The sequence below is a fragment of the Siniperca chuatsi genome, linkage group LG8 (assembly GCF_020085105.1).
Source record: "Siniperca chuatsi isolate FFG_IHB_CAS linkage group LG8, ASM2008510v1, whole genome shotgun sequence".
NCBI classification, from domain to species: Eukaryota; Metazoa; Chordata; class Actinopteri; order Centrarchiformes; family Sinipercidae; genus Siniperca; species Siniperca chuatsi.
This window is the reverse complement of record NC_058049.1, coordinates 7,220,389-7,292,477: the sequence shown is the minus strand read 5'-3', so window position 1 is coordinate 7,292,477 and position 72,089 is coordinate 7,220,389. Positions and strand designations below refer to the sequence as shown.

Below are 72,089 nucleotides of genomic sequence, written 5' to 3'. Positions count from 1 at the left end.
AATTCAATATTAAACAGTAGCGGTGGTTTTAGTCTGAGCTACAGCATCCTCTCAGACAAACCTGCACGTTTCCTCTCAGCCAGTCTCTTTTGTATTGAGAAGCCGTTCACTAAGCTTACCTATGGTCGCGCACGCTGCCATTTAATTGGCTAACTCTCAAATTTCTCACCTTCAGTCTGACAAAAGGAAGGAAAAAGGGAAAGACAGACTGATGTAAACAAATGTGTTATTTGTCACAGAAGACTAGCAGCTAAGGTTTATTCGAGCTGTTAATTAAAGTGTTAGATAAACAAGAAGGCCTAAACGACTTGGTGTTCAAATTAAAATGTTGCTTCTAGACTGGCTGTCAAATAAAGCTTGATTCATATTGTTTTGCTCCATCCACCATCTGTAGTGGAATTGATCAATTGTAACCGGGATGTGCAATAAATATGCACAGTTTGAGTTCTATCAACACAAACCATTAAGAATGTTATTCTAATGCATATCATTTTGTCCCCATGTCTTTCACATTAACATACAATAGAATATGAGCATGCTTTGAGGGTCTTGATAGGCTGATTTCATAGACAGAACTGAAGTTCTTCAGCATTTTGTAAGTGTGAAAACTTCATCTTGATGAGCTCCAGTTACAGAGATAAGAACACTTGCCTCACAGCCATTTTCTGTAGCGGTCTTCAACCAACACCGCATTTACTTTGAATTAGCTTTGTGATTGAAGAAAACATGTGAGACCCTATCTCATCGTCTTCAAATGATAGCATTTAGAGGACAGACTGCAGAAAGCAGAGTTTCATTAATTACCAAAGCAACAGCCCACTAATCCCACTAGAAAGGCATTTTAAGGCAGAGTCCTTTTGGTTCTGAGGGAGAGAGAGGAGAGAAAGACTAACAATACCAATGGCAGATCACAGACCTTCAAGCTATGGTCTGCAGGCCCCATGGCTCAATAGGGGGCCAACTACTGCAGCTCTGACTGGGCAATTTTTTTTAAACCCCCTTCCCCACGTCCGACCACATGCAGTGATGAAGTTATCACTGAGGACAGCTTTTCTCCAAGCAAAATCGGCCCTGGCCTTCGATGCTTGATTCTTCTATTATACAGAGAGCACATCAAAAACTTGCCTCCATCAAATGGCATTATCTGCATGAAAGGCAACCGCCCAACAATCTATCTCCAACTCTGCCATTCAATCTTCAGTCAAGGGCATGCAAAAAAGAAGGGAAAGAAAGAAAGGACATAAAAAAGGAGAGGAATTGTTGTAAAGGCTGCTGAAGCCAGTACCCCTCCTGCTTCCACCCCTCCCTCTTTCCTCTACTTCAAGTCAAACTACTTTTCCCCCTCTTCTGTAATATTCTTGGGGGCTTTTCAGAGAGACTGTATGTGGAAGTTAGTTACTAAGCAACATAGTCACACATTTTATCCACATGAAGGTTCTTTTAAGTTTGTGGCACCAGAGGGTTAATGATAGATTACTAGTCCTTCATTTTCTCAAACCAAAGAAAACAGCTCATTCTGTTTCACAAAAATGTTCTCTTACTATGACTCGTCTTTAGTTTCCATCCTTGATACATATTTCCTTTTTCTGTGAGACCTTCAACAAGCTTTCGTTTCTCCCAGTCACACTCAGTGCATGTCCACGCAGTCAACTGTGCCCTCTATTGGAGGCCAGTCACTTTCAACATCCAAATTCAAAGACTAAAGCACGGTGTGATGAGTGTGCACACAGTAACCGACTTTGTCTGATGAACAAAGCATTGAAGGAATTGGAAACTAGAACTTGCATATATGATGGAGATGTAAGGATAAAAAATCTTTGTATCAAACAAATGGCCCACAGACATGTCATAGATTGATGATAGAGTTTCTAAACAGAATACAGTTTTATCATTATGAACACGCAGTGCTTGATTCATGCATCCTGTAGTGCAGCGCCTTTTTTAGACTCGTAGATTAAAGTCAGGAGTAGTAACTAAAATTAAATGCAGGAACATATTACCCTATTATTTGCTGCATTTGTTTCCCAGGCTACCTATGTCTTGCAGGGAGCGTGCCTGAATACACAAAACATGAACCAGAAACTTCACCATTGAAGCCCAAGAGCATAGCATACATTAAAGAATAAAAGCCCATATCTCTCTTCAGCTCTGTATGTTTTACACATGTTCAGTATCAGCAGAGAAAACAGATGGGCCACACCACGGGGACAGAGAGACCTGTGGACATTATAAAACAGCAACATTGACAAATTATGCATACACTTCCTTACTCTTCCTGTATATGCAGGAATTTGTCCCCAAGGGGTCAGGCAGTGAGTCTGATGTGTCCAAAACTGTGTCTTGTCTTGTTTGATGTATGTTAAAAAGCAAAAGTAACAATAGATATGCACTCTGTATATGTGCAGTGCATTATATACACACTGTAAAGGCTATTTCCTTTTGTTAGTCTAGTATTGTGGTAGGCAAACTAAACAGACATGTATAAAGGGATTGGACAGAACTTCCTTTTCATGTGGAAATGAATCTCTTCCAAAGGGACAAAACAGCTTTCACCCTTGGTTATACAGTGAGGATTGTAGAGAAGCACCTTTTTCCCTTTACATCTGAGGGAAAGGAAAAAAACAAATGCAATTTTCTGAAGTAAGAATATTTCAAGAGAAATAAGAAGTGTTTTGCAAATGAGTCAGAGGACCGAAATCTTTCACAGTCACCTACAGTAAAGGAGGACGGAGATGGATGCCTCTCTGCCAAGCTTTCAAATCTCAGAGGATACTTTGAAACGAGGTGGGAGGGCCATGGTTTTCTTCTGAGGCCATTCTCTGAACATTTCTATTGATTGTAGTGGGTCGCTATGGCACCATCAAGTCGAAAGAGGGAACTCGAAAACCTGAGGAACCAGACAGCAAGAAAACAATTTTTAGGCCAATCAAAGTTAGTTAAAAAAAACTCCTACCAAGAAGATCAAAATTTTAACTTTGCATCATTTTAATAATTTGGGATTACCTTGAACAAATGTACATTTCTTGGACACATTGTTTCAAATAACAAGCTCTTTTTATACTTGATCATAAACTTTGACTTTTGGGTCACAGAAAATAGTTTTTTGCTTTTGAATTTTTTAAAAACTCTTAAAACTTCAAGCTGACAGAAATGGAGTTTAGATTTTTCAATATGCAGCTAAAAAGGACTTAGGACTTATTATGAAATATCAAACAGGCTCAGCATCGTTATAAAGTTTACAGATGGATGGACAACCTCAAAGGGAATAGACCTGTGGCAAATCAAAGCTAGTGGTGGGAGACCTCGTGAACTACATTCAGTTCATTTGAAAAGATAAATGGTAAGCAAAGATGACAGCATCCAGAGATAAAACACGCTTATTCTGAGCATGAGGAGTATGACAGACAGTAGCAGAGTCGGCAGGTGTTGTTTTATTTGATTTTTCAGTAAGTTATTGGTTAATTTTAACACAGTAATATGTTACTTTATGCCTGTGTGTAGATTTATGGTAGAAAGGGCATGATCAAAACAAACCAATTCCTCCTCAGCAGGCAGTATTTCACTTCATAAACATCTAATTTAATGTCATTTTCATGTTGTTATTGGACGTTTTCGATGGCCATCAGGGTAACATTGGGGGTTATGAGTTCATTAAAACTAATCTAACTGTGGTATCAAATTTCCAAAATACATGATCATACTATGAGAATAATCCACTTGTTTTTACAGTATATTCCTCTATACGCTAGGCTGGGTAAATGCAGTAAATTTCCTTCTACAATAGCTTACTGAGGGAAAAAGGCAAAGATTTGATTTGCTCTTCTGCTTAATTGTGCTAACTGTACATTACATTACTCAGAAATTACATTTATTGATTTAGATAGGCTCTTTGCCTTCTACACATAAAGAGGTTTAAAACTATTTGTGTATAATTCCAACAGTTATATATTTCTAGATATATTTTTTCTTTCTGTATTTTATGTCTTCTGAGTTGTGTTATAGTGCCTTACAATCAGTCTTTAACACAGGTACATGAAAGCACTATGGAAAAGCATGAAAAGAAAAACCTTGAACTTGGATAAAGTGTGTGCTTTGCTTTATAAACTGACAGTAATTTGGAGCACAGTATAGAAAAGAAAATCAGACACTGGCATGTCATGAAATCTGTAACTTTTGATAAACTTCCTACAAGTCACAAGTTCACTGGTTTGTGTTTAAAGCTTGAGATACATAAAGTAGGTGGTCCTCCAGTTTGAGGACTGAAATGTTTACCTGGTCAACTGCCACAAACACACATCCCCTTCTGCCAGTTTGTAAACAACACAGACATTTTTAAGTAGAGTGTAAGACACTAAACAGCTGCTGTTTTCTGTCAAGGAAGTTATTGCTATTCTGCGCATCTTACTATGATCACTACCATTCTGTTAATGAAGTTGGACTTTCTGTAGGTGGCCCTCTTTTTTTCTGTTTCCATAAAGCTTTACAGAACGCAATATAATCAGAATCACAAGCGTGTCACAGCCAATGATTATACGTGTACATTGAGTTGACCTAGAACAATATATGGGCCGATATTAGCTCATTGCAGATATATTGTATCTGTGTGTGTGTGTGTGATGTGTTAATATTTAAAGAAATAAGTACCAGCCGATATGTCATTATCGGATTTTTTACAATGCCAAATATGAATATCAGTATCAGCCTAACCAAGTTATTGGTGCCCTGTCACCTAGCATGGCTTTAGATGTTGCACAAGAGACCAGTTTGATGCATGTGGTGAACATTAGACTTAACCTTCACTTTGTCCCACCGAACTGTACTTTTCCCTTGATTGGTAACCTGACCTGTCAACCTTATAGAGAAAAGACAGAATTGTTCTTAATTAAAATATAAAGCCAGTTTTACTATACATGAGACTGTACCAATAATCATACACCAAACCTAACACTGAATGTACTTGCTACATGTAGTTCTTCACTTCCTTAATGGACATTGTGTGCTGCCTATTACTGCACTGCAGGTGAGAGCCCCCATGTCCTTGTGTGTACAGTGTGTTCTTAGTATACTTCCACTCCCGTTCTTGAATTGTAAGGCTGTGTCAAGCCCTGTGTCAATCTTAGCTGAGTCCAAGTCAATTTCAAGACTAAAGACCAATACCCGAGTCCTATTCAGTGCTGAAATAGGCAATAAGTTGTGCACACGTCTGTTCGATTGCAACATATTGCTTGAAGTCGCACTAGAATGAAAAATTACATTTTGGCCATTATACATTCCATACAGCTACTGGACAATTTTTGTCAAAAACTGACACGCATATTTTCATATATTTTAACATCAAAATTGTATTACCTTTCCTTAAAAATAAAATCACAAGTGGTGACTTGACTGGAAACCAGGAGGCATACATAAAAATTTAAACCAATAATACCATTAGGGACTTTTGATCAGTCCCAGGCAGTTTTACTAAGTCTATATTAAACACATTTTGTATTGTTATTTTTTTACATTTGTACATTTCTTTAGAAATAAATTGTGCTGAACATATATAATTCTGGTTTTATCCATGATAATTAATTTTTTGGGTGGGGGGTAGGGGGTTGGTGTTTTGGTTACACTTTACTTTTACTGAGTATTTGTAACATTTTAACAGCTTATAAATTGAGATTCAACAATTCAGCTCGGCTAGGGTACGTTCATGAATTGTCACATATACTTTATTGATAATCTGTTAAACATCTACAGACAACAGCGAAACTGTTGAAATGTTACAAACACTCTGTAACCTATCTGTAAGCGGACTATCTAAGTAAAGTGTTACCGTTGTTATTTAACAAAGCAAGGCCCTTTCCAGCAGTGTTAATATTTTCTTGCACAATATGAGTGGAATGATGGCAAACATAACAAAATTATTCGTCCTGTTTATGAATATTGCAGCCATTCTTTATTTTTGAACCAAGAGCTGTCACTGTATGACACGTTTACTGCTATAGGATAATGACAAATTACAAGCTCAAGAGTTCAATCCCTAAAAAACCTCTCCCCAAAAATGTAGACTACCCTCCCCTCAGCAAAAAGAAAACGATATATAACCCTCCCCCAAATGTTTTTCCGTACAGTCCCTTAGTGAGCTTAAGGTAGAGTAGTGCCTATGTGAGATTAACCTGTAAATGATTTTTGTTGTTTTCACAGTATTATTAAAATATTACTGTCTGAATCTGAATACAGTAATACTAACTGACCGCAAAAAAAACAACCACAAACCTCCATCTTCAAATGAAAGACTATCCTTGATTTGAGTGCAATATTTTGTTTTATTGTTTTATTTATCAGAGCTCAGAAATTTTCTTAGCGACTTTCATTTGAGACTTAAGGAGGGTTATGCAAACAAAAATTGCACTAACATAACGTTAATCTAGAAGAACTGCCTGTGACTTTGATGTTTTTTACCAACCTTACCAATAAATAAGCCACAGCTAACGTTACCTAGCTAACTTAGCTAGCTAATGTTAGCGTAATATAGTTGTCCTGTTAGCTTGTCAGTAAGTTAGAAGCTGATTAAATAAACGTTAATAGCTTAAACAAAAACACTTGTTTTACATACTTTATTTCATAACATTAGATAGTATATTTAGGCTGAAGGCTAAAGTTAACTAAACTTTCTATGTTATTTAATGGATCTTCGAGTTTGTACGTTAGCATGGAACATCTTTTTGATTTGATTTTAACTGGCTTGTCTGTTCTCTTTCGACCACAAGGCGGGAGCTTATGCCATTGTTAAAACATATCTGTTTAGCTATATTGTTTGTATTATATTGCATTATTGTTCTGCACTATTATTACTGTATTGTTCAAATTGCACAATACATTTTCTGCTTTTTTTGAAGTTAAGTTGTCTTTTTTCTTATTTTACATCAACAGGTAAATAACAGTATTTTATTGTAATAAATACAGTAGTGTAGATTATACAGTAGCAGTGTAAAATAAATTACAGTAACATTTCCATAACAGTATAATACTGTACCTCATATTACAATATGCTAAAAACTACTATAGTTAGTTTTACGGTAATTTTACCGTGGTATGAAATACAGCAACTACTGGATAATTGTTGCCAGTAAGTTACTGTTAATTTGACAATAAACATCTCATGTTGTAGAACAAATGTGTTGCTAGTGAGACAACACACAGATGACCACCAGTACAATGCTATGATATTATGCAGTTGTATTGGTTTGAAGTATGATGAAACCACAACTTCTCTATTTTCCAAGTCTCTGTGAGCTTGAGATGTGGTTGTGGCGAATTTACATGAGATCATGAGAGGTTTTAGTCAGAGATGTCCCCTCTGTAGTTTACATCTTAACATCCAACAAATCCCTTAGTTCTACTGGTTTGTTATCAGTACATACAATAATACGCAGTACTAAATCCTTAAAATTGTTTGTACTGCAGGGGAGAAATGGAGGTGGGATTTAGACTGTAAAAACAGTTTAAACAGACAGAAGACCACCATGCAATAAAATCCTGCTTTACCTAAACAGCAGCTGCACTGCCAAATTTCCTGCGCTGTAGTAAAACTGATTCTGATCTAATGTTAGCTAAGTACACCATTATGCTCTCCCTGACTGGTTATTGCACTAGTGCAATAAGCAATAATATTCACTCTGAGAGGACTTGGTTAAACGTAGGCAACTTTTGTGTCCTAAAAGTGCCAGGGTAAGAAAACAGCACTGCGTTTATCAAAGCCTGAGTGAACGCTACTGTACTCCAACACAAGGCTAATGAAGAGATATGTCCTCCATTATGGGGCCATATTCCTGCTGCAGCGATTAGAAAACTCTCCAGAGGGGCTCTATCACAGGCTTTCATTGAGTCTGGACCTTTGCAAATCTTCATATCCTGCACAATTTTCATAAATTGAAGTCTAATGAGCGCATTTGACATAACTATGATTTATTGTCTCACAGGGTTACCAATTTCACCACTGCACTGCAAATTATGAATGTCATGGGTTTAATCATATTCATATATATTCTCAACAAGGGGAATATGATGTGTCACGTAGGTAAAAGGGCATAAATGTTTTTCTCTTTTTATTGTAGGTGTGTTATGATAATACTTGCAACCATGCAGAGTACTAACAAGCTCCCTGAGGTGGCTTGATATTGTTGACGGCGAGCACAGAGCAATATCTTGCCAGGGATCTCTTTGGGACACACTTCAGTGTGTTGTGGCATGCTGCTATATTACAATTGCTCTGTCTTCGAAGACATAATTATGATAACAACATCGTTAATGTTATGTGTGTAATTTGTAGTTAAGTATTGACATTGTAATTTGGTCATTGATATTTAATTTTTCTATATGCTGTAGGTTCAACAGTTTATATTACTGACAGCTAAACAGAGATGTAATCAGAAATCCCACTTTTGTTGTACAAAAAAAAGCCATAAGTTTTATCACTTCACAAATAATTTTTAGATATAATTACATTTCCTCTGTGAGTTATTAGAGCTGTTTTGATTCAGGATTGACAGCAGTGAGATTGATAAGAGTGCTTTTAAGATTGAACTCCTCTTTTACAAGTTGAAATCAACATGGACCCCTTCATTGATAGCCTTACATCTTCTTCCCAGTCTATGACCGCTCTACAACCGTGACCGGTCAATTTTTCAATTAGCTTCCCCTATCACCTTATGAACTATGAAGGGGGTCAGCTGTTGAAGTCTGGATTGCGATGGATGGGTACAACAGACCTACAGTGCTTGGCCATTGTGAGAACAAAGCAAGCATTGATAACAGCCCGTAGACCTATTGACATTATAACATTTCAGTCTGCTGGGCCACAGTGGCACTGAGCTGCAATAAATTGAGACGAATGATCAGTCGATGACAATTTCCATAATCGTTATACCTTCCGTAATTCATCAAGGTAATGATACACGCGTCCCTAATGTCACATTTATTCCATTTTGTGCACAGCGGCAGGCACAGAGCGAGCCCCCCCCCCGCCAAAAGGATTGATTACACACCAACTGCTTTTTGCTCCTGCTTGTGAGTGGAAGAGCAATGTGTTATTTGACCAAAAATAACAATGAAGGAGATGGGAAATGCAATCTAATTCCACTCATTCAACTTCCTCTCTCTCCTCCAGTGACAGACAAACAGGAGGCCATTACAGTTCAGTGCTGGCACCGTTTCCAAACCGGAGGGAGAAGAGAGAACTCTGCTTCCTGGCTCTGTGGAACACATCGAGATTCATCATTATCACATCTCTCGTCTCCTTTTTTTCCCCTCTTCTACTCATTAATGACATAGTTTCTCTTTGACAATTATTCGTCATTATTGGCAAATGATAGCAGTGTGAACGAGCGCTGTGATTCAATTACAGACGCGGTTATTCAAGATTCATTTCCTGGCCCCCATGTGTTGCGTATCGCTGCAGACATGCGTAAGCACACCTTAAAAATAACAACTCCTTTTACAGAGGCGGTATCCAAGGTCTGAGAATTTATCAAAATATAGTTAGTGCTCTGTTAAAGACTCCACTGCAACACTACACTGCTTTGAGTCTCTCATTTAAAAAAATGACTCCTGCATGCAAAATGATGTGATCATTGTTCAACATCCTCTTTAAACTGACTGTGTTGTGCCGCAGAGCTACAGGACAGTTTGTCTGCCAATAACAGTGAGCGAGTGCTGTCATTCAAATGGTTTTCCAAGACAGCAAGAGTCTGAGTATCCATAATAAACTCAACACCACTGCTGTTTAAGTTTTATTAAGCCTGTACAGACTATAGCCATGTTAAAATGATCAAGGCTGACACAATAAAATCATTGAATTGCAATGTGGCAGAACAATCTGGTTACATATTTGCATTATGAGAGACCTAATTGAAATGCCTGACTTAATCTGAGATTAATTGAGCTACTGTGAGATGTAAACATTTTACTCATTTTAATTTGATTTTTCATGACTTGTGCAGAATTTTATTGGTACATTTAGTACAGCATTAACAGGGAGAGGGTTGGGCAATAGTATTATCATTTGGAAACATATTGTGCTGATATGATCATATTATGTTATCTTTTTACAAAGTCATGTCTTCTGATTCTTGTAGCAGTGGAAAATAGTTAATTACATTGGACATCAGTTTATATGTGAGTTTGCATACATTCCCATATTGTGACATTGATTATAGCCCAACTGATACTGGATTTTTGAGGCCGATACTGATATCGATATTTAAGAGTTTAAAAATCTGATAGATATGTCGGCCAATATATATATTTTTAACATACACACATAATATGACAAACAGTTTTGATAAGAATTTTTAAAATTGTACTGAGCAATAACATTTTGTAACATACAGTTGAAAAATAAACTTGTTAGTGCTCTCTGGTGGACAAACTCTGTAATGGAATCACGGTTTCTTAATGACCTCAAACTTGGCATTTCTCTACTGCTATTTCTAGATTCTTTCTGTCATTATTATTATTTATATAGGAATTTATGTTTGGGTGTTACAATATTATGATCTTAATTTCAGCCCTAGGTCCCAGGAGCATGATTATTACAATTATTTAACTAAAATAATACCTTAAATTATGAATGACCACTGTCTGGATTAGGCTTGTTTTATGATGTGTATTAATTGTCTATAGCGGTTGTGCAACATTATGTGCATAGCTACTGTAGATTACAGACCACCAATACCATGCATCTCCTTTATTTTTTCAGCTCTGCCACTGTTACATTGATCCATCACTTATTCCCTCCTATGCCTGTCTGTACACAGTTACACAAAAATCACTTCTCTTGTATTTAGATTTTTCCCCAGGTAGACATCAAGTAGAATGTCTGTTTAAGCAGTGGACTCAAACTAGGATGATTTTGCAGAGAGAGTAACAGAGCTCTGTTACCTCCATTACCTCTCCTTCTGTAAGTCTCCTCCAAACTGCATAGCCTTTTTGCTTGTGGTTTTCCAACTTGGTTTAAATATAATTCATAGACCTTCATTATCACTATCTCCTGTATCACATGAATTTACACTGCAGAGGTATAACGTCCCTACACACCTCAATCCCTAACATGTCACAGAGATATTAAACTATTCCTAACCCTTATAGGAGCCTTTCCGCTTTCCACATTGTGCTATTTTCATTGATTGAGTATGCAACTGTGTGTGCGTGTATGTACCTAATATCAAGCCTTCACACACAAACACTTGATTGACATGGTATTGACTTATCTCTCCAAATCCCAAGACAAACTGTCAATACAAATGTCTCAGGAATGGCAAGGCAGGATCAGATTTGCTAGTGATGGACAAGTTTTGGAAAATGGCGGACAGCGCAGCAGCCATTTTATAGCAGCTGATGAATCAACATTCCCATTAAAAAAAAGCAGTGCACCAGGAAATCAAGTTTACTATTAAGAAAAATAATTATCCCAACATCTTTCAAAGATGAGAAGAACTTTCACAGCGGCTTGGTTGAGCACTACAGAGGGCACGAGCAGCAGGGAGTGGATAATTGAGCTGAAATTGGTCTCCCATGGCAATGATACTTTGTTCAATCTAATGCTCTGCAGTGATTGGACGATCAGCTCTCTCATTCCTTCTCTTGAACAGAGGTTGAAAAGAGGCCCATCTATTAGGTTGCCTACCATCAAATCTTGATGGAAGACATAATTCTTGCATTAAGGGAAAACAAGATGTTTTGATCAGCTAGACACAGAAAAGACCTTAATGCTTTGAATATGATCTGATATAGCCATGTCTACAACAATTCTTTACAGATTTACAGACTGAACTCTCTATTGGTCTAACATTTAGTTCATATACATTTAGTAAATAACACATTCGAATGGATGTAATTTTAAATACACATGTACAGGAAGGCATCCTGTATATACCCTAAAAATGTGGAGGACTGTGTTTCTGTTCTGTAAATTGTACTGTGCGTTACACTGAAGGAAACCTAACGTTCTTATGTGAAGCAGAAAATCAAACTTGTTTATATTTTCTGACCTGAACCACTGTTTGAATAGAATAATCGATTTCTCATGCATCTCTTTTGGATCAATATTTACATGTGGGAGAGCAGAGTGTGGAGCTGGCAGGGGTTCCACTGGTGTCTCCAAAGATATAGAGGCATTTAAAAGAGAGAAGAGATGAGCCTTCTAAATAAAGGTCTTGATCTCTTTCTGTGTTTTTGTATTAAAGTAATGGCGTAGGTTTGGCCAACAAATGTGACTGTTAAACCCTAAGATAAGCTCCTCAACAGCCTTTCAAAATCAAATATCCTGGCATGTAGTTTGACTCAATATTCATCAACACTGAAAGGTTTTTGACAGATCTACATCCACTGCAATTATAACATAACCAAATTCCAAGGCCACAAGCTATTTTCAGCCATTGTAGTAAGGTTAAATGTAGCCTAAATGACATATGCAGTAGTGTCCAAGTAAAACAGTGCCATCATCACTGTAACAAATTTTATAATCTGGATTTAAAGGATTAATACCCACCCTATAGAAAGTATCACATTGTTATCATTACTCCATTATGACTAATGCATTCTGGGAGTCACTCTGTTATGACGTGTTTATGTAATACACAAGGTGTCCTGATATAGAAAATAATTAAACATCTTCCACCAGGATTCAGCTGAATCAGGTGCTTCTCATTGCGAGGACAGGAAATTTCAAAGGGGAAAAAGGGACTGGAGCAAGCTTATTGATTTGCAGCATTTAGTAGCGCAAACAGATTAACACTACTGTATGTTCATCAGAGTGAAAATGGACAAAGACATGAGGCAAACACATGCTAACTGCCATTGGATAATTGGTTGAACAGGATTTCAAATCTATTGGATAATGGATTCAAGGGATCCAAGTGCCACAGCCCAAGCACTATAATCACATCAGAAACAAAAGAACACAGACAAATCTTAAAGTTACAAAGATTAGAAGTAAAGAAACAAGTATAAGTACTGTATGGGGGTGCGGCACTTGGACATTGGCTATGGCTCCCACCCTCAGGTAATCTCATTGAGATCAAGATCTCTTTTGCAAGACAAAGTAGAGCACATAGAAAGAAAAACAAACATAGTCCGACATAACAAAAGGACATATGGCATCAGAGACAGTCACAGACATCACTAAATAGATTTGAAGATAAAAGTTTGTATTACATCATTTGATGTTATGGTGATGGTAGTGAAGAGGATTGTCTTACACGTTGGTCCCAAATCCTCCATAGGTGTGAAATTGGGTTGAGATCTGGTGACTGTAAAGGCAGTAGCATTTTATTCACATCATTTTTGTACTCACCACACCATCCAGTGGGCCCTGGTGCACGGAAGCATCTGCATTTGATGTTTCGCCACTCTTTTAGTCAGGTTTTTCCTTTAATTTGTCCCCGTCTGTAGGTTGACTATGTAATGTGTTTGCCTCATGTCTTTGTACATTTCCACTCTGATGAAGACACAGTAGGTGTTGAAACGTTAGTCTGTTTGCAAGGTGCTCTCACACCTGTAGTTCGGTTCATTTGGTCCCGACCAAGGGAAAAAAATATACATTGTTGCATTCTAGTTCTGGTCCGGTTCATGTGCACACTGACCTTTTACAAACGAACCAAGAGGCGTAAACATGAAGTTATACAGACTGACGGGTAACTCGTTGATTGGACAGTTTTGGCAATGTCATCCTGCATCATCTGGACCCACGTGGGAAAATTCCGGTGACTGACAGAAGTCTATGCAGCACTTTAATGCTTCTGATGTGTATATTTATGTTATTTGGTGTCACAAGAGCTCACGAAGAAATAATTATAAGCATTATTAGTATTATTAGACTGCATCGACCGCATGTTATGAATAATGACCAACAGGTAGAGACAGGACAAAAAGGAGGCGTCTTGTACAGTAGCCTGATGATTCGGTTCTTATTACTGTGGGATCGCTGTCACACACGTTTTAATGGACTTAATGAACTGACGCAGTACATGGAGTAGGATACAGGCACAGTATTTTGTAAACAGCTTTTGACCTATTAATCAGGGAAAATAGCTGAACCGCCGTGTTACTATGGTTACCACATGATTTGCATAACTATATACATAACTTATACAGATCAATAATAAGTTCACTTCCTGAACAGATTTCACGATCAGCATATGGATTTATTAGTAGTTCAGCTTTTGAAATAATCGCTAAAATCACATATCTGCTGAAACCTGGTTGACAGCAGACCGAGACACACCTTTTCGGGCGGTCTCGGCTCGGATGTTTGGTCCGCACCAGAGTTCGACTGACAGCTTTCACACCGGCCCAAATGAACCGTACTAACCGGGCAAACGGACCTGAGTTCGTTTTAACCGAACCAAACAGGTTAGGTGTGAAAGGACCAGTCTGCAAATCAGTCAGTGTGCTCCGGTCCCTTTTTTCCCTTGGTCATTATAATAATTTTTTGAATGTATTCTTGTGCTTATGGAAACGTCAAAAGAAAAACAAGGAAGTTGTGTTAAAATCATATTAAATTCATCATATTCAATTTTAGTGATAAAATGCAAAATTTGTTGTAGATTTAACTCATAATAAGGTGAGTTCCAGTGAAAGTTAATATCTGGTAAGAGAGCATCCAGCAGATACACTGCTACTATGGTTACCTGCAAGACTGATTTAGACAGTCGTTTAACTGTTGACTTGTTTTTGCTTGAGGGGTCCTTTTATACGATTTAACGGACACTAGCCAATCAGAAAAAAGAGTTTATATTTTTTCCAGGGCATAATTACTGTTAAATACATTTTGTGAACAACAGCACCCTTGACCTGTCCCCTTCATTTCTGTTTTAGTCAGTAATCTCCTACATCTTTTCTGGACAACTTGATGATTTTGATTAGGTGTCAGTATCAGCCTATTTGTAGATAACATTAGATTATTTTATCTATCTATTTATCTAGATAGATAGATAGATAGATAGATAGATAGAGAGAGAGAGAGAGAGAGAGAAAATATAAATCAACTAGTCCATTAATAAATGAATGAATGATTGCAGCTGCACACCCTCTGGTCAATTAAGGAGAATTGTGTATATCAGATATGAATATGTTAAATTTCTCTTTTTTTCTTCAAAGAAAAAGTCAATTTGAGTTTGAAAACTAGTCAGTGGTGGGATTTTCTTAATGTATCTTTATTAACCTTTATTAGAGAGTTAAACAAGGGGTACCCATGATCCTGCAACTCTGTGCCTGTGTAGTTATCCATCTGCTTTGCATATTAGGTTCACTTGCTAAACAGGCAGAGACGTTCGACTCTCACACTATGACCTGGTCTTTCACACATTTATCTTCTCTAGACTCGACTACTGTAACACCTTCCTTTCTGGCATAAGCCAAACGTCACTCTCTCGCCTCCAACTGGTTCAGAATGCAGCAGCTCGGCTTCTCACTGGTTTTAACAGACGACATCACTCCAATCCTGGCTTCTCTCCATTGGCTCCCTGTTTGTTTTAAAATTGATTTTAAGATTTGACTGATCACCTTTAAAGCACGTATGGGTCTGGCCCCAAGCCACATAATGGAAATGTTGACCCCATATGAGCCAGTTCGCAGCCTTAGATCCTCAGGTGGGGCCCTTCTGGCTGTTCCAAAGTCGAGGCTTCAATCTAAAGGTGACCGTGCTTTTGCCATCAGGACCCCTCGGCTGTGGAACGACCTGGCTGAGAAGATAAGGCTTCTTTTAAATCACTTCTTAAAACACATCTTTATAGACTTGCTTTTATGTGATGTCGTCCTTTTATTTGTCTCTTTAATGCTTTCATTGTTTCCAATTGTTTTTATTTTTAATTTTTTTTGTCTTGCTCTGTTTGGCTTTCTGCTGTTATATTACCCTCTGTATATCCTGTTTCTGCTATGCCTTGTGTGTCAAAGAACTTTGTAAACCCTGTTTTTAAAAGGTGCTATATAAATAAAGTGATTGTTATTATTATTATTATTATTAACTGTAGTAAATCATAATCACTGACAGGAAGTTAAAAGTCAATCTCATAAAGTTAAATGACGTTTCAGTCATATGCCACCAATATTTATAATATACTCTTTATACTACTCTTTTCAGTTTAAAAATCCCTATTTATTGATATTGATATTTATTCATACTTCTATTACTGCTGTGCAATATTCTCCGTCTCATTATAATCTTAATAAGCTACACTTAACTTGACAGTTCATGCATTACTTTATACCGTATTATCATCATCGACCGGTAAACCCACTTTGTACACGCTTATTTTAATTTTATACTTATACCCACTTGGTACTTAATTTATCTGACCTGTATTATAGTGTATTATATTTTTTGATTAGTACTTCTATTCCTGTGTGCACTGACGTGATAGTGAGCTGCTGTAACAAGAGTTTCCCCAAAAGAGTTTCTGATTCTGATATACAGTACTGTTAAGTTGTTGTATTTTTTGACCCATCATATTTTCAGAGGATCCACTAAAAATGTATAAAAGACAAAACTTGTTTTGTTGTGACAAATAAGTGCATTTCCTAATCATTCTGTGACAGAAAAAGAACAGTTGCAAAAATCATTGAAATCCTCAGACTGCCATGACATGACAAGTGCATGTAAACGTTTGACTATGGTCACAGCAAAGATATGTACATGTTGTATGTTTGTGCTCTTTGTGATATTTAACACAAAAGATTTTGTGCACCAAGGAGAAGGTAAAAGAGTCAGATAAAAATGTGCCAACCATGCTGCTGAGTCTGTCGCTCGACTGACTGAAATTTCTCATGATAAATTCATGGCAGTGACAAGGCTGAGTGACTCTCAGGGCATGGGTTAATTTGTCAGGAGGCCTACTGAGCTATGAGTGGTGGCACAATGACAAAGCAGAATGTCACCATTGCATTGTGGGAGAGAGAGAAATAGGCCGTGAAATGGCTGACTCTTTTGGACCGACAAACATGATACCAGATATATGCCATGCTCACCAAGCCATGTCTTAAACAGTGGGAGTTCGGGTTCATCTAAATCTATTTTCAGCTAGACCCATTGTAGACTTCCTCTGATCGATGACCGGTCATTTCGGTTTTGTGTGTGCTGGTGTGTGAGTGTGTCAGCAGGGAAGGAAATGTTGTTGCTCAGGGGCCACTGTTTGATAAATCCTAAATACTTTACAGCCATATTGAGAATGGAGGGAAATATCTAAGTACATTTACTCAAGTGCAGTACAATTATGAGGTACTTGTTCTTTAGTTGAATATTTCTGTTTTATGCAACATTATACTTTACTACTATTCTACTTTACAGTAAAATATTGTACTTTTTACATTTTTGACAGCAAGTTACAAGTTACTTTTCAGATTTGTATCAAAACAGGATTATTGTAGAAAATATTATACATTGTTACTGATTGAAGTACCAAGCAGTATAAATAGTAGTTACATTAGCCTTAAACTCTGAAAGGGGCCATTCTACCATATGAGTATACCTACTATTGATGCTGAAGTACACTCTATTACAAGCAAAGTAGTGCATTCAAAATTTTACTCATGTGAAAGTACAGAATCAGTAGTAGCAGAGTACTTTTACTTTGCGTTATTGCTACTCCCACTTAAGTAAATATTCAAAATACTTCTTCCACCAATGCACTTGAGTACATTTCTACTACAAATCTCTGAACAATGGTGCAAACTTAACAGCCGCAGCCAAATGTTTGGGGACATTGATGCATGACCGACGTTGCTCAGCTGCTACGTCTTGTGCATCCCACATCATATAATGACTCTTAACCTTTTAAAATGACATTTTTCTATCTCCATAAATTCTCAGACAAACGTTGTAGCTTTGTTTGTACCAGCACTGCTCATTGAACTTTCTGTCAGACATTCCACAGGAAGCAAGAGGCACTTTATTAAGTCCTGCAATAATCACCATGATACATTAACTATGAGCAGTTATGCTAATGAGGCTGAACATGACCTGTTATGTCAACAATGTTATTAATTAAGCTTATTAATTAAAATTTTTAACAACGGATATTTCTGCCAATGTACTTGTCTTCACCTGAGTGGTAATAAAATAAGCTGGAAGGATAAAACTCCTGGTGAGTGACGCATTACCTGGTGAATAATATTAACTGTGTGTGTAATCAGCTTTTCACTCTCCTCTTCAAGTAAGTAAGAACTATACTGTACTCTCTTGAGTATTTTCCTCCCATTTAGTTGCTTGGCAACCAGAAGTGCATAGCGCATAGTACGTAATGCTCCTTGTATACCTGACGAGCTGTCTCTGTTGCCAGCGATCCTCAAGCTTGCGCCTTACATTTGAGCAGGCGAACGATTGTGTCCTGTATGATCACGGCTTTAACCTGACCTTAGTATTTAATGTTATAGCTGGTGTATTTTTTCCAGTTACTGTTGGCATTCAACCCCATCCGGACGGGTCAGAAAGCAGGAGCTTTGAGGAGAGCGCCTTCTAAATTGAACATCAAGAGCCAAGTCACAATCCATAAAGCACAGGTCCACAGTGTCACGGAGTATTCTTCACTGAGATGGTTGAGTGCTCAACCTACTCATCTTGGCCAGACGAAGGCTTTGAAAATTATTGGAGTGGACCAGGTCTCCTGCCTGTTCTCAATTAGCCATCCCTTGCTGTAGCCACAGACGTCAGGCTGCTGCCGTCTTGTACAAGCTGCCCACCCACCACCACCCCATTCCTGCCACCATATGTGAGGTGTTGCACCACTCGCCCTACCAGACCACCATATCTCCACTTCCACTCAAGAGCACACTCCTCGGACAAAGCTTTAATCCAAATACAGAATAGTCTCCCAGAGGAATGTGTTGGACAGATAACAGACACTGGTCTCCAAGCCTTTAAGGGCAGATGAATAGAAAACCTCCTGACCACACCGTTAACAGAATTTGACTGTTGAACGGCAGTGAACCATGTGATTGGTCAGCCAATGTACTTGTACATTTCACTTGGCTATTGATCAAAATCGCAATCAATTAAAAAAAAAAAAACTCTCAATCATACTGTATGAGCTTATCATATAGTATGTTTTGCATGCTCTGCAACTTTGAAACTGATAAATGTATTAGAGGAAAAAGTACAATATTTTCCTCTGGAGTGTTGTGGAATTAAAGCATGTTGTCGTAAACAGAAATACCTAGTACCTCAAAATTGTACTTAAGTACCAGACCTTTGGCTGTATAGGAGGGAAAAGTATGTAGACTCTACTAAGGCCCTGATCAGTCAGAGTGAGGCGCACCGCACTGCCTTTTTTGATGAAAAGTACAGTTTTTTAAAAGAGCAGCTTGCTGCGTTTTTTAAAAATTGTTACTAGCCAACCACCAAATTAATTGTCCTTAGCCTAACCGTGTGATTTTGCTGTGAAGTAAACTCACAGGTCTGTACCTCTCAATTAATCCGATTGGACAATGGGAAAAAAACACAAATGACGTTGGGCGCTTTTCTGCTCTGAGTTCAAGTTTTTTCAACTCCAGGACTTCAGAGTGGTCCTGCAAAAATGCGATGTGCTCTGGGCGTCTGAAATGCTTACTGCCTGTAGAAAACTGGAAAAAGACGCTTATCACTGCAAAAAAAACGTGACATACACTGAATGTAAACTATCAAGCCCCAAACATGCCTTGTGAACCAATCTGAAAACCACCATCAAGGTGCACTTCAACTCGGGAAACACCAATGCTCGGGAAATCTGAATGAACAAAGGCTTAAAAAGTTATAGTTTGTTAGTGATGAAATGCCCAGTGAGTAACCCATATCATTATTATACGTTTTACTGATAATGACTAGAGTCAGAATAATATAGGCAGTCTCTGTTACAGTCAATGAAACTTGAGACTGAGAACGCCTTGTTACTCCTCATCAAAAGAAATCGTGACAGACTAAATCCTGCTAATCCATCTTCACAAGAGTTCAGAGGAGCTGTACAGCCATATGCAGGTCACTGTGTCCTCATCAGGGAATTAGACAGCAGAGTGAATGTCTTGTGATTAGGATGTAAAAGGAAACTGTGGAGGTAACGACCTCCCCACTGTTTCTATAGTCAGGTTTCAGAGTCAGCTCTGGTCTGTGAAACCCATGGTTGTTTTAGGCTTAGACTAAATAAATATAAGATTCCCACATACATATGATTTCCTTACATCCTCGTCCTCAACATTATTTATTTTTTTTTGTTTCATCTATCATATAATTACTTAATGAAGGAAGCCTAGTGGCAGAACAATGTTAATCAGTTAAAAATAAAAAAGGAATCAGCAGAACAATTAGACATGATAAAATATCTCAAGATTAGATTACATGAAATTTCATGTTCCATTAATCATCCTCAGGTCCCAAGGACCCAGTCACCTTCTAATCCCCTCAAGGACCCCAACCCTTAACTTCACATCTACTGCCTTAAATGCTGCCCAGGCAGCTCACAGTGGGGTATTGTAACAGATGAGCCACCTGTACAATTAGTTGCATATACACATGGTGAAATCTCATTTAAACAGCAAATTTTTTAGGTGCTTGTTAATCCAAAACCTGACATTTAGAAATCTTTTGGCCTTTTGATTATGTCAGCTCTGTTGGTGCCTGAATATTTGTTTTCCCACCTGCGACAAAGATGTAAAATGTAAAAAACTATGTTAAAACAACCGTGTGTGTGTTGATAATGACACTAACTCGGCAGCTGTATCCCTGAAGTATCAGGATGGTTCATCTATTCGATCAATTTTGTCAATTATCAATCAAGCATGACGAATCCCTGCTGCTGTACAGGTGAGGGGTTGTGTCAAGGTTATTAAATTGTTTTAATGAGTGAGATGAGGAGGAAAAAGAAGAAGACAGTTATAGAGTCTCAGAACCTACGAAAGTGGAATCAATAAGCTGCTGGTTTTAACAGTGAACCTGTAACCAAACTGCATGTTTCTTTTTGAATAAATGATTATCACCTTTTATTCCTGAGCTGCTCTGAATACATAAAAGGGACGCTGTATTCCAAAAGCATTCAAATTCTGAGGCACACCTAATGTACCCACAGCTCCCATCCACTCTTTCAAGCCTATAATCGAGTTAGCAGAGACATAATCACATTATAGTGTGTTCTTTTTCCTGGTAAATTTACATACAGGGCAGTTGTTGCATAGGTACATACATATGCCACTCTTGTTTGTTATTGAACTATCCTAAAGAAAAGAAAAAAACATGAACACTATTTCAATCCTGCCACTATTATAGTTCTCCTACACATGCTCAGACATTGATTATGATTATATAGTGATTATGCATTCTGCATGCCAGCCACGCAGCAGAAGAGTGGAGGGGAGCATTAAGGGGCTTGGCGACTGTGGGACCCCCTGCTGAGATGAGAGGGGAGGTAAGAGCCAAGAAGAGGGGAGTGTGGAGAAGACTAACCAATCGGCTGTACGCTGGGAATGGGACCAATCATGGCTACAGCTCGGGGCTCTGTTGCTCCCTCTTTCTCTGTAATTCTTCCTTTTTTCTTATATCTCCGTCTTATTTACTTCTCTCTTCCTAATCACTCTCTCTCTCCAACTCTTACCCTGCTTTTACACTGCTGTCTGCCTCATATATCACCTCACACAACTCCCTTAGTCTTACCCCAACCTCTATACTCCCAAGTTCACCCCTCCAATTCCCCCTTCAGCCCCACCTTGGGTTTTTCCCTCCTCCACCAAACACTTTCCTCTCCCTGGTTTCTTATTCACTTGCCACTCTGCTTTACACAGTCCACTCCCCTTCGTCAGATTATTATTCTGTCTGCAGTCACTAAGGAGATGCACACACCATCCATCACAATGTACAAATTCTCAGTGTGCGGATGCGGTCGGGTCCTAATTAAAAAGCCTTTCCACTCGTTTTCTTGAGAGATAATTAGACTTTCATCTCACCAGGATGCCACATCCATAGATCCATTCTCTTCTTCCAGGGAGCCTATAGGAGAAAAAATAAATTCAAGGGTCTTTAACCACTCTCCTTCAGGGCACCAGTCAATAATTAAAGATATCTTGCGTTACAAAAAAGTCAGCCTTGAGTGAAAAAAAGACTAATATCTTCAATTCTTAAACAAAAATGAGTTAAATTGAATAGGGACTATGAGAAACTTTTTAAAATAAAGGTTGAGGTTAAGCTGTGCAGGAAGGAACCTTCATATAGCAGCCCTCATATAGCAGTTTAAGATACTGATTTTTAAGTAACAATATTGGTGCAAGGGTCGACTTATAGTTAGTCCACTGTAGTGTCTGGGGATACAGTGATGTGAGCTTGGAGGCCGTGGAGCTTTGGGCCTGATATGAGACAGCTGGAAGGGTTGAATTATTGAAGAGCACGGACCAGCTCTGAAACACGGGCCATGTCCTCCCAGCTGCTCCATGTGCTGAAGCCGACACTTCAGCAGTCGTCAGACGTGTGCAGTTAACAGGGTCCATCTGTTATTGAGGCGTAATGAACACAGTCAGAGCCATGGAGAAATGAATCACTGCCACTTTATCAACGTATGACAATAGCAATGATTGTGCCATCCGTACAGTCGCAATGGTAATAATTATGATATCTCTGATTATAATGATGATTAGAATGCTGTTGATAGCAGTGGAGATGATGGTGATAATGAAGGTGATGTGTGTCTGCTATGATGATGACGGTGCACAAAAACACGGTTTGGAAAAATCAACATGGTGACAACATTCACATTTATGCTCATTGAGCATGCATGAAACAAAAGTGATTTGCATATCTGCACTGGACGGGAGGACCTGCAGGACCGGAGAAAAATAACAAAACACTAAAATCATCATTGCTGTAATTGTTGACAGTTTCATGTAAACACCTGCCAAATTGAAAACTCATCATTCTAATGTAGAACAGGCCTGCGATGAAAAGCATGCAGAGCGTAACCTCCAAAATCAATAACCAGCCTGCCTTTCATTACATAAGTGAAATTTGTATTCATCTCAGAGATATATATTTATCCCACTTATACCCTTGGCCCAGGAGCAAATTCATTTAGTAATGATTACCTGACTCAGGTAAAACCAATTTCCATTCACTTGTTACCCGGAGTCGGTGACAAGGGCACAGCCAGGGTCACTTTTCAGCAGTTTTTGGTTGCAGGAGCCCCATCAGCACTTGATGTCATTGACTCTGTGTGTGTGTTTGTATGTGTGTGAGGGGGCCATCCATTTTCTATAAGACCGTCAAAGCAGGCAAGTTGCAATGACACAAACTGAGCTGGTGCATTTTGGCTTCAGTGCTGTTGCTTAGTTTGAAGGCTGTCAGCAGAGGCTGTGTGGGTGTTCAGCAGTCTCACTCCCCTCGAGAACCGCATTCAGATAAAAATACTCATACTACTCATAGATGCAGAAGGCGTTGTGGTGTATATCCAATATGTTTCGATGTGAAACTTGGAGAACTGTAGAAAAGTATATTTTTCTTAAAAGGGGAAATAGTGCTTGATTTAAGAATGCACATTAATGCTACAGCCAGGAAAAGCTAAAGTTATTTCTGTCAGCATGAAATACTTTAGCCCAAAAGGTAGACACGATCGCTTTATGCCATTTTGAAGGTACCTTCCTTCCTCCAGGATACCTGACTAGGAACCTCCTTATATGACTGTACATGTAGAGGTAGAGGAGAAATAAACATTTTCAGATATGCTGCCTTCCTAGGCAAAATCCTGTGATTGTAGTTTGTGCTACACTCTGCCAAAAGCCTGTATGATCAAACCAATTAGAACAGGTGATAAATATGTTGTGTAAATTACATATATAGATAGATAGGTAGGGATACTGCACAGATGTTTTTCCTGTCTTGAGTTTAATAAAACACAGAGTAAATAAAAATTATTCCTAGTAACAATTTTTACATGAGCTGGACTGAAAATGTTAGATGTGTGTTTTGGCTCGGACTTCCACTTTCCCTCAGTGAAGATTCTCTTTTCTTCTTTTACGCTGATGAACATGGTACCTTAAAAAGACTCTCTCTGAATTTGAGTGCGTTTGAGAAGATCATGACTCCAGTCACTGATGTCAAGATGTAATCATCAACCCAACTCTTACATGTAAATCTAGTCCTTAGCTGATAATTTGATGGGAAGGTTAGTATAATATGTGCATTAACCTCTGTCCCGTTTGTGTCAGACGCAGCCTACAAGCTGCTCTAGGGGAATGGACAGGCAATTTTTGCTTTGCATTATTTGTTTTCTATTCACACCATTCTTTAGTTTTAACTTGTGAAACCTGGCCTCAAAACAAGAACATGTTTGAACCATGTCATATTAATTGTGCTTTCTGCTAAATTCTCTGTTAAGATCGCATTACACTCAAATTATCTAACAGATATAAATCTGTAATTTTCAGTGAATAATTTTGAGTAACTGGCAACACTGCTGTAGGTTACTGATAGAACATGACTGAACAGTGTATGGTGTGATTTAAGTCTCAGAATTTAATTAGACATTGAATGTACAGTAACAAATTACCTCATTGGCATTCATTAGATAACAGACTATACATGTGTTTTTGTTTTCCTAAAACAATACAAATCTAAACAAAAGACAAATCCACTGACGACTGTGGCTGCCAGGCACAGCGCCAACTCCAAGAAATTGGAGGTGGGCTATTTTATTCTCATTTTATCCAAACATATTCTTAAGCCATCAAGAGAACTGAAATGGGCCACAGGGAAAACACATTTTAATACAGATTCTGGGGTGTTTTATTTTAACTAAGGCACTGATTTTATGGTGGGGTAAAGTGTGGAGGGAGTAACTTTCAGATATATTCAGCGCTTGTAGAAGTAAAAAAGGCTTAATGAAGTTTATTTAACTCCTCAGGCTCATCGAGATAAAAAACAGTTACCAGCTGCACCCCACGAGGCTACATTTGGAATTTCACAGATCATAAGGTTTGCTCGCAGTTTCATTTACACAGCTATTCAATTTCTTTCTCTCCATTGCAAACCATGGATATAATTGTAGCTGACGCCATCAGCAGTCATTTTGTCCATCGAGAGGATGTATCTTTGTATCATGAGATAGCATAACACAAGTTTGGTCTCAAGTTCATGTAATTACCATCTGAATTATTGGTTCCTAAGCCTGCCATCACCACTTGCCATCATGAACAACAGCCGTTGAACTCCCTGTAGTGTCAGAATTAAACATTTTGCACTCTAGCAGTGAGGGCAGATGTATGCTCCTACATGACATCTTGTTCCCACACAATTACTGGAGATCTAGTCCCTGATCGTTCAGCCAGGCAAGTGTTTACATGTGTAAACCAAACTTTCATCCTCCGAGATGTTGCTCCTACGATGGAAGTTCTCATTAGTGTTGACATCAGTAGAAGTAGCTCAGCATCATATGCTTGATCTCTATCAATTTACTTTACCTTCATGAGGAGTTCTGTCACATACGCTTTGACTCACAAATCAGTTTCTTGTTGTTTAAACTTGTGAAAATTCTTTGAAGTACATATTATTTTACAAGTCTACTGAAAGCGGACATTAAACTACCTATGGCAAAAGGTATTGGTTCTCTCGCATCTTAGTCCCTCTCTAATTAGCTGCTGTGAGCATCTGACGAGAATAACAACATCTTTGTTGCTCTGCGGGGGGTCAGACAGCACCAAGCTGGAAACGGAACAACAGAAACACATTCCAGTTTAACAGAAAAATGTACCTTTACTATTCATGCAAATCTGGAGGACTACAGTTGTATAGTGTTTGTAATGCTCTAAAAGTGAACATGTATCTACCAGTTAGGAAAACCATAAGGAGTTGCCTGGTGCCATGTCAGACATGCACCTAACCTAACTAGGATTTGTTATGAATAATGAACAGTTCGAGACAATTTTGGATATGGAACGCATAAGGCGCATTAGCCTTTGCTTTTGATTCCTGTCCTGCTTTAGGGAGAGATGTTCAAAGCTTTTTCACGGCAAAATGCCGCCCGCTTTCAAAGACCCCCTGCTGCTTGTGTCAGAGCACCAGTTCTCTCTGTACTCCATAAATTAAAGTTATCCCAAATGTCTTGTGGCTTAAATGGAAGCTTCAATCCTCTGCACGCATTAATTAGGACTATAACACAACCTTGCTGTATCCTCATAAACAGCAAGTGGATTTGTAACAACTTCAGTGTCCTTTCCCAAAAAATGTGTTAACTTTAGTTGATCTATATTACAATGTGTGGAATAAGAGCAAGGCTGCTGGTTATAAGCCAGTTGTTACATCTATTATATTAACTGTATCATTGTGTCACTATCTGTTGTTTATTATCATCATTATTTTGCTCACAATTAACAGTAATCAGGTGTAAACTTTTTTAAACTATTCAAATTGTTATAACAAAATTTCAGTTTTGGTGATCTATAATTTATTTATTTTTTTTAAACTTCACCACTAGTGTATCTATGATTACAAAAAAGGTTTTGTTAAATAGAATACTGATGAAAATACTGTCCCGCAGGAATATACATTATTGCATATTCCCACTACAGAAACCCCAGAGGTGAGAGGATTGATTACATTTTCCTGTCTTCTCTTGCCCTAATTAAAGATCTAAGGGATAGCCCCTCATGGGAGGTCTAACTCAACTGTTTCATCTGTATGCCACATTATCCTGTTTCTTCCAACAATGGCACACCTCCTGTTTTACCTATGGAGATATACTTAAGCTCATTTGTGTAAATGAGCTCATTGGGATTTGAGCACACAGATTCTATATTTGAAAGGTTGATGGGAGAGCACTCCCGCTGTGTGTAAGTGAGAATAAAGCACAAAGGGAGATCCAAACATCTCCGTGATTTTCTGCGCTTTCTACAACATGACATTATGCATTATTTCATCTGTGTGGAGAACTGGAAATGACATAGCCCTACACTGCAAAATCTGCTCATTTAGGCTCCTGAAACTGTCAGAAAAAGCGACAGAGGAAGCAAATTATCATAGCTTCTTCCCACTTATTTGTACTGCACAACAATAAAACAGATGGCGAGGCATAAATGTTAGTCAATCGACGACAGGTGCCAGTCAAAGTGTTGTCGCTGACGACTTTGATGATGACGGAACGCAGCGTTAACATGCTTCATTATGATTCCTCATTATCTGGAGTGACGCATGCCAGCGTGTTTCGACAAATGGACCTCTCGCCTTCACAACAGCTTCATTTGAATCCAAATCAATAATTCTCTCTCCAACCTGAAAGAAAACAATGATCAAAACAGGGACTCTCAGCACTCCAGAGGACCTTTTCTTTTGCTTGGCAAGAAACTGGCCTTAAATTGAATTTGGAAATCAGCATGACTAAAAAAAAATCTTTACTAAGCAAATGAGCGTACATTGTCTTTTGGTATTTGAAGTCAGCAGTGAGAGGAGAGGTGTCCAACCCTGATTGGAAGCTCTATTGCCAACAAAACAATTCAACTGCGGTGCACAGACTGGTTATTTGTCTCAATTGTCCAGATTATTCCTCCTACATTCATTCTAATTAACTTCAATTGAAGTGGTTGTGTTCTAGGAAGCAGTGGTAACAGTGGTCAAAGTAGATAGCTGATTTGATTACTTTGCCATAAATTCTATTCAATTTTCCATCCCAAGTGTTTTTAAGCACCCCGTGGAGTGAAAAATGATTTTGAAACATGACGTTTGAGCCATTATGTTATTAGAAATATCCCACAAAAGGCTGCATTCAAGAGGTTTCTTTGCTCAATACAGCAAAGGGCATTTTTCCTTCTCTTTCATCTCAGAAGTGTGTCAAGGTCAAATAGCATTTGACAAACAACTACTTAAAGTATAAAACATTCACACCTCTGACTTAATTAATGGTGCTTAGCTGGTGATCTCTCTAAAGAAAATTCTCTGTAGCAGACTATGATCAATATTTCATTTAAAGCAATCATTTCTGAAGAGGACAATGACAGTTGGCCTTGAAGAACCACCTCCACATATATACACGCATACTGTATAAAAAGTACATATTAAGGCTGCAAATAATAGTTATTTGCATTATTTTTTTCAATTAATTGTTTAAAAAAAAATTGTCAAAAAAAAACAATTACAAAAAATGTCAAGTTCCCATAGCCTAAGCTGACATCTTTAAAAGGAAAAGTTTGACATTTTGGGAAACAAGCTTATTTGCTTTCTTGCTAAGAGTTAGATGAGAAGATTGATACCACTCTTGTATGAGTACGCTAAATATGAAGCTAATGCCAGCAGCCGGCTAACTTGACATGGCACAAAGACTGGAAATAGGGCCAGACTATTTTTTGGTCAGGACCACTAACTTCCTGGAGTCTCGGCTGGTTGCCGAGCAAGAAATAGTTTGGCACATAACCCACCGTTAAATGGGGATTTGACATTTTTACATTTCTGTTTTTGCTAGGATTAAACAAAGGAGATATAACATGTTAATTAGTAAGCTCCAGAGGTGCTTGTAGGTGGATTTTGTTACCTTTGGACAGAGCCAGGCTAGCTGTTTCCCCATTTCCAGTCTTTGTATTTAGCTTAGTCGGCAGCCTGCCATAGCTTCATATTTCATATTTACTGTACAGACAGCAGAGTCATAATGATCTTCTCATCTAACTCTGAGCAAGAAAGTGAATAAGCGTATTTCCCAAAATGTTGAACTTTTCCTTTAAATCGCTGGTTTTGTACGACTAACAGTCCAAAAAGTGAAAACATTTAATTGATTGAATTCTTTCGTAAATAAAACAATAAATGGTATAAAAGAATGATATCAAAAAGGGAAAAACAACAAGTCCTCACATTTGAGAAGGGGTAACCAGAGAAGGCTTGCCTTATAAAATGACTTAAACAATGAATTGAGTATTAAAATAGTTGTAGATTAAGTTTTTATTAATCAAATCATTGATCAATAGTGTAATTGTGTCAGCACTAGTACACACACACATATATTTTAACTGTATCTGCCATACAAGCAATTTCTCTCCCAAAAGACAAATCTCCCTACATGTCTATCACTCATGTGTTTTAGCTTAGACCAAATCAGTTTCAGATCCACAGGACCAGTCCTTCATGGCGGGTCAGAAATTCATTCAGTCTTTAGCATCTCATCGCTGCCTGTCTACTTTACAAAGCCTGGGCTGACACTTACATTCCTCTATTGCAGAATTTCTAGTATAAGTTGTCAGGATTCTTGACAAATTGCTTCATAACCAGCCAGTCAAAAAGCAGCTGTTGTCATAGCTGTTAGGCATCAGCACGAATAGCAGCAAAAGAGCATTTTCTACTCTTCAGGACTGTCCACAGACACACTGTAGTTTGCCAACAGCCTTCCTGTCAAATTATTTTTACTACCTGCAACAGTGGCATCATGCTCATTTGATATCTGGAGTTTTTATATGTAGTTATGATCATTTTATATTATGAGTCAAACCTATTCTTCTAATTATGTCATAGAACATACCTCAAAAAGTCACACAACCTCTTTGCCTATGGTACTGGTTTCTTCCAGAAGTCGCAGGATGAAATTGGTTCGCAACAGCAGGTGTGCGCACACACAGCACTTGTTGTGCATCAATGCTGGAGGACATGTAGGCTACAGTTTAACGGTGTTTTGCTGAAGTGGTTAGTAGAGAATCAATCCCTTTTTCAAATGTGTGAAAATTAAATGCAATTAGGAAGTGAACTTGGAGAGAGTTAGACATTCCTTTTGGAGTGCAGACAGACGTTAATAGGCATGAAAATCCTACACTTGGCTATGAAATATACAGTATTTACCCTAATATAAAATGGGAGATTACTTTATATATATTATATATCAAACTGCAGAAAACTGCATCATTATTTTCTTTTTTTTCTAATTCCCCCCAGAATTTTGGCTTGCATTGTGCCTCTGACCTGCACACGTCATATGTTGACAAAAAAAAAAATTGGCCCTTCACTCTACAGCTGAAAAATAAATTTAGTAAATATAAATATAGTTATGTGTAGTAGGGCAGTAATGTTTCTCCTCGGTTTTTCAGAAATTTTGTCCATTTATCAAACCCCAAACAAATCTAGTTGATGTTTCATACATTTCAAGAGATTCCTTAACTGGTAGGCAGCATGTTTTCCCTTCTCAGAATTTAAACATCTGAATTACATCCAGAAGGAAAAAAGGTGAACAGATGCACTTGCTGTAACACTTTCTGGTGATGCGTGGCATGAACTGCAATCGTGTTTTTGTTAGCTCTTTTTATTTAATATTGGTCACATTTATCTAAAGGGCTGTGCAGTATGAACATAGGCATATAGACTTTTGGCATCAGTAGTCTGGCGCAAACACTAAAGAACTGATTCCCTAACCCTTATAGTGTTAGAGAATGGACCCTGAAGTATTAAAGACAAGCATTAAGCTTTAGACGACAAGGATTAGATGGTTTTACACTGACAGTGCAAGCATTGTTCTTGCTAATTAGCACATTTTCCAGCATAATTTCCTCTAAGTAGGTTATTTACAAACCCATTGATGGTCATTACTTTACCAGCTAAATGAGGTGCAGATTTTATAAGGCGAGCAGGTGATTGAAACAGATACTCACTACCGACAATAGTCAGGCCTTTTACACATTTTCTATTTAGAGAAAGGAGGTCACGTATTCTGAGCTGTAGAGTAGAAACTTAGTCTAATTAGTAAATTACGCATATTTGGGCATACTTATTTGTTTATTAACTGTTTTGTTACTTTTCAAGAACAACTTGAACTGCTGAACAGTATGCATTATTACACTGCATTACACTGTTGCCACCAAAATCTTACTGAACTGACAAAGTGCTACTCTGTCCAATGCAATATGAATAATGTGATAGTTATTCATGTTAAGGCTCCTTTTACACCAGTAAAGTGAAAAAAAAAACCCCTCAAGGCTAATACGAGAAACATATTTTAGCTTTCCTACTTCCCAAACTACACCTTCCTTGTATATTGATAGACACCCAAACGACTCTTAGAGGGGATTTCAGTTAGCAACTACACATTACATCTACTTTAAAGACAAATATTGCACATCCATTTCATAACATGATTAACTGCTGGAGGAACACAGCCAACACTGACACAATAAATGATTGACATCACATCGGTGTGGTGTAACAAAGATATTAACTTCATAAAAACCCTCATTGATTTGTAATACATCAATCACAAGTCAGCTATAGACCAAAAGAGACGAGTTATTGATTTGCAGTGGAAAGAGGAATGGCTATTACTTGCTTAGCAAAGATCCAATAAAGCTTCAGAGAGTTGTTCAAAGTTAAGTTGCTATAATTACCTGTTTTTCCTCTGCTGCTTGTGATAGTTTGACCCTGCGGATTGATAAAGTATCTATTTATCACTGTGCATGTGACTTTCTGTACTCTGTATGGTCATTATTATTTGTATAAAGATAATTATAAAAATTAGTTTTCAGAAAAATGATGAACTAAGTTTAAAAGTGAAAATAAAATAAGGTAAAAGGAATAACAGTGAACAACTGAAAGGAAGCCAAAAATTTCATTTATCTGTTTGTACAAGTCCTAGAAAGATATTTAAATTGGATGTACTTTTCCAATTATTTGATAACAATCCCTTGTCAAAAAGTCTTTCGACAATTCTTAAAATCCTTAAGGAATCAAATCGAAATGTATCTTATTTTGGAACCAATCCTCCAAGATTTATAGCCCAGAGAAGGATCTTTGGGCCAAATTCTCCCCTGCTCCAAATTCATTTTGGCACTTCGAGGGTTCAAGAGTAATTTTGAGATAACTTCCCATATTAATAAAAGACATGATGACATAAGACCTAAGAAGCAATTATTTACTCATTAAATGGGTTAGCAGGTTGGCCTAAAGCTGCAAAGGCTAATTAATAAGGTAGTTGGCTCAATCCCTAATGGGAGGCTGTATTCCCTCTGTGAGCCAGTGACTGAGGGCTTTCAAGTGTTACTTCTTCAGAACAGAAAAACACTGATACAAAGTCATCGACAAAGGCCCTTGACCCCAAACTCATCAAGACATAATGTCTTAAAATGCAAACATTGGATATTGTGCTCCAATTAAGTTTCCCGACCACAAAAGGATTACATGGAGAATGGCAAAGGTAATAGTTTGATGTCAGAATGACGTGTTGGGAAGTATCATTATTGATATGAGGGTAGTGGATGAGCATATATATTTGCCTTCATCTGCTGCAACCAAGGTCCAGTTTTTAACTTGTAAAGAACTCTTACATGTTGTCATCTTCACTGAAAAAGATCCTAACTTATTTAATATTGAGGACGCATGAACAGTGAAGTGCAGAGTGGTGCAGCACACAGTGCTTCAATAAAAGACTATTAAAATGAAACAAGCTGCACAACAACCCACCAATACACCATGTTTTACTCCTCAAACCGTTATTTTGCCCTCATCAGTGTGGTTAATAAAAAGGTGGAGGAATAAAGCATGGTATTTTGGAGAGTTGTATGACTATGGCTTACTGGATTTAAAGATAAGGCTGGTGATATTATAATTTCCTCATTGTCAAGAAATCCCATGAAAAGATCAAACCCAACAATTGATTGATCCAACTAAGTATTGTCTGTGCAGCCAACACATCAATAGAAACACTGGGCTGGCTGGGAAACACACGTGACAAATTCCTTCAATACCATAAGCATGGCCATTGTGGTTTATTTTTTGTCAATCCCACATACACTGTGCTACTGCCTTAAATACTCATTAGTGCACCAAACGTTCCCAACAGATGCACTATTTACTTCCTGTTTGAGTGATGTTTCCTAAAAACTACAGTGCCCAGCTGTTATTTAATTATTTAGCCTTTAAAAAAAATTATAGTATATATTTGGGACCCGTTTTGAACGACTTAACGCTTCAGTAGGAACCAGTGGGCTTGGGGCTGATTGCCACAGACGAGGGGTCAGAAAGAAGTCAGAAAGTATTAAGAGAAGTTTTGATTTGGATCAAAATGTCTCTTGCCCTTGAAAGTTATTTTACATCCCTAAACTTAAACTTTACTTGTGAAAATGCGTACCTGTATCATTCAGTATCATATAATTGTGTCATAGGTTTGTGGTCATATTTTGAGGTACCAATCAATTCATATTGGGAGTTTTGCATGCATCTAGAAAACACATATAAAAAACAGTTCCTTTAAGTACCTTAGCAAAAAACAACAACAACAACATTTAATTGAATCTAAATAAAGAAAGTTAAGGCCTCTTTTCGGACTTATGACAGCCATGATGTTTAGGTTAAAACTGTGCTCCCAATTTACAATGGGCTGTTGGACTTCAAGTCCAACAAAAAGAATGAGGATATTTCAGTCAAAAGTCATAATTAATGCTGTTTGATTTTTTTTCCTGCAATCTAGTATTCTGGATTGCAATTTTCACATAGGTTTAAAATTAACAAACTTGCATAGATTTTCTACAACAGAAATAAGTATAGTGCTGCCACTACATCCTTGAGAGCGGCTGTACAGTAGCTGTGCTTGAGAGCAAATTACGTTTCTGCCAGTAATACAATGACAGAAATAATTGAATCCCTACAATCCTACACAGTGGCATGGCAGAAAAACTGGAATGGCACCACCGTCACAACTTCAAAGGCTAGTGTCCCATAGCAACACCAGGGAGTTAAAAAATAAAAATAAAAATAGTTAATCAGCCACTCCATCAAACAATTTGAATCCCACCTCAGCATGCTGAGGTTACTCTTCCCCAGATACATGTGTGTCTTATCAGGACTTCTCAGGCAGCAGGGAATAAAGAGAGAAAAAGAAAAGACAGACGTGCCCCTGCCAATGCTGGAAAAAGTGCCTCTTCTTGCTCTCTTATGCGTGAAGAGGAATTTAAATCTCCAGAGTAATACCTGTGGTTTTGTGATACATTTACCAAGACGTTTTCTCCTCTAAAGACATCTCAAACCTCCTTAAAACATATTCTGAAGATGTTTAGGGATCAGGTTTTTGCAGTAGTTGGATCCAGTGTACTAGAAGAATCCTGGAGTTTTTCTTGTGGCAACAATGTATTTTCAGAAGAATAGTCCAACATCCACCTCATTTTCATTTTGTAATATGCTTTTATAGTGGGTTTACAATTATTCAAACAATTCAGACACAAGTGGCAAATGTTTAGCCGGCAGTAGGCTGTCAATTAGACCTTAGCCACTTGGAAATCTGATTTAAAGTAGTCTTGATGTGAGCTGCAATTCACTTTACAATTAGCCTTGTCATGCGAGTACAAGACTACAGCTTTATCATTAGACACACTGTGTCATAAACCGAGCAGCACTGTGTGGTTAATGTTTCAGCCCCATCCTCTGGATCAGAGGCACAATTACATTGTGATTGACTTAGCTGGATCACTAAAGCTACTGATGAGCACTGTTCTGTCGCTTCCCTTTGTCTAAACAGCATTTCCCCCTCCAAGCAGTGTGACTTTAATAGACCTGCAGTATGTCGAGTTCATCTTAATCCTTTACCGATGTAATGATTTTAATGTATCACTTGTGACAACAAAAAGAGCAGTGAGGAGTTATTCTGATTAATGGAAAGAACAGCACAGAAATGTACGTAATAGAATTAAGGAGCCTTGTCCCAGATGTAACTTTGCAAGGGACTTTTAATGTATTTTTTCTAAGTTAATGCCCAAGTCCAGTTTTTCATTGATGTGCTTGAGGACCTTCTTTGTTCAACTTTATTCAAATTGATTCCTGAGAGATAAATCTCCTTTAAGCTAAATAAAAAAAAAAAAGAGAAATGCTTAATTTCCTGTTGCCATTTTTCATATATTCAGCTAATAAGCTATAAAGTATTGCATCATTTATCATAAAACTGCAGCATACAAAAGACTACATTTTACCTTCTAACATATACTGGAGAGTACAGTGTAAAATGGCCATACACACTGACTAGGTTGAAATTCTACATTTTCTTGCATTGTCTTAAGACAGATGTTGCTAATATTATGGAAAATAAATTGCCAGTTGACACTTTTTGTACACAAATACATATCAGAGAAAAATATGTCTGGACTGTATGCTGTGAATGGCGTATTACTCAAATACTACCAATTATCCGAGGACATGGTGTTAAAAAACAGATCTGACAAAAGGTATACTGTATAATGTAAGAAAGGAAGAGAACCAAGGTTTTCAGTTATGGAAATATTAGAATAGCTGTAACAGAGTACACTGTGCCCCACAGCACACACAAAAATAGGCTCTTTATTCATTGAGCATACCTGAGTTTTTGTAAAAGAAGACAGAATGTACAGTGGGTTGTAAGTTTATCCCAAGTATTCATCCACCCACAGACAGGACTGGATCATGACAAACAGACAATAATGTGGTCCACACTGTGCGGTATTTTCTGCTATGAAACTGGTCTGTTTTTCCCCTGGAGCTGCAGCACAGTGTACATGACATCTAACTGGGCACTGTCTTCTGCTTGTTAGATGTCTGACTGTTAGTTCGAAGTGCATGCATGGATTTATCTTTAATCCGGCATGTCTGACAGTCTGTTCAGCAAGCTTCAGCTAAATGAAAAAGCAAACACTGAATGGCCTCAAATCCTAGTTTGCAGGAGACTCAAACATTCAATCACAAATAATACAGCTGTATCTAAGCTCCTGAAGCCTCTGTAGATGGCTGACTGACTATGCAGATTTGCTAACATGATCTCAGGAGCTGACATGACTGGATGTTTCAAAGAAATTGAATGGTTTATACAATGGATCAGCTCAAATGAGGTCTTGTTATTGAAAGACATTGAAATTTATAACATATGTGCATATAGTATGTAAAACTCTATATAGGATAGTGTATTGACAAGAGTGATTTTACATATAGTAAAATGCAATGTAGGTGTTTGTGTGACTTATTTCAAAGCTGCCTGAAAACATGAGCATAATGAAAAGCCAGCCCCCACTGCATTGAATAAGAGCCAGGGGGCGCTTTTTTTCTTCCCCTCAACATTTCTGAGCAGAAGATGTTTGCAATTCAAAATGATCTGATAAATAAAATGAATCACCTCCTTTTTAGTTAGGTTTTGCGTAACTAAGATTTATTGGCGGTGCAACTTTTTTGACTTAAGCACTCCAAAAAAAAAGTAGACAAATAATAATTTTGTCCATGGTAAATGTGGTTTTAACTCTCTTTTGTAATGATACTTATTTTATTACTTATTATTAGATTTATGATTAGAGTGCCCCAAGACTGAAATGAAAATATCATAATCAATTGATAAAGTAATGAAAGTAATTAATGGCATATATTACGGCAGCAATACTGTTTATAAATTAATGAAAGGTGATTCGCTTATGTAAACAAGGTTTTCTCATTGACAAAAATTTCAAAGCTTATAAGTAACAGTCATCCCAACAACTTTTTAAAGCATGAGTAGTGAATAGCACAGTTGGTCACAAAATGTGTGTGAGAGAGAGAAGGTATGTAAAATAAATTAGCAATTAGCTAGGTAATTGGGATTTCTTGGCTATGCTTTAAAGAGAAAATTTAGTATTTTTTGTAACTTCAGTTAATAAAGTACTCCGACCAGAAAAGTTTTTTTCATGATGTTGTTTAGGTTATGTTTTTCTCTGAAGGCAGATCTGTTCCGCAGAATACTTCGTCCTGTGCCAGCCATCAACTGATTTTTTTCTTGTTCTTGTGGCTGACAGCTGGTATCGCAGCTTACCTAGCTGGCATTTTACCCCATCTATTGCCTTTGAAAGTCGACTTGTCTTTCAACAGACCTGTCAATGCTACCATCTGAACTTCTTCGTTTGCAACTGTGTTACAAAGTCAAGTCTCTGGACAAACCTTCGTACCATCTGTGTTGAACACCAGGGAAGAGCGTACAAAAAGAGCTAATTGACTTTGCTGGCATTCAACATAATTAGTAAAACTTGTGGGATTTCAGTGGATTTTATTCTGACTTCATTTTCTGTGTTCAGAGAATGAATTAAAAAATGCTAGAAAATAGTTTTACTGATATGGTATTCCCTCAAGTAAACGCAGTCATTAACTATTCGTTCTAAGCATCTGCTAATATCAACAGCCCCATGAAGGATTCAATATCAAAATGAATTACAAAAATTTGCTATGTGTTTGAATAGAAATAAAGTCCTCCAAATCATGCCCAGATTCTTATGCTGACATTGTGTGTCCAATTTCTTCACAATGAAACGGCAAGACTTTTAAAGATGACGGCTATATTTCTACTCAAAGAAGCTGTTTCCCATCATTTATATTCAGAAACAACAAAACTTAAATGATACCATTTGTCTCCAGTCAACTGTATCTCTCTGGTGTTAAACATGGCGCAATGGAGCATTTTTTGTGTCTCAAAAGCCAAGACAACTCTCTTTTTCGTTTCTACTGATACAACAATGCTTTCCATCAGGTCTTGTTGACTTTATTTCTCTTGGCTACAGCAGATGCATAAATTAAATAAATTAGATAATTATGCAAAAACACAAGATTAATTAGGAATAGTTACTGATTTATACAATATCCGCACATGGCATATACAGTACAGTATGATTAAGGTAAGGTTAGGCAACAAGAACTACTTAAGGTCAAGGTAAGGTTTGTTAGGCGACCATTTACCACTATGACTTTTACATCCTAATTTTTTTTAAGCACGCTACAATGACACACTACATCCTGCATTAGTCTACTAGCTAGGGGTTTATGATATGTTTTGGGGTAATATTCCAGTGACAGCAATGTCTGTTGCTACTAACTGTTAGCAGCTCCACTTCTGTGCAATGTTGTCAGTTACATGTTCAATATTATTTGGACTACAGCTACATTAATAAATCGGACTGACCGATATTGGTTTGTTAAAGATATATTGTATTGGTCAACAAGAAACTGCATTACAGAAATTGAAAGATGTTTTTGGTCATTTAGAAAATGTCTCCTTTACATAGTTTTCCCACCAGAGAGCATGTCGTGCTCAGTACATATTGTGGTTACAATTCTTAAAAAAACCCCAAAATATTTGTTTATGTTATGTGTTTATGTAAAAAAAAAAAAAAAGAAAAGAAAAGAAAAGAAAAATACTGATCGATGGTTATGTGTTTATGTAAAAAAAAAAAGAAAAGAAAAAGACTGATCGACTGATATATCATTATTGTACTTTTTAAAACTCTCAAATATCTATATTGGTATCGGCCTCAAAAATCCAGTGTCACTCGGGCTATAATTTGAATCACATTATGTGTACTACAACAACATTTTGCCAGCAGCTGTCGATCAGTAAGCAGACATCGTCCATCACATTTTATACTGTATACAGCACAAGAGCGGTTTGGACATCCACGCATGCATTTCGTAAGATGCCATTGCACTTACACATACTGACATTGTGTATGCCCTCTGAGACTGTTATGAAGGACATTATGAAACAACTTGAAAGTACATCAGTGATTGATGAAGTTATTAAAAAGCTTTTCTTTTAGCTGCTGTTCTTTAATTTCGATCAATAACACAGGTGAAAGTAATAATACTCTCTTCCTCTCTCATCCATTTTCTCTCCGTCAGATACCCCTGTCAAAATCACACTAGGACTTCCCATTGTTTAAGGAAAAACCAATGAATAAAATATAAGTGAAAATTGTATTTTTCATATGAATAATGTAAAAGAGGGCACGCTGTTGGCGTCCACGTCTCAAGGTTAGACTATATTGTTAGATTCCCCGCCTGGCCCATGCTTTGTTCTTCTTTGGTATGAAATGAGAAGATCCAATTCTATCAGGTTTTCTGTTCTGAGGGACATTTTGCCTCCTCTGCCGGGATATGTTATTCCAGGAAATTGAAAGAAAAATTCCAGACCCAGCATGAGGTATTTAGTGTCAAGGCAGTGCCATATGGTATGACTTGGAGAGTATGCCAAAACTTTTCACCACAGGCTGTATCCTTCACTCTGTCACAATCAACTGCTTCTTACCAGAAGGTAAATTAAAGGAGCTGAGGAAAGGACTGATGGAACATTGGGATAGATTTATATGTACTTTATGCCAAAACTGTTCTCCAAGGGAATTTTAGTTTGATGTGTGACTTGTAATCAAAATCCAAACCATTAAATCTAAAAGGTTTACATTCATCATTTGTTCATTCTTTGATAGGCCAATAATCTCTCCATTGAGCAGCAGGTATGAGTGAACTGTGTTAGACGGTCATGCAATTTATTTTTATGAACAGAATCCAGCAGGGAAAACAAGGAATGGAGCGTAGTTTTGCACAGTAGTAAAACTGAACTGCCACTGTATGATACATGCACAGCGGGAAAAAAATTCTGTGAGCCCGTTAGACTTTTCTGGGCTTCTGTATTGATTGTCTGCTCCTTATTTATAGCATACACACAAATAAAGCAATCAATCATGATACATTTGGGCTACAGTATATTCCATTACAAAAGGGGTCATCATATATTTCCTGCATTCCTTTATAAGAAACAAAACCTTTAGCTGTATGCTTCTTTCAGAACTGACATTTTTATGTTTTGATGATTTATATCTGTCTGAGGCATAATATGAAATTTTGATTGAGTCACAGTAAAGTTACAGTTTGGACTTTGGAGTGATAGACGCTATTCCATATATTTGTCAGTATTGTATGTGCTCTAGAAAGCATTTTTATCTCATTAACTTATTCTTTTTTTTTTAAAACTTTTATTATTATCATTATGATCATCAGCTTGTTACACTATTTGCTATTTGTCCATATTGTGTTCACGTGAAGTGTCATAATTTATCAAAGTGTTATGAAACTTATCCCAATTTATCAGTGCTATACTCTGTCTGTTTGAGGGAAACTGGCTGGTAATCGACTTGGAATTTTTTTCACTTTACGGGTTGATGAGGACCGCTGCCTGAATGTACAATTTGTTTTGGTCTCTGTCTAAACCATCTCATGTTGGGAAGAGATGCAGGCTCAGGCTAAACTTCAGATCTTCCAAAAGACCAACCATTGTGGAGCACATCCTTTGGAGGATTCATCCTCTGAATTGGGACACAGCTTTCATCAGTTTTTGATGTACTTTGGTAACATCAGTTCAGTCAGACACTGAAGCAATTGCCTGATTGTTGTGGGTGTACAGTTAGGCTCTGCTCTTTATCGAAACTTCACACAATCCAAGCAGCAAAGCCCTTCTCATTTGAGATGTAGCTCAGTAAGTGTGCTGGCTACTCTCAGATGAACATGCAGCAAGATACAAATAGTATCTTCATACAAGGAAAATATGCTACAACTAAATGTCGATGCATATAATGCATGTTGCTTTTAGAGGCATTCAAGGTGCTCTCACCTGCCTGAACACCAGCCGAATTAGCAAGCAATAAAGTACATGAAACTAATACTTTGAGTGAACATATTTTCGATGCTTAGCTGAAAGTATGTGGAGAAAAAATGTAAATGTGACTACTTATTGGATTTGTGACAATAACCATGTTTTCCATGAGGCCAATATTACACATAAATAATGCCAGACAATCATTTAAGTCTCTAAACCAATACACAGTACTATCCTCTACCTGGTTTCCAGTGAGACACTAGGAAAACCCAGAAATAATGTCAACAACATGAAGGATAACTCTAACCTACACCAAATTAGCACATAAGTATAAAGATTAGCATGAATATTCAAATATGAAATAACTTCATAGAGAAGCAGACAGAAGGCGCTATGACATCAACCACAAGCAGATATGCAGGACAGCCATTAAGACAACAAACTCATGCCTTTAACAAACTGAATCTGTGTTAAGTACACGGCAGAACAAACTGGACAGAGAAACAGACAGCAACGAGGGCAGCTTAGTCAGCTTGCTGACATTTGCCAAGCACCAACACTGTCCTTAGCCAAGACATCTTCTAAAAGCCCAAGCAGCAACATTTACTAAAAGCACAAGCGGCAAATACTTACCTTGGTTTCCCGGCATCTCAGTAGTGAATGAACCCCTTGAGAAAAGTCACCACAGTCCCAAGCTGTCAGCAACACAGACAGGTTATAGCTTCCGCCCTTAAATAGTCAAGTGTGAATAATGAGGGCAACCAGTGAAAACTGCCAGGTTACAAAGGCCACCCCGCCACCTGTATGCATGATTGGATTTTACTAGTCCAATAAGTTCTGTCCAGTCGACCCACTCATTTAAGTCATACAGTGCTCATTAAGTTTTTTAATGGAAGAATGTTGAAAACACAAACTCACAGGAGGGAAAATAAACTTCTCAGCAATCTAACAGGAGAAAAAAAAGTAAATGTCAGTCAGCTAAAGCAAAACTTACTCTGATAAGTTAAAGGTAATTTCCATTAAAGTCAATAGACCTTTCTGAAAGCATACACTTTGATGTGTGATAGCAGGGAAAGCACAGATGAAATTACTTTAGTTAATCATGGCTCAGTTCCTTTAAATATCCCAGTAAGCCATACCAATGAGCCAGCATGCACAACAGCAAGGCCCTAAAACCGCCTCACCTAAATGGAATGCAATCCTTGATGATACTAATTAAACCCCTGCTATTCCTGCTGTGACATATCAACATGGCTAATGTAAAATCCAAGATGGTACAAAATTTCTTTCTTGCTCATCCACTGCTCGGTGCTGCCACTGGCGGCTGGAAACCATAATGCAACATTCTATGGTTATCCAATTAGCAGAACAGCTATTAGATGTTAACATGCTGACATTTAACCATAGACTGTTTAACATGTAACATTTAGCACGATAGCTGGCAATAGCCTGCCTACATAGCTGAATGTTACACACTTGTGTAATGTGTGTTTAGTCAGTAAAGTTGAATGCATCAGTTTGAAATTTGTCTTTAAAATGTACATATGTTCTATCTAATTAGCTAGCTTAGTACTTAAACTGAGACAATGCTAGCTTTTATATTTTATGACGTTTCCGGCCACGTCAACACATTATTTCAAAATATTTCAGAATTAATTCCCTTTGTATTACAGTTCTTTTTATTGTAGAAAAGGTTTCAGTCGTAGTCATCTGGACACACAAACAAGACGAATGAAAGCTTTTCTACGATAGAACACTCCTGGACTAATGAGGGACTACACCGTCTTATTTTGAAGAGTTCCTTTTATTATATTTCCGCAAAGACAACCGTGTTGAAACTGTTTTTGCAAAAAGTGGTATAGGCTACTGCTACATTGGTTAAATACATGTAGACTATTACATGCGCCTTCAGTTTTTTGTTATCATAGGTCATTTGTGTCATAAGGCAACTTACCACAACTGCATGACAGATTTCCCCCTGCTCCGAAGTATTTGTACTGTCCCTTTAATGAAGAACCCGCCCACTAAGCATGTGACACAACAAGGAAGTTTAATTGTAACCTTTCATTAAACCGAAGTGTAGCATTTCTCTATAGCGAATTCTCTTTCATAAAATATTAGGTGTAACAACCTGCCCTGTTTCTACAGGTGCATTACATATTCACGGTGGCGTGAAAAATATCAGTGAATTGGAAATAAGGATAGGAGTGTAATGTTAATGCAACGGTTTGTCTGGACAAAATGTTTATATCGCTCCTGATCTCTACTTTAACGTTACTGTTTCCACTTGGACATGCATCAGTACCTCTAGTTATCAATACGTGGCCATTCAAGAATGCAACGGCTACAGGTCAGTCATACGATACTTACTTAAAAGGTTGAAAAAAAATAGATAAAATTGTTTCAGAAGTTTCACTCAGACTAGAGTTCAATCATGTGACATTGTGGCTGACAAACAAATAGCCTACAGTGCCACCCCAAAAGGAATATTTTTGTACGTTGGTTATTTGTTTTTTCATCGTATTGAACACCACTATATTGTTTCTGTATGTGTCTGAGCGTTAAATAATTCACTGGATAGATCAGTTACAAAAAATCTGCAATATACTGTACTTTATAGCATACTGTATTTTCTCTTTTAATTTGACAATATCTGGTCACCGGATTAATTGCTAAGTAGCCTACCTGTATTGGTGTGCCGCTGCAAAATTGTATTTTCTATCTGGTCTCATTTACAGCATTTTTACAGCAGTCTTCTGTGTCAAAATAAAGATTATTATGTTTCATGTAGGGGCAATTCTCGCAGGGCTGGTTATTTATGCGGATGTAAAGTACAATTATTTAAGCTTGCAGAGAAAACATTACAAGGTGAGTCATGACATTTGAAAGAGATGCAGAGGTTGGATATCATCTGCCTTCCTGTTGATAATCTGACTTGTTATTCTAGGATGTCATCTGCTTTACGTTTTGTGACATGAATCTACTTTAAATTCTTGTACAACTACATGTCTAACAGTCCTGTTAGTTGCAGAGCAGTAGTTCAAGTTTTATAAATGAACTTATTAGCACTTATAGCTGTGCACACTGTGACATTAGATGACTAAACCATTAGATGGCTCATCATGCAGCTATCTGAGGCAAGACTTAGGGTGGTGGACAACCAGAAACTAGTGATGAAGGAGACTTTATAATTCACTTTGTTCTCCTTGGAATTAGGAAATTGTGCAGGGCATTGCTATTTTCTGTCATCTTATAGACCAAACAGTTAATTAATTAATAAAGAAAATGATCTGCAGATTGATTGATAATGAAAATAATTGTCAGTTGCAGCCCTAGAAATGTTTATTTTTGTCTAATTTTAATGTTTATTTATGAATGCAAGATTGAACTGTACAACCAATTTTCCATCACCTAAGGAGACAGAGAGAGAGAGAGTGTGTATGTGTGGTGGAGTGCAATCTCTGGCAGGCTCCATAACCAGTATTTTCAGGATTTCCCCCTCACACTATTACATACTTTTTTTTGCAGTATACTTGTGACTCCACTACAGCTTAACCGTACAAGTGTGTAAGACGAGTTGTAGATGTGAATAGGAAATGGGCAGAACCCACTAGGCTTCATAACTGCCATTGCCAGGTCTGCCTCCACTCTATTTGATTTCCTTCAAGATGATACGTTGGACATGTTCAAATTGAAACTGAAAATATTTCAGCATTGCTTGTGACTTATCTGTCAAGTGGATTTCCACCAGGTGCACAGCTCAACACGAAAAAAATGATAGAAATGGTGTTCAAAACATCTCAAGCAACACATCAAACCTGCAGGTGATTAAAGTTAATTTAAAAATCTCACCATTTGATAGATGGATACCCTTTAATTCATCAGATGTACATCACCTCTTTTCCCTGCGGTGGGTATGAAAATGAAAAATGTACCCAGCTATCTGTTCTGCGGGTAGGTATTTAAAAGTGTAGTCTGTGTGCCACTGCTATTGATCCGCCCATGCAGATCTCTTTTCCTTTAGGGGGTTACAGAAGCAGCTGACAATAGCAGGCTAATCTCCTCTTCCATTCTGCTGCATTTTCTAAGTGAAAAAGATTGTAATGCTGAGTTTGATATAACAGAAAAGACTTATATCTTGAGACGAAGGCACTTACCAAAGATGGTAGACGAACATAATTTGTAGATGGATAAATCATAAATTATAAGAGGAGGAATTTGTGGTAGTACCTTGCTGAACACTGTGCAATGGTCTGAGAATTTAGTGTCAAGCTGGTGACAGTGCTACCAGTTGGTATTTTGATCCCCCATGGGCACTTGGGGATCAGTGACCAAATGCTTGTCAGCTCACATTCCCTGTTTATTAGCAATCCAGCGTACTGGTCATCTTATGCAGCATCTTAACCTTTAACTCATCTGCCCCGATATGTAAATTGAGCAAATGGTTGTAATTAATTTAATTATTTACCCTACATATTTAACACAACTTAAAATCACAATCTCCAAGAAAGCGCAGAGATTATTGTTGTTCAGTATTTATAGGATAAGAAGGGATTACTTTTTTTTAACCCAAATTCAATACAGATTCATTGCATGTTACTTATTAGACTCAACCGAAGCAATATCTAGTTTGCAAAATGTGTTTTGTGGTATCAGATAATTTTACTTTAGCTGTCAAAGTTTCTATAAAACGGGACGTTCAGTGGTGTCACAGTAAAGTTTCCTCAGAACAGGACACAAACTGTCTTTCTCAGCGTGGTTGTTAGTGTCACACGCAGCCTTTTTTAGTCAAATCTAGATTTGCAGAACAGAGTGACCTTACCCTCCCTCTCCCAAGATGAGGATAAGCTGCCAAAAAGTTTGGTAAAATGCAACAGCGTGGCCTAAATTCACTGTGATATCATTTGACTGGTGGAGGGTGTTTACTTCCTATCCTGGGTATGTCTGGTTTTGTTGTATATTGTATACTGAATGTTTCACTGTGTTGTTTTATACTGCAGCATGGAATGCCCTGCAGTCTGGTGGCTCAGTGTTGGACGCAGTGGAGAAGGGCTGTGCCTGCTGTGAAATGGAGCAATGTGATGGCAGTGTAGGCTATGGCGGGAGCCCAGATGAGTCTGGAGAGACCACGCTGGATGCCATGATCATGAACGGGTAAACCATGGACATAAACCGCGATGTTATTAAAAGTAAAAATAGGAAATTACATGGTAAAAAATATTTGTAATGCAGCATAATGAAGCAGTAAAGATTGGTAATGTGGAAAATCTGTTTTTGTTTTTTTTGTGCAACCCAAAAGCAGCTGTGTAAGACAGTACAAGCCCAGTTTTATTTTTGCAAATGTTATCGTTTAGCACTTTTGGTAAAAGCCTAAATCTTCAGCAATGCTCTTGTTCTAAGTTCCCTAAAATTTAACAAAATATAAGCAAGAAATAGCTCTAAATGAATGGAGAAATGTTTGTGACAGTTTTTTAAATCAGAAATGACCTACATTTAATTGAAAATGACCTAGATATTGACTCCTCTAATTAGGCACCTGCAGCTGTCAACATATTGTGTAACTGTCTTACAATTTGTGCTGGTGCTGTCTATGCATCTAACATTTACATCCGTAACTGGTTGACCTTTCCAGCCAGCCTTTCTTTGATAAAGCACTAATTAAGATTCTCATTAGGATTTCAAAGCTTTCCAATTATTAAGTCCTTAAGTACAAATATTTACACACTCAGAAGTTATCATGGGAAGCAAATGTCAGCTCATGATTACAGACAAAAGGCAAGCAGCAAGCTGTTTGTTATTACTCTGTGGAATGTTCCTTGGAACATTTCGCAGGAAAATTGACTTTTTTGGTTACATAATCATGAGCACATTGTGGGGAGAGGAGATTCTCCCACACACTATCCAATATAGCTGCATAAGAAATACAGTAGCTATCACCGGCAGACATATTGTACACTTCGACTGAGCACAAGAATCAAAGCACCTGTACATTTTAATGCAATCCAATAGACCAGCCCTGCAATGAACACTAGTTCTGTAAAAACTGAAAAACTTAATATAATGTTAAATTTGAATGCCTCCGCGCTGGTGATAGCCGTGGCCGGAGGCATTCTATTTTTGGGTCGTCTGTCATATGTATCATCAATATAGTGATAACTTCCATTTAGCCAAACAATACACTTTATACCTTTTTATTCAATTCCTTCCAAATATTCACAACATATATTAAATGAGTCTGGACAGACATGGATGTAAACTGCAACTTGACTGGTTGGTGAAGGCATTCAACCGCAGGGCGGTAATTCTAGTTGATTTTGTATCTGAGAATTTTACTCAACTCTGTGGCAATTCTTGAGACATTCGTTTGTTGTGGTGGATAAACACCTCTCTATAATGTATTACATCACCACCACCACCACAAAGTACAGCCTCAAAAACTAGATTACAAATTTGAGTTAACTTCACTTTGAGACAGTCTCAGACAAAACTGAACATTATACTACAGGTTTAACAGATGTACTATTTATTGCAGTGCATTTCTAGTAGTGCATTACACTGTAAAGGGTGTCTCTATCTTTCTGTACAGTTAGCTAATTCATAAATATTACACTGTTAGCCTGAGTAGCCCTTTATGGGCTTGAGTCATTGTGCTAATTTGCTAATCTCAACCACAATATTTAAGAGATAGAAATAATATCTAGAAATACAAGTTAACTTGGAGAATTGTGAGAGTTTGATTTGCTTAATCATCTATGTTATGGAAACTATTTGTGTTAATCACTGGCTAACTGTTTATCAAAGGGGTGGGGGGTTAGAGGGCCCTCTTTAAAGGTTCCCTGTGGAGTTTTCTTGTAAACAAACAAGTTATGCTTGCATTCAGTGTTACCAAAACGCACTGTGTGTATCCTTACAAATATGATAAATACATGTCCTTCCTCATAAAACATTTGCAAGGTCGATTTTTCTTAAGTTTGTAACGTGCATTATTTACATCCATGTTTGCAAGCAGTCTTCTTCTTTCCTGCCTTTGCTGGCACATTGCTGTATCTTGGCACATTACCGCCACCTGTATATCTGTGGAATAGTGTGACACGTTTGGCAGGAATGTGAATTGCATCACCCGTGAGCATGTGCATGAGACAAAGAAAAAGGGGACCCACTCATAGAAAACCGGTTACATAGCGCTACTAGAGTTAAAAAAAACTCCATAGGTTACCTTTAAACAGATACTACTTGTGTCCAGTAAATCAGCAGTAATTTTTGATTGCTGTGTATTCTCTGTGACCAGGGATACAATGGAGGTGGGTGCAGTTGCAGACCTGAGAAGGATCAAGAATGCCATTGGAGTAGCGAGAGCTGTGATGGAGCACACTGACCACACACTGCTAGTAGGAGAGTCAGGTATGTGTGGATTAATGTCCACAAAAGTATATGTAAAAAAAATCATGGTTAATGTTGGAAGGAATAATCTTACATAACAACATACAGTATGTAAATTCAATTCACTGACCAACAGAGATCTAATACTTTCTCCAAGTTATCTTTAAATGCAGTTGTGTAGAGTTTAAAGAAAAGGAATAAAATATGTTTTAAGGCCAAAGCATTTCAGGCACTTTTGTAAAGTGTCTCTTTTGCAACACTTGAATAAGCTTTAATCCGTAGATCACTAACGTTAACGGTTAGCAATGAAGGCATGGGTCAGAGCTACGTATAATGCTCTGAACACAAATAGAATGATTGTATAACCCAGAAAGGAGCGTTCTTTTAGTTTTTTTTCATGACAGCAGTTAATGAGTAGAGGAGGAGGTGCACATCTCTCTGCAAGTCATTTAAAGTAAACTGAAGGCCAATATTTTTATATTCCACTTTTATATTTTATTCCACTGATAAGCGTATTTTAAATCAAATAAATTGGCTCAAATCCTAAGAAAAACTTTAGTGAAATTCAATTCAACTGAGGAGGACTAAGGTCACTGCTGTTCAAAACAGTAGCGATTTACAAGCCTAAATGAGATGAGATTAGCTCCAGTCTCTCCTTTGTTTGTGACCCTTTGTTTTCTTATAACCCAAGGTCAGTGTGGACCTGAATGTGTAACTTGACCTGAAAGTATTACTTCTCTCTTTATAGCTTCTTTGTTTGCTGAAAACATGGGCTTCGTCGCAGAAGACCTGACTACCAACAAGTCTGTGAATATTTTCTCACAGTGGCTGAAGGGCAACTGCCAACCTAATTATCGAAAGGTGTGTGTGTGTGTGTGTGTATTAGAGTGTGTGTTTTTCTCACTTGTATTGGCTACAGGCGTGCTGCTTCTAAAAGATTGATATTAAGTTGGGAAATTGACAGGCATACTAAAGTAGTTCAGAAAAAGTCAGCTTTTGTGGTAGAGGTGATGCCCTACAGCACTGGGTTGTTGCTAGTCTTTAAAACTAACTTGTTCACTTCCCCAGTAGCGCTCCAAAATCTCCAGAATGAGATTTCTTTTTTCCTTTTAAGTCAGCTGTTATCATTGGAGAGAGAGTATGAAGTGTCTCATTGATCAAATTTACACCATTATACACTTGGGGCTGTCCAGTACAAGGACAGTCCTCTACTGATGGCCACTGAAAAGTCAAGTGCCTTGTTCAAAGTCATCTCAACAATAGTTGAGGAAGAGACAAAGCAGATAAAGCTGACAAAACTGATAACATTTCTAAAGTTTTCCCCAAAGCTTTTTTTTTTAACTTTTCATGCCAATAAATCATTTTATTTAGCAAGTACAATACATTTACCTAAATAGATTTGGTTAAGAGTCATAGAAAACATTCAGCAGTAAATACTGACAAATGGTACAAGACACAAAACAGATGAGAGAGTACTAAGTATTGGTCTCCATACATGTAGGCATTCAATACTTCCATAAATTGTATAATCCATTTGGCAGCCTGTGTTTTTCACAGGTCAGAGGAGAAAACTGTACCTGAATTTTTTATAACTAAAGAAATGTTTTCAAGGGTTTTACGTTCACCTTCATGAAATGGAATATAACAGACTTTGCTTTATGAATAATGCACAGGCACTCTCTAGTTGATCCCAACTTTGGTTTATTGATGGCATGATGGAAGCTCTGTAAAAAGGTAATGTTAATACAGATACATTCTATATGAAAATACCTTTTCATGTACTTTTTATGGCCACAAGTCCACATTTTGTGACTTAACAAATTTTGTGACAAACTCAAAATCTGACTTAAAAAAATATTCTTTTTTTTTTTTTTTTTAGCAGAATTCCACTCACCTGTAACATCAAAAGAGTAGAACGAACTTTTCACACCTCCCTGCAGGTCAAGCTGGTACACTTAGTCACTCATAAGAGCAGAGAAGAGGTAGAGAGACAAGGAAACCTTTTGTCATACTACACTACACTCAGGGACAGTAGCTTGTCACTCTCAATAAAACATGGTATTCGATTGCTAAAAGACACATTCTGGCTGCAGCAGGAATTTAAACAGGGATGTTTTGTTCATATGATGGTTCAGTCACTGGAAACAAGATTTTAGAGAGATCCCAAACTGAACAAGACTCCCTATTTATTATAAGGTACCAAACCGCTTGGTGACAAAAGTCCTGAGTGTTATTTCATTACATCACAGTAAATCCAAGCAAATGCTTGCAATTTACCCCATGTCTTGCTTGTGTGCTATTACAATAAATATGTCCAAGGATAATAGTATTATGCAAACAGTGATAACGTTTTTATTTTCTGTCAAAAGAACGTGTTTCCGGATCCTTCCAAGTCCTGTGGACCCTACAAGCCCAGGGGGACATTGACACAGAACAAGAGCGCACAGCATGCTAATACACGCTCCCATGACACCATAGGTAGGTTTTATCTGTTAATACGGGATGTGAAGTCAGCTTTCCTCAGGCATTTTATACAGTTTAGTATTCAAGCACTTACTAGAGTATTCTTACCACTCTCCTTTTAATGTGGCTGGAGCTAGACCTATGTACTGATCAGGGCACCTGGAGTTGCTAGGAATTTAGTGTTATGCTCACAAAAAACTTAAGCACTATAAACACTACCTCACGAGGGCTTGAAATGACTAGCTTTCTTTAGCTACTAAGATACCCTAGTGATGGCTGACATTTACCACTTCTTTTGTTTTTGCACAAGGGATGATTTGCGTTGATCAAGATGGTCACGTGGCTGCTGGTACATCAACCAATGGACTAACTCACAAAGTTCCAGGGTATGCAGATTATGTGATAATTTTGAGTAAGGAAGTTCATTCTTGGCCTAGGCCTAGGCCTAGGCCTAGCTTGTCTTTGCTTTTAACTGCATCTCATGTTTTAGCATGCTTTTTGTCACTGTTTAATGACTTTTATAATTAGTCAAATATATGGGAGCTTTGGAGAGAGCTACCTAATAGAACAATTACTGTTTGGATGAATAGGTTCCATAATGAATCTCAGTTATATGCCGGCCATTAGTTGCATCTTCAAGAGAAACCGAGGCATTGATAATTTTATAGATGATAAAAAATGTTTTAATTAATTTAAATTTAAAAAGTGTTGAACTGTTTCTTTTTTTGTGTGTGTTAAACCCTGGTCCTGTCCTGCAGCCGTGTTGGGGACTCTCCTATCATTGGAGCAGGGGCCTATGCAGATAGCTCAGCTGGTGGTGCTGCTTCAACTGGAGATGGAGACATCATGATGCGCTTTCTGCCAAGGTACCTGACCCATCGTCCTTTCATAACAAATTAAATTAAAAATGCCTTTCCGGTATTTTTACTTTGAGTCACTGGGTGCTCCACTGCATAGAAGAAGATTAATCTCAAGGTCATCAAATAGGACATTAAAAAAGGAACATCAGGAAATTTCTGACCTACATATTAAGCTTTTCTTATTTGTCACAGAACAAAAAAGGATCCACAAAAGTATGTAAATAATGTGAAGAAGGGTTTATTTTTTTAGTGTGAACAAATATGGTTTGCTATGGTTTCTTCCTCAGTTCTTAAATCATCATAAATAATCATCCATCAGAACTTCTCTAACAGTGTTGCATCTAAAATTTCATGAGAAATGTTGACTGGATCACAGCTCCTTTGTGCACCCTAACCAGGGTTTATTTCCCAGCCACCATTTAGAATAATAGGATTGTTATATGGCTTTTTCCTTGACAGAAGAATTGTGTTTCAGAGAATATTGACATCTGTGACACATGTAGTTTTTAAACAGTCAATTTCTGGTGTGAACATCTTGCTGCAAGTGCAACAACAGTATTATAAAGAGTGGAGGTGTGACTACATTGCCCCAAAACTGTCATTTGTACATTCCGCAGAAGAGGCGATATTTGACTTAAGCTGCTGTTTGTTTCCAAGCTGTGAGAATATAGCAGTCTCAGAAGGGTTTTTTTTTTTTTTAAAGATTTATTTATCCAGGATAGTTTGGTGAGTACACATACTGTTTTTCAAGTTGGACTCAGCTTTATATTCATAGTCACACACAACCACACCTCAGGGCTGCCTATTTCAATCATAGTTTTCTGAGTCACTTCCTGGAACTATTGGGGGTTGCGTTTTTCAAGAAGACCTTCCTACTAGTGGACTGAAGTGTGTTTATCATTCATTCTCCATGCCCACATTTTCCCCAGCAGTCCAGCTATTTTACTGCCTTAAGTGTGGTTACAAGCATTCCTATAGACAGTCAAAATGTAGCAGTAACAAATCACTAGCAAAAGTCCCAAAATCCTGAATCTTTCCTTTAACGAGTGTTACGAGATACAATGTAAAGTATCACTCTCCAAAAAGGAAATTTTACTCAAATTTGCTTGCTATTTTGTGTGGAAAATAACACCTAACATGGTACATCTCCTGTCAGAAGCATTCAGTGAGGAATAAGGTTACTACACATTTCCCACTTAGAATTCCCAAACTTTTACACAAGTAATTTTAAGGAAATTGCAATGTGTCACTCATTGTTTTATACATTTGACCTCAGGCTAATGGAGTTAATGGCACCCATAGTGTCTGTATAGAGCAGGTAATTTGCATTGCAGTGATGGTAAATTACTACAATTTCTCCCCATTTGCTGATTTTACACACTTGTGAACACCTAAAAAGTAGTGTCACGACTCTATTGAGTGAGGCTGGGAATATTACTATTTATAAAAAAATCATATTTAATCAGTGTTTCTTGACATCATTTTTGTTTGCATCAGATTTATCCCACACCATAATCGCAAGCACATCCCCATCATCATCCTGGTTGGTGGCCCTGACAGCACTCGTTAGTTTGCCTCATGTGTACTGCATGTAATCCTGCCAACAGTTACTTGGCCGTGGAGCTGATGAGGGCCGGGGCAGATCCCTCGGCAGCCTGCAAGACGTCCATTTCCAGAATCAAGAGGCATTACTCAGAGTTCTTTGGAGCCATCATCTGTGCTAACACAACAGGCCATTACGGTGAGTGTGTAGGTTCACAAATACAGATTGTTCAGCTACTGCCAAAGGTACTTTGACACTGACTGACACACACACACACACACACACACACACACACCTACAGAGATGTAGACAAGCAGATGTATATGCATAAACATATTGATGAGGGCAGTCTTTTATTTGCATTTGCTTTCAATTTCTATAAATAATTCTGATTATTCACCTAAAAGCATGTTAAACTTACAATATAGTTCTGAAAAAATGTATTAAAAGAACATCCAGTGTAAATTAGGTTTGAACAGATTAAATATCTGTATGAAAAATAAAACAGCTTGCTGTAATGTCAACAGCTTCCTGCTTATTTTTAAATCAGAATCAGAAACACTTTATTGATCCCTGAGGGGAAACTCATTTGTTATAGCAGCTCACTATCACGTCAGTGCACACAGGAATAGAAGTACTAAGCAAAAAATATAATACACTATAATACAGGTCAGATAAATTAAGTACCGAGTGGGTATAAGTATAAAATTAAAATAAGTGTGGAGTACAAAGTGGGTTTACCGGTCGATGATAATAATAATATGGTATAAAGTAATAGTGCATGAACTGTTGACTTAACATGAAGTTAAGTGTAGCTTATTAAGATTATAATGAGATGGAGGATATCAATAAATAGGGAATTTTAAACTGAAGAGAGTATATTGCACAGCAGTATTAAATGGTCATATGAATATTGCTGATTACTGAGTTTAAACATGCTTATAAAATATCGGCATTTTTGAGGCTTTAAAACAGGGCTTCATCTAAAATCTAAAATGTTTAACCAAAAGTAATCTAAACTTCCAGTAACCAATTGTTTATATACAAATAACCAAAGTCTCTTGTATAGCCTTGCTACAATAATACCATAAACAAAATATTTAACATTGGCTCTGATGACTGCCACTTTGACAATAAGCATGAGAGCATGTTTGGCTTTGAAAGGAGAAGTCAAACTTGATGTAATTTTGTGATATTTTAATTAACTTTCACGGGTTTTCAGAGGCATGTTTACACAACATGAGGAGACCAGTGTAGAACATGTACAGTACAGCCTTAAAAAGGTCTGAAATTAAAAGGTACATTTGTCAACTTTTTGTTCAAAATTTTAACCATACAGTTAAGAACCCAGTTTAATTAAAGTTACATTTCATTAAAGTTAGTCTTATGATCTGAAGTTTGACATCCAGTCTCCACTGGATGCAGACATTAAGTACATGTAGATGAACAGGTGTAATAAAGGAGATGTGATCAGACCTATTAGCATTCGAATGGCAGACCTATGTACAGATCACATTTTATATACCAGAATTAAATGGGGCCTTAATGAGAAGTGGGTAAAAGTTTTGTTTCACCTGTAGTGTTTATTTGTTTTCTCTTTAATCTCCTAAGGTGCGGCCTGTAACAAAGTCCCTGGCTTCTCTCAGTTCCACTACATGGTGTCAAACTCCAAGTCAGACACACCACTCCTGAAATCTGTGGACTGCTTTTAAATGGTGTACGATTATCTGCAGCTCTTTTATATGCTTAATTTAACAGTCTCCATACTGTATTTTTATGCTGATGATTTTGGTTTTAAGTCATAAATAAAATGTAATTTAAAAAATGTTTAGACTTTATATTCTTTATTTTTCACACTTTTCTTTCTCATGATAACTTTGAAACATACATCTTTAAAAGATGGACATTGATAGGACATGATACAAATCAAATGCAAATAGACACATTAAGTAAAACATTTTTGTACAATCAAGTGGTTGGGCATGATCTGAAGGTCATACGGTTGATAAGATATTCTCCATTAAATGTCTAGTTCAGTACAAATCTGCGTATTTCACGGAGATAATGATGAGTTATCGTGTCCCTTTCTATATCCATTTATTTATATGAACATATAGGCATCAGGGTTTCATTTAGAAGTAATGCATTGCCAAAACACATTAACAACCAGGGAGGATGGATACCACTGGTCCATTCTCTGCCCACTGGAAAAAGTCACACTGTTTACCCTTTTGAAAGCTGCAGGTGTAGAAATTCCGGCCATTGTTTGGTCCTAGTTTCAGAACTGTCCTCATTAAACAGCGTTTCTCGTGGTGACAAAAAGGGAAGTGCAAGTCAGCCCACTGCAACAGAGAAAACAAGGTTTTATTAACATGGTGGTAAACTTTTATTTCAGGCATTTAAATTTGATGCTAACATATTGTGGATAGGTTAAAACTAAAAGATACTTAAAAAAAAAAAACAATAGATAATTTTCACCTCGAAGAAGTTACACTTGGTCTCTCTGGGGAGCGAGCAGGCGTAGAACTGTCGTCCCTTATTCTCCCCCTCTTTGTTGACCACTCTGAGGACAGCTGGACGACGATGGGATGCACAACAAGGGGCACTGGGACTGGAAGAAATGGAGGAGCTGCGGCTTGTCGCTGCTATTTTGTGCGTACTGACAGAGGAGAAGAAACAGTCTTATTAGTTTGAAATAAATTGAAAATAAAACACAAGCATACCTGTCACATCAACCCTTATTAGTGAGCAAACAACCTCTCTTCAACCGTGTGTGGTGATATGTGTTGGTAATAATTGTATTTGCATGGTATCCTGCTATGGCTATTCATCAATCTGAACTTTTTTAACAATGTTGCATTAAAAATTCCACAGTCAGATGCTTTTTTATCCCACTTATCTCCCTGAAGTTGCAAAAAACTTCTCTTATTATAAACTTATTCATGAATAGCCAAGCCAGAGATTCACTCACCGTGAGTTGGGGGTTCCATTTTGAGCATTGTTACTGGCAAAAGGACTGTGATCAATTCTCATTTTCTTGGATGGGTGACTGTAGGAGGCCAGTGATTCCCCATTGGAGAGCTCAGCACTTTGCTTCTGCCAGCCACCAGAGGCATAATTGGGGCTTGTTGTCCCTTGGCAGACGCTGTATTTATATGAACCTCGCTCTGCCGCCAAGGAATTCAAATGACTGCCGGCTGGGGAGAGCGGGGAGTTTACATGCTTTGGCTTCTTGCTCAAGTCAGAGAAAACAAGGGTGGAAGTTCCAAATGCAGACCTCCAGTTGACTTTGAGCTCCTCTTGTGGCTTCTTAAAGGCAGTGCAGGGGTATTTAATCAAATCAGCTGTGAAGGCTGATGCTTCAGTGCTGATGTCTTCTTTGTGGACTGTGGAGAAGGAGCCAGACTGAGAAACTAATTTCATGTTCAGCAACCGTAGCTTATTCTGATGCACTAGCTTCTCTCATAAAATGCAGGTTGTTGTTGTCTTTAAGTGGTTAGCTTGCCATAAAATTTACCAGTAAGCAGCAGACTGCTGTGCTGTGTAGTCAAATAAAATGTCACACAATCTGTTGGGCTGAAGATGCCCTTATGCAAGATTCTATGAAATGAGCCCCCATATAATAAAACTAGAAGATTTGTAAATGTTTTCAGTAATGGTTAACTATGATGCTTGACATCAGTGTCATAAACTGGGAGCCTCAAAAACTACCATCAATGTGCCCTTGAGCAAGGCACTTAATCCCCAGCTGTTTTAGTGGAGCAGCTTAGTGGTCAACAGTAGACGAAGTAAATATATAACTGTACTTTCCCTGGAGAAATACAGTAAATGTCCATTATTCATTTCCACAGATTTTAAAGGAATAGTTTATCAAAAAATGCAGCCATTACTCATTACTTACTCACACTCATGTCAGTTGACACACAGTTGAGGATAACACCGTTAAAACTCGGGTGGTTACAAGTACAGTCCCTGTAAAAAATCTTAACACTCCTTGGATGTTTTCATGATTTATTGTTTAATAAAATGAAATGAAATAAATAAAATTTACACCGATCAATAAAAAAAGAACATTTAATGTTAAATAGAAAAAATATCTCAGAGATCTCACAAAGTAATCTAAATGAATTAAAACTTTATAAGCACTTCTTTACACTTCTTTTTATAAGCACTGTTAATGCAGCCACATGCCTGAAAATGCAGGTTTCTGTCCTGCCCAAAGTGTAGTTTATTTGGGTTGAGAACATGATGTGAACAAACTGCAGGTATCGATGCCAAAATGAAAGGCTGACATACAGTATGATAGTCAGCAATTTACCCTTATGCTTGGAAAGCTCAGCATTAAATGAACCATGGGCAAACTGTATTCTTGAGTGATTCTCATACAGCAACTCAATCAGCTATTTGACATTTGGCAGTATGATCCTAAAAAATGTAAAACTATAAAATAAAACACGTACAAACTAAACCATTCAACTGTGGTTTGGTCGAGGCAACAGATAGCACGGACTAGTTCACTGCTGCCATAATGTATCTCAAGATACAGTCTGAGAAAAATGGCCAACTGACAGACACACACATTACTTGCGCACTAATACACACACACACACAGACAAACACACATACTAAGTCAGCCTGCTCGACTGCAGTCACTTCAACAGCTTGGTGATTGGTGCCTTGCTCAGAAGTACTTAAGCATCAATGGCAAACAGTGCATAGCATCATTATTTATATTATTCTGTCACCCATTTAAATTCACTGACTATAAAAGCAGAACATTTCACTCACCCTCAGGTCTTGGAGTGAGGCAGGCATCACAGGCTTTTGCTTCTGACTGGTTGATGAGTGTGCAGAGTTGACAGGCCCAGTCCTCTTCCTCCTTCTTAGCCACATTATCATTGGTTCTCTCATTGTAGGCCCAGCCAATCAGACTGTTTCTGACTGGGAGCTTACTGGATAAAGGAAACACAAGAGTGACAACGGTGATCCTAATGAACCTTTGTTGCTAAAACAGGCTTGCTAATGAATGAAACGTGTGCACTGAATCAGAAAAAATGGTACTGTGTAAAAACAGAACTCAGGTTCCCTTGGTGTTTACACAGACCCACAGCCACACATTTAGTACATTATTATGAAAACTTGACACACACACACACACACACACACACACACACACACACACACACACATAACTGTTAAAAGACAAAATGTTTTGAATATTTCTACATTTTCTAATATTTTGTCCACCCCATTTATATCAATGATGGTAGACTAAAAATGAGAAACACCTCTCAGCATAACACAATACAATTAAACAGCAGCACAAACTACAGCCTCCAAAATGATACAGTTGAATCAACAACTTCCTAAAACAGTTTCAACAAAAACTACATTATAACCTTCACGAAGGAAGGATTTTTGCAGGGCTTTTGTATTGCACTGCATTAGTTTTAACGAGGCGTACCCAATAAACTGGCAACTGAGTGTATTTCTATTTTAGGAAAATGACTCTTTCATACAGGGAAATGTGACACTAATTGCGATTTCATTTTATTACTTGACAGTTTAGGCATTTAGCTGAGGAATACTTCCAGAATTATTTACAATATGTGCATATGTAAACATAAATTTCTTTGATTACTTATATTACAAGCAGTTAGTCCTTGGAACTGCAAGTGCAAAATGAGCAATAAATATAAATTATTCAACAGCTATTATTGTAACCAGATTATAGAAAATACAGGCAAAGAGAAAACTTTAGTCAAACATTTGCAGATCCAGCAGAGGATGAAGATATGCGAGAAGGCAATGTGTTTCATATAATTGCTCCAAGCATACATGTTCGTGCTCTGACACGAAGCTCGACTGTGTTTGACAAGGAGGCAAATCTGCAATGCCAACAGTCATGAAGGAGGAAAGTAGTAGCGGCTTTCAGGAAACTTTCCTCACAGATTGCTTTATCAGCTGTGTAATGCGTTGTAAGGGCTTTAGGCTCTAACCCCTCACAAAGCTTTGCTCAAACACTACCCAGGAGGTGTTGAGCCTGTGCCCTGTCTGGCAAACACAGCCTTATATGCGCATTAATTTCCCCCCATAACACTTCCCACACCCTGCCAAGCCCATCTGCCTGCAAAGATGGCCTCTCTAAATTTGAACGTATTATCTAAAAGGCTTTAGAACTTTCTGCAAAGACTAGGTTTTGAAAAATGACACCTAGCTTTACAGTGTTGCTTTTTGGTGTTAAATTAAAATCACTAAAATGTATTAAGAAGAATCAAAAGCCTACAAAAAGGTTTTATCCTATATTGGAACATTTTATTGGAACAAATTAATAAAGTTAATTCTTAAAAAGTAAATACACTAAATGGAACAGTATTGGTATCAAACATTTTTGAGCAACACCCAGACCAAACCTCAATGAAACACTCCTTACAAGAATGCAAGACAATACCTTTTCAGTCAAAGTGCCAAAGGTCTATGAGGATTTCTACCTGATGTCAAGCCCGCTGGGATCTCCCTTCTGACAGCGTTCGCAGAAGTAAGTCATCCTGCCGTTGTCTCCAAGACGACAGACTGTGATGACATGAAAGCACTGGCCGCACTGGGGACGCTTGTAGACTTTGTAATGTTTGTAGAGAGGAGAGCCAGATTTGCGACACTGATAGAGACAAGAACAGCAGACAAGAAAAAGATGAGGATAAAGAGAAAGTAAAAAACATTCACCTTTTCTTACTTGTCTATTATGCATGAACAGGAATATTTGTTTTGTTCATTCTCTAGGCAGTGGGGTATTGGCTTTTGCTCTCCCTCCTCTGCAATACAGAATTTTAAGTTAGCCATTATTGCAAGTCATTCTAAATGAGCTGTCAGCTAAATACCTACAAGTAAATGTGTATCCATTTTAATGCACATACAGATCTGGGATTACCACCAAAACTATTTTAAATACATATGTTTTTGCTATTGATGTACAAACATCTAACCTTATAAAACAGAAGAGTGAAATCACGCGTCATCTTCACCAAGTGGTGGATCTGCTCGTCTGTCAGCTGCTGAACCTAAGAATGAAGCAGCACTGTTAGTTACAGTTCACAGGCAGAGTGAATAAACCTTATTTGGACAGCTCTTCATTTCAAAACAGAGAAGAAGGGCGCTTCACAGTCAGCAAATCAATAATACAAGCATATAAACAATGAAAACACCAGACATGAAAGAAAAACTGGATTTAACATGATGCAACAGAAAAAAATGACATAAAATGTATTCCCAAGACTTGCAGCCCAGGCAGCAAGGACCTAAAAACGTTGCAGTAGCAATATAGCTGAAATTCCTAATCAGGTCACATAATCTGACAGGTAACAGAATTTGGTGTAACCCCCAAAACCCCAAGTAGCATTGGCTAAGCTCTGGCTCACACATTGTAAAAATATGTAAAGCACACAAACACACACCACTTGTAGCTCTTTCAGGACACCTAGGGGCTCGATAATGGAGGAGAAGCTCATAAAGATTCAGTAGTCCCAGAAGAAGAGGCCAAAAGTCCTAGATTAATGTTTTGGTTCAGTGTGCTATATTCTTAAACCCTACCAAATACTTTTTAAGGGGAGTGGAGCAGAGCCCCAGGTAATAGTTGAGTAGTATGCTGCAAAGTGTCTTACTGGCAGTGGATAGGTCACTCTAAAAATCACACTTTTCTTCTATAGTTTGCTTAATGAAAATATTCCCTAAGAGGAATGTGAAGCATTTGATCTTTCCCATTTCACATATGATTTCCAGAAATGGAATAGAAAATATTTGAGTTTTTTTTATAAATATATGTTATGAATCAGAGGGAAACCCCTATTTGAGTCTCAATAAAGACAAAAATATTCATATAAAAAAACCCTAAACATTTCCATTTCCTAACTGCACAGAGGGGAAGGCATAGCTGCACCACAATGCACTTGTTTGTCTTTTCCCTATTTTAACCTCCTCATTGCAATGCATCACTCAATAATACAGGGGCTTAAACTTTTGCTGTGAGAGTTGTCTTGCATTTTTACCATTTTTTTTTGTTCCTCTGCTGAACACAATCCATCATCTTTTCCATACCTTCATGGCTGGGTGGAGGCCCGAGTCAAACAGGGCTTCGTTTTTAATGATGTTGCCGACTCCCGGCATGACGGCCTGGTCTAGTAGAACATCACTGAGCATCCTGCTACTTTGGCTCCTCACTGCCTCCTCAGAGCGGGAGAAGCTGAACTTGGAGGAGCACACATCCAGACTCTCAATAGCCCTCACCCGTTGCTCACAGTCCTCTGTCATCCTGCAAGCACACAGTTTTATAGTACTGGAAGACTTTAGAAAATATTGTATATGGTGGCTGTTACTGCAAGTGTGCCACAAGGTCAACTGGTACATGCTTGTGATTATAAATTTCAAAATGGTTTCTTTCATATATTCTGTTTCAGTTTGTTTATAATGAGACAGGACAGCATAGGTGACATTTTCAGACAGTAGAAATAAATGTCTGACTGGCTGCTGAACAGTACAGCAGGACCTTACAGTCAATGAACTGGACAAATGTCGAGCCAAAAAGGCTGTGTTTTTCATGCAACAATAGCCACTCTCTCAGACACAGCCAAATGTAGGACATACTCACTGAATGAGACTCGTACCCCAAGGTGAACTGTCACCTCAATCTATCTAGGCTATGCTGGTGTCCCTGTTACCTTATTTCCACAGTGCTGTCAAAGAAGCACACAATGTCGTTAGTCAGGTGTATTTCAAGCACTGGTATGGAGCCTGTCCTATCCTTCCTCTCAGCAGGGTTTATACGCATTGATCCATTCATACCAAAGTGGACTCTAAAAGATGTGAGCACGAAAGAAAGAAAAGACAAATTCCATTTAAAGATAGCATGTCTCAAGTTATATAAGACTTGACAACAAAAGGACAGAAAGTTGGCCTGGTGGTTGGAGACTCAATTGTGTAATAGAAATGTCACAGAGTTAAACCTAGCAATACCTTGTGTGTGTCTATTAACAGCCATGCGAACTGCTGAAGTTCACACAAGGCACTTACACTTCTACCTGAGGATGCCCCTGACAGTAATGCTATCCAGAGTCTAGCCATGAGGTGCTTTCTTGGGGTGCATAAATATACGGCAAAATGTGCAATTGAAGGGGACATGGGATGGGAGTCATGTCTTGTAAAGGAGAGATGTGAAATAGTACGGTTGCAATATGTTTAATATAATTTAGGTGTAGTGTAATATAAATACTGATACTAATTTATACTTTGTATAAATACAAAAACTACTAAAGATCCACAAGCAAGATTTATAGAAAATACATGGCAACTAAGACAGAGAACACTGTATACAACATAATATGAATTTCTTTCATGGAAAATGAATGTTTGGAAATGTTCTCTTTTTGAATTTGTGGAACTGTATATTATGATTTGTCATGTGGCCATCCTGGTTGCTGTTGCTGTATAGTGTCTTGTAAACCCATATGGTGCAGGAAACTCAAATAAACAAATCCTGCTTGCTTACACCAGCACTCAGCTATATGTGTGTGTGTGTGTGTGTGTGTAAAACTGTAAAACAACATCAATTTGTTACACTGTTAAAAATTACAACATTATTTACACAATTCAAGTTATCCCTTTAATATCTCTGATTGTATTAGACTATTGTGACAAATATTGCAAATCAATAACTGAATTTTGGCCATTAATGGTCAGTATTTTTACATTTTTTGTATCAATGTAATTAAGTATCTGGATTTGTTGATTTGATAGTCATTTGATTCACTGGATTATCCAAAAACAGTCAATCCTGTCTAGTTATTTTTTTCATAATTAGTTTCTCAATCGAATTTCCAGAAAATGTACTTCTATCTATCTCGATATTGATATTGCAATATAAAATTACATATAGAGATACAGAGAATTTGATCAATATTGGCCACCTATTCTAACAATTATCAAGGATGAAAAAACAAGATGAACCCTAATGGCTTATTTCCCATATTGCCCTCCAACATACAGCAAACAACACAAATGCAAACCACACAAATAAATACATTTGCAAGAATCCTCCAAACTTTGTGACTCACTAGATTCTGTGACCCAATTAAGAGTTTCAGCTTTATTGCCACTGCAAACATTTTTATCATACTTTATCACATACTTTACTTTGATAGTAGCTGTTACCATAAAATAGTCCCTCCATAGAAATTTGACATGGTCACAAATTTTGATACTTGCTATGTGATAAGACAAACTGTTGTGTATACTGTATGTATGTATGTCTGTCTGTCTGTAGTCTGTCAATATCTGACCCTTTGGTCTTTTTTAATGTAACATAACTAATTAATCCTCCGATGTCACTAATGTCACAAAAGCTGACACAGATTTTGGTACACCGAAATCACATTTATCAAAATGTGATAGAAAACTGTGTAGCTTGAATATGATGGAGGCACCATGTTTGGTAACAGCTATCAAAATAAAATATGTGACTAAGTATGATAAAAAAAGTTGCAGTAGCAATATAGCTGAAATTCCTAATCAGGTCACATAATCTGACGGGTAACAAAATTTGGCATAACCCCCAAAACCCCGATAGCATTGACTAAGCTAAAAGTTACTTGGAGATATAACGATAGCTAATGACTGAAAATAGTGGCCGTCTGAGTGTAACGTACAGTCTAGCTACATTACCTCAACGCTCTTGGACCAAAGTACATAAAGAGCTCCTTTCCCAGCGTTTCAACGCCGGTGAACTGAGAACCATAAAAACTGTGGAAAGCATTTCCCTCGGAGTTGTTCTTCTGTAAGGAGACATAAGCTGGTTAGCATGCAGCAGCAACAGCAAAACCAAAACGCAACTGGTTAACGCTAGCTTGATAACTTGCTAACAACCCCCATCACAAAAATTGTGACATAACGTAACGTTAACTCACGGTGGATGTTGTCAAACTGCCTCTAATCTCTTTCAATTTCTGTCCTTTTTGGACTTTAGAACGGATTTTCTCTCCGTTTAATGTGCACCCCGGACCTTCAACCATCTTTGAGTTCAGATTTTAAAAACAGTAAACAGTGAAATGCAGCGGTTGAATGGCTAATGAAAGTTTGTTGTCGTCTTGATTCCCCGCCACTGTATTCAATTTTGCGCATGCGTGGTACGGTTTGTATCCGGAAATAGGCGTTGCATGTACATGGTACATTAAACGTGCATTAACCTATTTGTTTTACTGGCAAATATCTTTACTAAGTAAAACATTTTCCAAAAACTCACAACTCACAGTATAATATCACTGGTAGTTAAAATTACACAACCTAAACAGTAATCAAACTGGCGGATATATTTTAAAAGTTAGTTTTTTTTTCAAACTGGTTTTATTGGAAATTTAGCAACTAATAATGTTGCACAACTTATAGACAGATAGCCTACAAATTATTTTATCAGCCTATTTAGGTAGCCTATGTATGTACTAACCAATGTATTAATTCCCTCCCTTCAGTCATTGGCACATTAATTTATTCTTCACTGATCATCAAAAATTGCAGTAAAAAGTAACACCATAAGATAGCCTACTACATAAATGTAAATTTCAATTAATGCCTTATCTCCACATAATCAAATAATTTCTTTATTTCCTTTATTATACAGCTCAGGCTACAATCTAACATACCATTTAAACCAAATATCAGCTGCTGTCAACTTTTTAAAAGTACTTTAAATTGTGATATTTTCTAAACATCTGGCAACTCAATTAGACTTTTCATCTTGCAGCCTTATTTTAAAGCTAACTCCAAATACAAACAACATTGACTATATTTTTGAGAATGATTCTTTACATTGCACTTTTGACTTGGATATTAGTCATTTTAATGTATGTCTGCATATTTGCTCTTGATATGGGTTGAATATTGTATTTCTGCGATGTTCTATGTGTTGAATTATTTATCAAGTCAAGTTCCCAGCAAAAGATTGCAATTCTTATGAGACTAACTTTCTGTTTATTCACACTTTTATTTTAAAAAAAGTGCCATACATGTCAAAATGATGATTCCATAGGTCTAATTCTTGATTCAAATAAAATCACAACATAAAATCATGCTTTTGTTCTAATCTGTAGCACATCCATGGGTGTGAGTAATTTATTTGACTTTCCACTTGAGGGCGCTAGAGTACCATTGTTGGCCCACACAAAGACATGTCTGTGATGTAACCTGTAATGTAATGTTTTTCAGGATGTAGATAGACAGACAGACATATAGATAGATAGATAGATAGATAGATAGATAGATAGATAGATAGATAGATAGATAGATAGATAGATAGATAGATAGATAGATAGATAGATAGATAGATAGATAGATAGATAGATAGATGGTTGGTATTTCAGTTTGAATTAAAAATGCATACTTAATTTTTAGTATCAGTGATCCACACACACTGATCATCATGTGAAAAAATAATTTTAACAAAGTAGTTCAAACTCAAAAGCTAAAAAATACTGGATCACATTTTGATTTTCATTTAACATTTGACACACTCCTTAACTCCACCCATTGTACCTACACCCCAGGTTGAATTTAACTGCCAGATCGATGTGAGCCTTATGGCCTAGGCATACTACCTTCCATACCTCTACCATGTTAATTTAAGGTGTCCCGTCTGGCTGAAAAAAAATTCAAAGTAGTTATAATTTGCATTATTGTCAAAAGATTTTCTGCATGGCTTACTTTAGTAATTGCAACAACTTGTTTGCTCTGCAGTTTTACCATCCAGAAGCCCTTCTGTGGGCCCAGATAAAAATAGATGGGCTCCATGTTCTCCAGCCAAGTGCAGAGCCATGCCCTACTTCAAAAAAGGCAGCACTCAGCAATAATGTGTATTAAAATCTGAAGTTATCCTCTCACATTGGCTCCAAAGGAAGTGGAGCACTTGAAGCTGGGTCTCACCCAAGGAATTATAATGTAATTCAATCCAAGTTGCTAAAAACCGGATTGTGTCCTCTGTGCAGTCTGCTCTCCTGCCTCAGGACCTGCAGTATCCCAGGATAAAAGCAAAAATGTTCCCCTGTGTAGCTGCAGAGTTCTAGTCTCTCCACAGAATGAGACATATTAAAGATTAAAGAGCAAGCACCATGCAATGTCGTCTGATGAGGCTGACGTGGTTGAGATTCAGTTTAAACATTTTACTTTTTCAGCACAGTACATGAAAACTCAGATTTATGTTGACAAAAAGACTTAAAGATCAAAAAATAAAAGCATAATTAGCAAGATTGTGCATGTTTGTTAACAGTGCAGAGTATAGGATAAGGGATTCATATACTAAATTAAAGCACTTGTCTTGCATTCATTTCAGCAAGCACAATATTACAGTATGGGCTTACTATTTAACTAAGCCTTTAACCCAGTTTTAGTTGTGTACTCTGCTCACAGCAAGAAGGTCCAGGGTTTGAATCCTGGCCTGGACAGGGCCTTTCTGTGTGGAGTTTACATGTTCTCCCCATGCTTACGTGAGATTGCTCCGATTTCCCCCACCATTGAAAAACATGTATGAACTGCTGTTAGTCCCCAGGTGCTGCACAGTAGCTGCCCACTGCTCCTAATACTTAGGATGGATTAAATGCAGAGAACGGATTTCACTAGATGTTGTATTTTGTATGTGACAATAAATTTGGGTTGTTAATATTCATGTAACTTTTTATAGTACTTGCAGTCTGTGAACTTCTACATAGTGATTGCATCCAAGGGTAGAACAGTGGTTGGTCAAAGGTAAAAACTGGGATAAATTTGAAGGTTACGTGACAGTGCTGAGAAAATAATGAAGCACAAACAAATAACTAAGTGGGTAACTACAGCAAATCAAAAATCTTATTTTATAATGTTGCAATGTTGGATCCAGTGCTTGCTATTTTACTCTGTATTCAACTTAAGTTGTATCAACAGCTAAGGATAGACTGATGTTTATATACAAAATTTTTTCTGACTTCTTCTTTCAGTGTATTTCATTGTATTTCACTCTATTGAGTTTAACTACTTCATGGCAAACTGGTTCAGTGCATTGAACTCACCATATTCAATATACATGTATGGCAACTATACTGTTTGCCGTGTTTTCCGAGCGTGAACAGTGTTTGATCGGCAAATTTGTACTGTGATATTTTTAGCCTCCTGTCTATTGTATGTCCTTCATTCTCCCTTTGCACTGACTGGCTTTGTGCACTAGTTTGATCTATGAAACATTTAGTTGTTGATTTGCCCCCACACCAACCCTCACCAAGAAAACCCCTTGTTCATTTTGTTTTGCTGCAAGATCAAGACAGTGACATCTGCTTAGACTAAGTACAAGAAAGGGCATACTGTAGGCTTTGTCATTTTATTATACAACCTTGTGTTGTAATATGATAACAAATTACCTTGTACCTTGAATCTTAAACATCCTTAAAGGGATGTTTGTTCTATGAAACCTCTCAGACTAAACTCAACCACAGACTCAGTGGAGTGAGCAACACGGGGCCTGCAGTTTGTCAGCTAAAATATAAAAAGCACAGCCAGAGAAGTACAGTATTCCAGGATCTAGATGATCATCCAGGTGTGGCCAGCAAACTGATGAGCACTGGGGGGAAAAGTGTCAAGGTGTGTCAAGGTAAATGCACCGTGCTCTCAGGTGTGGCACACAGAAAGAAGCCAAGTGGATCCTCAGAATGTGGATTTGGACAACTTAACCTAGAGCGTGTACAAACAGAGTGTGTGTGCATTTTTGTGTGTCTGTGCATGTGTGCTGACTACTGAGTGCAGTATTGTATACCTGTAATCACACTCTCATATTCTTCTGCATCTCATATTCCTCTGCACATCAGAGCACAAATTTCCATATCTATCACAGAAATATATTCAGTTTGAGTCATGTTTTGGTTATGGTTTGAATTGAAAAAAGGTCCTGGTTAAGTCCACAGCATCTACAATTTTCATACAAATAGAACATTTTGTACATGTTAGTACCAATTTCCCTTTAATCAGCCTCCCATTTGACCATGTGCATATGTAAGAGATAGCTTACACAAAATCATCTGACAAGCATTCAGTGTGCCCAGTGCAACAACTCTGCTACTGCTGGTCATTGAGCTCTTGAGCTATTATAAATTAAGGTACAAGCTTGCACAACAACTCCAATCCCAAAATTTCACTGAACCATTATGAAACTGTCTTGAGACTTGCAAACATCGTCTAATTCTCCTAATACTCTTCTAATTATTAAATAAAATTTGGGGATTGCAGTTGCTGTGCGGTTGTTACTCTCTTTATGTATGTGTATGTGTCTTTTATCTGTGGACATGCCTATGCACTTGTGCTTTCTCACAAATATGCATGACTATGTAATTCATGTGTGTGTTTGTATTCATGGGCTGTATGTGTGTGTGTATATGTAGGTGGGAGGATGTTAATAAACTGCAATTGTGTTGGTCTAGGTGACTGTTTGATGAATACTTCATGAGGTCTGAATTGGAATAAGAATTAATTCATTGAACAATAATCAATACCCTATTTAACTGCAGGGAAGTGGGGTATAAAGCAACAATTTATTTAGTTGAACACTATAAAGACTTTTAGTCAACAATGTGATTTTGTATGTCATATTCTCCTATTTCTGCTTTAAGGTATTTCCTGTAAAAATAACCACTTTTAATTTGGGATTTTTTGGAGGGTTTTGGGGTTTGGGGTTATAGGGCCTTTATTTAAAGCAAGTAAATATTATTTTGAAAGTACAGATTTTCTGTGGACTATACAGATCTGTGGTTGTTAATTGCTCATAATATTTATTGTATTGAAAAGTAACACACACATGTGTTTCCAAACTAGCTACAGTATAAAGATGTGTGAAAATGGCACCATCTATTTAAGAGTGTAGAAAAATAGGCCCATACTCTTCAAACAGAATGGTGTTCATGTTTTTTTCTGGAAAAGTTTTATTGTATAAAACTGCCTGTGAAGCAAAAACGACAGTTGTTTTTTTGGTGAAGAGAAGCTTAACTGCAGATGGAGATGCGTTGCTATGCAACTGGGATTTCAAAAGTACTTGCAGCACCAGGGTCACACTTCAATGTCTGTCTCCACCAGCTTGGCAGGAACTGATGACTGCTAATAATGCTATTTTTAAAGCGTCTCATTTGCAACCCTCCAAATGTGAATATTCTATAGCATATATAATGTGGTAAGACTGTTTCTGCACATTATTTTCTGGAAATATAATGTCTGCCTTTTCTCCCTGGTTCATATCTTACACTTCTCATTCATAATTCCAGGGACATGCTGTAGTGGCACTGTACACATTCATATTGCAATTATTGAATGCTGCTAATAAAGTTGGCAAATGTTGTTCCTGTCAGTAGCAGAGGATAACAGTCAAAATAAACACCTAAATGAAAATGTAGAATGTGATCGAGATAAAAAGGCTTAAAAACACCAATGGCAATCCGTTTCTGAGCATCATATTACTGACTTACAGTATCCAGTTATCTTTAAAAAATATTTCCTTCCTCTGCAACCCCCTCTTCTAAAAAAGGACAGTCAATTTTTTCCATAGACCCCCACACCTCAGCTCCTACTCCCTAATCTACAGGGTGTATTATATGCACATCATATAAAATATCTTGCTTGTGTCACCGTGCCTGGAGGATTTTTATTATTGTTCCATCAGTATTTTCAATGGTCAAAGGCTGTGTATAGTAGCACTCATTGAGTAAGGAAAAAACAGCTTGTGACTCTCGACTCCACCACTCCATCCTGAACACATGCACACACTCACAGTCCCTCAATACCTTAATATGAAAGTCCCTCTTGTTTGGCCGTCTCAGCTGGAAACATCCTGAAGAATGCTATTTCATCTATGGTCACGTTACTCACTGCATAAAATGTCCATTTGTCATTTAATCTCATACCTAGTTTTATCTGTTATCATTTTTGGTTTGTTTTGTTAAAGTACATTTCAAAAAAAGGCAAGAAATAATTACTGATTTCTGATGCAACTTATAGTCAATGCATCCTTGACATTGCTATGAAAAATGCAGAAATAGTCAGTATAATAGTCTTTACTCTGATGTATTTCCAGGAAATACATAAAACAAGTTCAACTGCTGTGGAATCATGACAAAAAATCTCATGACACTAAAATATCTGACTTTTTGTAATATTTTTTCTAGAAAACTACTTGTTAAGATGGGCATGTTTTGCAGTGAGCTGCTTTCTCAGCCTTCCACGGCCCAGTTCACCACATCAAACCACATCCAAGCACTCAGCTCACACACGGCACCTTTCAGACGTGGAGGCCTACTGGGAGATAGAGAGGTCAGCTGAACAGGGCGGGTCAAGCCTGTGAAGTCATGTACTGAGTCCACCATTGAAATGACCTGGAACACAGGACACAACTAACCCTGTTTCTCTTAATGTCGAGTCAATCACTGCAACAAAACAACACACGTCACAGAAACACTCATACACACATGCCAGATGCAGTCAAAGGGGCAAATTGTTGTCAAAAAGGCTAAAACCGCAGATGCACAGACACCCTGGAGCTCTGTCAACAGCAAGACACAAAAGCCAAGTTAGTGGCTGGCTTTTGACATGATAGTGATGAATTCATTCAGAACAAAATGGCTGCAAGGAAAAGCTACATTTCAGTGTTAACATATTTTTCCTCTAGGTGGCAGTGTTCCCTTCTTTATCAGTGATGCTCTCTCCTGGAAGGAATTGAACAACAAAAAACAATTCTTTCTTCCCCACCACTCTCACCAGGCTGCACTTGTAAGTGGGAGAACTGGTGCATCATCAGGCATCAAAATAACTGCATTACTTTAAATTGAGACATCCAACTCTTAGCTCTGTGAGCTTATCCAAACGGTGCTGTCAGAAGGAAAATTTAATTTTCAGTTGACATCATTACTTTAATCTCTATTACCCCCATACAGTGCATAGCCAACTGTTAGACTAATTTGATAATGGTGCATTTAATTAGATGTAAATGATGGCACTTACAGTAATGGACATTAAGCTATCTCAGTGAGCAAGTCTCAACTTTGTCAGACCAGCCTAGGATCAGCGTTCAAACCCAAAGAGACACCCTGCTAAGTGTCCTTAAAGAGTAATTTAACACCAGGCTGAAAAGCAGTGTTTTGCTGCCCTCTCTGATTGAAAGTTTCAAACCTGTTTCACCTTTGACCACACCCAGGATCACTGATAGGTGTGGTTGGGTGCGGTTAGAAAGGTGCTCTGTTGCACCTGTAACCACATCCAACAGTGATGAACAGACAAGATTTTCAGGGGGTGTTAAGTTACACTTTAAGCAAGACATGGTCAGGGGTCAAGGAGCAAAAATGAAAGAGAATTTACAGATGATATTATTATTCTTTTTGATAAGACCCACTGTAGTCTTTGAACATTTGAAATGTTGATTAGATTACTTGAAGTAATAGTATTGCTTTTTTGAGCAGAATCATTCTATGATGATACCAAGATGGCACAATCAGCTTCACAGTCTTCATTCAGCAAGTGGAGCTGGCTTGGCCTACGTGGAACTTTGGTCATGTGATAACAAGTGGTTGTATATGGGAGAGAGATTTTGATCTGTTTCAGTTCACATAAATTAAAACATTAAATTAGAAAGTCGGGTAACCTGTCAGCCATGCTGTTTCTGCCTTTTCCCCCTGGACTTCTCTCAACATATAAGTTGAAAACATACCCCTAGCCTCTGAGTTTAGAAAAAGGATGAAAAGACATAAAATACAGACTTGAGAAGAGTAAAATGAGTAAACACACCATAAAGTAGAAACAAATAGAAAAATTCCACAAACGCAAGTCTTAACAGGGTATTGAGCTGCTTTTTAAATGTCTCCACACTGTCGACAGATCTTAAGTTCAAATGGAGAGTTCCAAAGTTTATGAGTCACAACCGCAAAAGCACAGTCTCCTTTAGTTATAAATCTAGACCGAGGAACAACCAACAAACCCTGATCAGGACCTTCTGCTACCTACTCTGTGACATAGGGATGCAGTAGTTCTCGAATGTAGACAGGTGCCTGTCCACGCAGAGCTCCATAAGTGATCACAAGAACCTTGAATTTAATTCTGAATTTGATGAAAAGCTGGCTGCTTCCAGTGTTCATTCAATCTTTTGCACATGGTCTTTGCTGTATCACTTATGGAATGTTTCCTGTTGCAACACTATATCCTAAAATTAATGTTGTTCCCAAAGGTCAGGAATGAGCTTCCATGCTCAAATATTAAGCTTCCTTTTCATGTATACACTCAAGAAAAAGTGGTTCCATTTCCATTTTTCTATTTTTCTACTGACCTTGTATGACACTGAGTTAAGGTTATGTCTATATATTTGTTTTAGCACTAGTGTTGCCAAGTTAAATTCCTGTATATTTATTACATTTCACAACTAAAATAATTGTAATTATGTAGACTGTAAACAGTAAATGCCCTTAATTAAATCTATACATTTGACTT

At 37.6% G+C, this 72,089-nt stretch overlaps 3 protein-coding genes across 14 annotated transcripts in view; 1 reads left to right on the top strand and 2 right to left on the bottom strand.

The window, feature by feature from the left end:
* si:dkey-237h12.3 (teneurin-3) overlaps positions 1 to 22,444 on the bottom strand; it is a 164,415-nt gene extending 141,971 nt beyond the window's left edge. For 4 of the 9 annotated variants that reach the window (XM_044205916.1, XM_044205921.1, XM_044205920.1 and 1 more), the window contains exon 1: positions 1 to 73. This exon is cut by the window's left edge. The gene's annotated coding sequence lies outside the window, so the exon portion shown is untranslated. Of the gene's footprint in view, positions 74 to 2,715; positions 2,888 to 21,945; positions 21,989 to 22,387 lie in introns of those variants that run through there. The other 5 variants (XM_044205919.1, XM_044205923.1, XM_044205924.1 and 2 more) reach the window with 2 other exon arrangements.
* Positions 22,445 to 42,358: 19,914 nt separating this feature from the next.
* Positions 42,359 to 54,401, top strand: aga (aspartylglucosaminidase). Of its 2 annotated transcripts, XM_044205936.1 has the most exons (9): positions 42,361 to 42,678; positions 45,329 to 45,482; positions 47,617 to 47,729; positions 48,457 to 48,569; positions 50,078 to 50,186; positions 50,482 to 50,557; positions 50,930 to 51,037; positions 52,639 to 52,772; positions 54,186 to 54,401. In XM_044205936.1, exons 1-9 carry the CDS (start codon positions 42,570 to 42,572, stop codon positions 54,284 to 54,286), a joined length of 1,017 nt encoding a protein of 338 aa, XP_044061871.1. In that variant the 5' UTR covers positions 42,361 to 42,569; the 3' UTR covers positions 54,287 to 54,401. The 2 variants fall into 2 exon arrangements, with proteins under 2 accessions (XP_044061872.1, XP_044061871.1); XM_044205937.1 differs by lacking the exons at positions 52,639 to 52,772; positions 54,186 to 54,401 and adding an exon at positions 52,529 to 52,616 and having other exon boundaries at positions 42,359 to 42,678.
* On the bottom strand, positions 53,757 to 63,745 carry neil3 (nei-like DNA glycosylase 3). 3 transcript variants are annotated; one of them, XM_044205931.1, is made up of 10 exons: positions 63,527 to 63,745; positions 63,285 to 63,394; positions 61,286 to 61,420; positions 60,666 to 60,879; positions 59,558 to 59,632; positions 59,066 to 59,232; positions 57,363 to 57,526; positions 55,546 to 55,960; positions 55,053 to 55,233; positions 53,757 to 54,916 (listed from the first exon to the last, which is right to left on the bottom strand). In XM_044205931.1, exons 1-10 carry the CDS (start codon positions 63,629 to 63,631, stop codon positions 54,734 to 54,736), a joined length of 1,749 nt encoding a protein of 582 aa, XP_044061866.1. In that variant the 5' UTR covers positions 63,632 to 63,745; the 3' UTR covers positions 53,757 to 54,733. The 3 variants fall into 3 exon arrangements, with proteins under 3 accessions (XP_044061866.1, XP_044061868.1, XP_044061869.1); XM_044205933.1 differs by having other exon boundaries at positions 60,666 to 60,810; XM_044205934.1 differs by lacking the exon at positions 61,286 to 61,420 and having other exon boundaries at positions 54,402 to 54,916.
* Positions 63,746 to 72,089: the final 8,344 nt, after the last annotated feature.

What these genes read in the sequence shown, in the direction of transcription:
- aga (XM_044205936.1), top strand. Translation starts at nt 42,570, where the DNA reads ATGTTTATATCGCTCCTGATCTCTACTTTAACGTTACTGTTTCCACTT. An exon ending in GATGCCATGATCATGAACGG is followed by an intron (nt 45,483 to 47,616) that starts GTAAACCATGGA and finishes CTCTGTGACCAG; the next exon opens with GGATACAATGGAGGTGGGTG. An exon ending in ACTGCTAGTAGGAGAGTCAG is followed by an intron (nt 47,730 to 48,456) that starts GTATGTGTGGAT and finishes CTCTCTTTATAG; the next exon opens with CTTCTTTGTTTGCTGAAAAC.
- neil3 (XM_044205931.1), bottom strand. Translation starts at nt 63,631, where the DNA reads ATGGTTGAAGGTCCGGGGTGCACATTAAACGGAGAGAAAATCCGTTCT. An exon ending in AATGGAACCCCCAACTCACG is followed by an intron (nt 55,234 to 55,545) that starts GTGAGTGAATCT and finishes CTCCTCTGTCAG; the next exon opens with TACGCACAAAATAGCAGCGA. An exon ending in CCAAGTGTAACTTCTTCGAG is followed by an intron (nt 54,917 to 55,052) that starts GTGAAAATTATC and finishes TCTCTGTTGCAG; the next exon opens with TGGGCTGACTTGCACTTCCC.